The sequence below is a fragment of the Cydia strobilella genome, chromosome 20 (assembly GCF_947568885.1).
Source record: "Cydia strobilella chromosome 20, ilCydStro3.1, whole genome shotgun sequence".
NCBI lineage: Eukaryota > Metazoa > Arthropoda > Insecta > Lepidoptera > Tortricidae > Cydia > Cydia strobilella.
This window is the reverse complement of record NC_086060.1, coordinates 10,829,744-10,901,832: the sequence shown is the minus strand read 5'-3', so window position 1 is coordinate 10,901,832 and position 72,089 is coordinate 10,829,744. Positions and strand designations below refer to the sequence as shown.

General features: G+C 37.4%; 1 protein-coding gene and 2 long non-coding RNA genes across 3 annotated transcripts; all 3 read left to right on the top strand.

Annotated features, from left to right (window-relative positions):
- The first annotated feature begins 15,575 nt into the window (after window positions 1-15,575).
- Window positions 15,576-49,815, top strand: LOC134750681 (octopamine receptor beta-3R-like). The gene is made up of 3 exons (XM_063685916.1): window positions 15,576-16,727; window positions 42,657-42,768; window positions 49,576-49,815. Exons 1-3 carry the CDS (start codon window positions 15,602-15,604, stop codon window positions 49,790-49,792), a joined length of 1,455 nt encoding a protein of 484 aa, XP_063541986.1. The 5' UTR covers window positions 15,576-15,601; the 3' UTR covers window positions 49,793-49,815.
- On the top strand, window positions 44,121-44,350 carry LOC134750697 (uncharacterized). The gene is made up of 2 exons (XR_010128579.1): window positions 44,121-44,207; window positions 44,240-44,350. It is a non-coding gene; the product is annotated as an uncharacterized LOC134750697 (long non-coding RNA).
- Window positions 49,816-70,145: 20,330 nt separating the features above from the next.
- Window positions 70,146-70,585, top strand: LOC134750669 (uncharacterized). The gene is made up of 2 exons (XR_010128574.1): window positions 70,146-70,183; window positions 70,472-70,585. It is a non-coding gene; the product is annotated as an uncharacterized LOC134750669 (long non-coding RNA).
- Window positions 70,586-72,089: the final 1,504 nt, after the last annotated feature.

Here is a 72,089-nt window from a genome sequence, read left to right as displayed (position 1 = left end):
TATGGACCCAGACCCAAACTTGGACCCGGACACGGACCCGGACTCGGATCCGGACCCAGACCCGGACCCGGAAATGCTACTAGAAAAGTGGGTTTTTTGAACTGCGATTCTCACAGAACAGAACTGCTATCAGAAAAGTAGGTTAGGTTAGGTTAAGAGCTGTGAACCTTACAGAAACGAAATGCTATCAGAAAAGTAGGTTAGGTTAGGTTAGAACTGCGACCCTTACAAAAACGAAATGCTACTAGAAAAGTGGGTGGTTTTACCTCCTTTTCTACATAATTAGGCAAAAGATGCTGTCTTTTTCATTTCATTGTCTGGAATCTAAGAGGAATCTTGCACCATCATCAATAAGTGAACTTTCAGCGGCGTCCTCCATTGAAGTCGGTTTTTTTTTCTTAAAAATTATTTTACCTTTATTTACCGACGTTTCGACACAGGTTTCACTGGTCGTGGTCGCTTCGAACTGACGTCCCAGCAAAATGTCAAAACAGAGATTTGTATTTCTACCCGACGAAAAGTGTATATGAAAAGTGTGTGTACGTAGTTACGTACGTACGTACGCGTATTTAGGTTTAATGCTTTCCTTATATTGGTTCTTCTAACACAAATACTCTATAAGTGTTGTGAGTACAGGGCAAATTCGCATGGCTGAACCAAATTTTTCGCAAACACTGATTTGGGCATTTGATGAATGGACTCAGTAATTCATTTAGACTTCGGGTGGCCGTTTCTGCATTATCAATTTATACGACCTTGACCGTGAGCTCCAATCAGCGTTAGAGGCTCACGCTGGTTGGTGCTAACGAAATGCAATCAGGAACCGTCTCATAAGGCATTTCGCTCGCACTTATTGATTGCGTGAAATGCCTGGGGACCTACGATACGATACGTTACGATAGAAAGAAAGAAAGAAAATAACTTTATTTTGCATGAAATATGGTACAAAAGGTGGTCAGCCAATATTATACATAAGTAACACATATTTCACCAGCATCTGGCATGCAAAAAACTAAACTTACAACTAAAGCTAAGTTTAAAGAATCATAGTCAACGCCTATATTATAATTATCATGCACCTACCTCACTCAAAAGATGTCATGTATTCCTCAACGGAATAGAAGGCTTTTTGTACGAGCCATGCTTTTAGTTTTACTTTAAAAAAATTCAAAGGCAACTGCTTGATGTCATTATTACGAAACGCTTTCCGTCTCTATCACTCCATATTAGTGCGATAGAGTTTCGTTGTCGTAGCGCAAACGATCGTCATCTTGCCTAGGTCCACAATTAATACGATTCAAGGTCGTATCAAAACGAGATGACAACCATTTCAAATTGTTAGAACAGAATCAGCCAAACCGTGATGAGTGGCGGAAAAAGGGCCTTTGCCCTTAAAACAGAATCAGCCGTCGGGTGTACTCAAGTGTTTATTGGCATATGAAATAAAATTGGACACGCATTGGATTATTCAGTGAATTTTAAGTGAAATTATTGAAAACATTTGTAAGTAGCAGAGCATAATGAATAATACAAAAGTTTATTAAGTTTAGTAAAGTTAATTAGTAGTCACGTTAAACGTTAAAAGAGAACATAAAAGAAATTGCCTATTATCGTTTTCATCGATAAGTTTTTTAACGCCTTGATTATATTTCACTAGACTTATATTGACCGGGATATAGACCGTGATTACCTTTTGTATTATTTGTGAGCTCCCGATATTTCGACGCAGTTACATGCATCATGTTCACGGGTGACTGAAGATAGCGGGTGGGTGTCAAAGTTGTGTAGACAGCGCTCTGTCTACCCTCATTCTTGCGCGTCGGCTGCGTTCACTTTCAACGTTACCAACGGTCGCATTCACACTTGATGGTCCGGTCGCGTTCACACTCGTTGGTCTGTCCAAACACACTACACTCACGGTGTCACTACGCGTGTTTGATTCGGATATCACTGGTTTTTTACACAAACCAATCACAGGATTCCACACATTTGACAGTTTAAACCCATCTTCAAGATTGAAATTTTTGTATTTGTGAATTTCAACGGTCTATATCCCGGTCAATATAAGTCTAGTGAAACTAACCGTGAATCATTCAAAACTCTAATTGATTATATTTATTTATGTGTACATACTACTGTATGTTTTATGTATTTGACTGCCAAATATAATTGTGTTTAGATGAACATAATTACAAATAAAGCAAGGTACGCCCAGGCCGATTTGTAATTGTAAAAAAATATTTTTTTTAGGGTTCCGTAGCCAAAGGTTTTAACCTATTACTAAGACTACACTGTCCGTCTATCTGTCTGTCTGTCCGTCTGTCTGTCACCAGGTCTCATGAACCGTAATAGCTAGACAATTGAAAGTTTCACAGATAATGTATTTCTGTTGCCGCTTTAACAACAAATACTAAAATGTACGGAACCCTCGATGGGCGATTCCGACTCGCACTCCGGTTTTTATTTAGAGCTAATTATCAATTATAATAAAATAAATGGTTGACACGATAGGGGAACGTGTGATATGTATACTTTAGTCATTAAAAACACAAAGTTAAGTACCTACTCAAGATTTTTTTTTAGACAAAACAAACTTTTTCTTAACACAAATGACTGCTTTCATCTGCACTTACCCGCTCTTAAACTTCAGTGCACCGGCTTCTTGTAGAATAGATAGTTCGATACATGCCCTTACCTGAGAACTGGTGGGCTAATACATGCTTGTAAATCAGCCACTGATATCTGAGATACATAAAATTTATTTATTTCTATTTTAAAATACCTGTACAATAAATTTAATAGCTCTGTTTCATCATAAAAAATGATAATGGTTTACTTTAGCTACTTTTACTATCACTCATCCAATAGTACCTATTTCTAACTTCAATATATATTTTTTTTTCAATTTATTTAGGTAAACAAACAATCACTACAAGGGAAACTTAAATATAATAGTTTTAACACTATTTACAGTATGTGTGACCAACACCGTTCACCACTTAATAAATACAATAATTTTGATTATTCGGAGCTTATATACAAATGGAGCTTAAGGCTCCGGGAGACATTGATAAAAGAAAATATAAGTATTAATCTTGACTTAAAATTATATTTTTTACATGTGACCGCTTTCACCCGCACTCACCCGTCCTTAAACTTCAATGCACCGGCCTCTTGTAGAATCGATAGACGCCCTTACCTGATAACTGGTGGGGGGCACGTGCTAGTGAATCAGTTAGTAACAGGCATTTTCAACGGCAGATTCAGATTTTCATCGAAATTTAAGTAACAAGTAAACGAAGGGTACACGGAAAGAACATGTCTAGTCACTTTTTTTCGGAAACTTTTGCTACCACTGTATGATATATGTAACACAACTACATTTTTTTTGTTAAACAAGACCTGGTCACGGAATTACCATACATTTTGACATGGTTCCAAATTTTAAAACCTCGATTACTCAAAATGTTACTTAAGTGACTTGACATGTTCTTTCTGTGTATCCTTGAAATTTCATCATCACTTAAGTCACCCTCTTAAGTCCGACAAGAAAAGTTACAAGTCTCGCGAGATTAGTACCTGATTGAACTATTATTACTAGGTACGTATAGAACCGGCACCGAGAACTAGTATTTGCGCCATGAACTGTTGTTTTGGCAACAAACTATAGAAGCGGAGCGACCTCGCGACCTAACGGCCCGGCCACGACATCGCGCGGCGGCGGCAGCGGCGAGCGGCGGCCATAGGGGGAAGTGAGACACAGCGATCGGACCTTTCGTTCCTACCTATGGCCGCCGTTCGCTGTTGCCGCCGCCGCGCAATTTCGTGGCCGGGCCATAAACGCGTAAGCGCCATGAATAGAGCGGACCCGGGTATGTCCTTAAACTACGTCCAAAAGAGAGGTATGGGCACTGTGAATGACATCTCGCTTTGTGTGGTAGGGCACAGGACAGCGGATGTCATTCCAGATGAACCGCAGCCAAATAACACTAGACCCTACTAATAGTGTTGTGTTCCTGCCGGTGAGTAAGGTTGCCAGAGCTCGAGGGAGAGGAGTGTTAGGGTCGGCAACGCGCATGTAACTCCTCTGGAGTTGCAGGCGTACATAGGCTACGGAGACTGCTTAACATCAGGCGGGCCGTATGCTTGTTTGCCACCGACGTAGTATAAAAAAATATATTACGCCGCTTACGACGTTTTGGTCGCGTGGTACAGGTTGTTATTGCGACAATTTCATTGTTTGGTATGGCTTCTTTATAGTTATAATAACTCAATGTAGTACCCATGTCATTTTAAATAGCTTAAGAATTTCTGACCCATTTTTAGGGTTCCATACCCAAAGGGTAAAAACGGGACCTATTAATAAGACTCCGCTGTATGTCTGTCATACCTACCTTACTAACATTTAGATTAGTTTCTCCTGCACTCAAAACAAAATAATTTAGCAAACCGGAAACTCATACCTACATATTGGATTTTTCGCGCAGTAAAAGGTTGTAATAATATTTCTGTAGCGTAAGCACAATAGAGGGGCTTAGAAAGGTATTTCGTAATCGGGTTATTTCTGGAGTGTGATTGGTTCGGGGAATGGATTTGGCAACGTTAATACGTTGTAGGCGTACGTAAATACGAAAATAAATACGTATACGTAAATAGTACGGCTCCCACGGTCAACGTACTTATTTCAGTCACACGAACCTAGTCGATACACAATCGAAGTTACGCTCTGAATAAAAGACATTCGGAAATATGTAACATGAACAGTTTTAAATGATTCACGGTTAGTTTCACTAAGTAGACCTTTATTGAGCGAACGCAGCCGACGCGCACGAATGAGGGTAGACCGAGCGCGGTCTACACAACTTTGAAACCCACCCGCTATCTTCAGTTTACCCGTGAACAAGATGCATGAAACGTTACAGGGCGGACACCCTATACATCAAAAATCACTGCGTTTCCATGAACGGCACGTCTGTACACGCGTCATGCGTCATAGTGTAAGTTGCTTAAAAATAGTACTGAGCGGCCGGCAAATGGCCGTCAATCTGCTGTTGCGGGGCGAGGTAATTCGAGTCGGGGCGGGGCGGTGCGTGGCCGTTCTGTATGATAATACTATTACTTATTCTCATCTTCCTCGCGTTGTCCCGGCATTTTGCCACGGCTCCATGGGAGCCTGGGGTCCGCTTGGCAACTAATCCCAAGAATTGGCGTAGGCACAAGTTTTTACGAAAGCGACTGCCATCTGACCGTCCAACCCAGGGGGGAAACTAGGCCTTGTCGGGATTAGTCCTTTGGATTAGGTTTTTCCTTCACCGAAAAACTCATTGGTACGAGCCGGGGTTTGAACCCACGACCTCCGGATTGCAAGTCGCACGCTCTTACCGCTAGGCCACCAGCGCCCTTTGATAACGTATATCAATCAATATCGGGAGCTCAAAAACAATACAAAAGGTAATTACGGTCTAATATCCCGGTCAATATAAGTCTAATGTAACATGAAATTTGACATGAGCATTCAAGTAGCATAGGTATATTATTATCTATCTCTAGTCTAGGCCAAATTATAGATTTTCTCTCTCCTCTCGTACAGCCAAATGCTCACTTATAACTCACGCTCCAGGCATTCATTACCAAACCTCACGTGGCGCATACAATTTATTCCTAACTGTAGAGAACAGTCTATTCACTTGGCTTATCTCGCCCGCGAACTAGACTACCTCTTTTTTATATACATGTATTAATTAGAGAGGAGGGACTGGAAGTCTCGTGGACAAGACACTGTAAAGATAAAGATAAAGATATGTTTATTTGCACAAATGTAGTGATGAACATAGGTGGACAGTAATTTTAGATGCGTGCATTTCACTTGAAGAAGCATGCAAATTTTTCTTAGTAGCTAAGTGTCGCAGTGCTGTGCTAAGCTTACTGGTTCTTTGAATAAAATAGAATAGATTAGAATAATTCATTTATTCATGGCAAACTACATTTCATACAAACGTATTACAGAAAAAAAGTATATTTAAAACAAAATGTATATAGTTTACAACGAAAAGACCATTTGTGGGTCACGAACGCAACCGTACAACACTCAACTTCGCAACATACTACGAGGAAACTTATATTTTAATCCCATTGCTACTTTTCCCGTAATGGGTATATCAATTCAATTTGAAGTAGGATATTTTCTAAACACACAGCTTTTCTAAAATATTTGATCGATATACACGACAAAAAAAAGTTTATCCGTCTAAAAATTATTCTTAAATGTCAGGCGTAAGCTAGAACTGCAATCATACATAAAAACGTATTATATACTACTTAGTGCATAATTGTTTTTTCCATCGTATTTTCTCGGAAACGTTCGTATTTGTCATGCTACTTCAGTGAACTTTTTTTTTGTAAGTCCCAGGATGTTCTCTATGTATTTAAGTATTTGTATATTGTATATATCGTTGTCTGAGTACCCACAATACCTTCTTGAGCTTCCCGTGGGACTTAATCAACTTGTGTAAGAATTTCCGTATAACATTTATTTATTTATTTTTGTACCGAGTCTGACTGAAATAGCAAGACACATTCGTAGGTACGTTTCCGTGAATAAACGATGGAAAATAAGCAATATATAATTATGTATTTATATTATACTTCTGTCACCTACTTCGAAAAGATATCATACAATTATCAATTGCAGCAGAAATATTTACTACGTTCATAAAAGCAATTTAGCTAGCAATAAAAAAGTCACCCGCTGTTAATAATCTAGGACCAACCTAGAAAAGCAATATTGCTAAAATACTATGTCATTCATTTCACTGTGGTATGGCGAGACAAAGAGAGGCATTTAAGCTTCAAAAGCACTAATTGTGACGTTTTCAACCAAAAGGTACCACATTGTCGGTTGTCGAAAAGGTTTATTTCTAATTGAAGCTATATGGAAATAGCGCCTTACTGACCAGCGACAATAAGTACCGTTTTGGTTGAAAATGGCACAATTTGTGTGTTAATCACGATGTTTCTTCTTGAGTTATGGATTACCCTATCTATATACGACATTCTGATCCAGAAGGCGTTTTATTCGGTTAAGTAATACCTAGAAGGGTAGTCTTATTATTTAAATTATTTTCCTTCCTTAATAAATTAATGTACATAGCAACTGTATGTATTCTAACGTAGGTATTGGAGTGTAAGTAAGTAAATATACTTTATTGTGCACCATAAAGTTTAAAAAAAATACACAGAAAGCGAAATATATTTGTGCGCGCGCTGGGTGCGGCTGCACGCACCGCCGCAGGCCGCACCACGCCGTTTTTAATTTAAGTAGCTTATATGTTTGTTTTGTTTGTTTTTATTTTATTTTATTTTTATCACTAACATAGATTTATAAGTTTTGCTGTGCCTTGTACTAACAATAATATGGATTTTTTATTCGAAATAAAAATAATTGAATTGAAATACAAGCTTAATACTAGGTAACAACAGGCGATCTTATCGCTAACAAAACGATCTCTTCCAGACAACCTTTGGATAGCAGGAATATTAAGTACAACTTTGAACGGGTAGTGCCGATATACATATAAATTAACAATTTATAAACTTGTTATTTCTATGCCTATTCAGGATGTGCTGATCATTTGTTTTATTAATACATCTTTATTGTACCGCATTCAAGAAATAAATAAATGATTATGATTATGATTATGAAAATCATATATACATACAAATACAATAAATATATACACATACATACATATATACATACAAATATAGGTACAATAAATATATACACATACATACATACATATATATTTATATAATCATATAAAAAAGGCAAGTTAAGGCAGCGAAAGGAAATGTAATTTCAGTTGAGTGTAGTTGTTTTATTGACAATTTAATTTTTACAAGGTCAAGGCATTGACCTATAACCGGGAAATCGAAGTTCGCAGATTGCGGGCATCTTTCTCTGTAACTCTAATTACGCCTTCATTGGAGTAAAAGAGAAATATCCCCGCAATTTGCGAATTTCGGTTTGCGCGGTAGGCCCCCTGATTTTAATTGTATATATTTCTGACATTATGAATATAAATGTCAATATATGTATATCATCGCCTATTACCCATATATTACAGTCGGTGCCCTAATACAAGTATCCAATTTCCCATACAGGCTGTTAGTATGACGAAGTGGGAACTCAAATTGGGGCACTTATTGTTTTGCTTAGTTTGGGGCTATTTAATTATTGAAATTTTGCCTAGCTATAAGTGTTCGACACGAAAATTAGGCTTTAAATTGTTACTGTTTTGTAATGTCAACCTAACTCATATTAAAAAGTTATTGACCCAACCATTTTTGTGGATTGAATTGAAGAGATAATGCATTATCTACTAATTTGAAAGAAGTGATTACTTAGTTATATAAGCTAGAGTTAATTAATTATGTCCATGGTTAATTCTTACTTTTGACTTGTTGAAATTTTTCTTTATTGTTTTTAATTGATTAATTCATGTTTATTTAATTTAGGAAACTTCTACTTTTTTTGTTATTTGACTAAGTATTATTAATTATTTTTTTATTGGTGGCTATGATGTTTGTTTTGTAATATTTTTTGTATGCATGTGCCATATATATTTTTTAAATATTGTTATAGAATAAAAAATGATGATGGTGATGAACTCAGTTCAGGTTCCGTTTATACTAGAGGAAGGTACTTGAATCAGTCGTATGGTTTGCGATTCTTGTTTCAAAAGGTGGTTCTCCCTGCGCTCTTGGCCCGTTTCCAAAATGCTCTGTATGCCAAAATGAGGGTCAGATTTGACCTTCACAGGCGGGTCGATAATGAATTTTCAGCACCGGCCAAACGGCTGACAAATTAAGTTTCTGAAACCTTTATTCATGGAACTATTCAAGCTTAAGGCAGTAAGTTCAGGTGTTTGCTCTTGCTAAAATAGTTATTTACGATACAAGTGCGGAAAAGAGGAAATTCGAAACGAGTGGCGATAAATTAAAACAAGACCGCAGGGAGTGTTTTAAATCGACACGAGTTGCGAATTACCTTTTCGCACGTGTATCGTACAACGTTTTACAGTACATATGGCCCTTTAAACTTTCGTCATATGCACGAAAAGTGCTCATTCCCGCACTAGTGCGAAAAAGTAGCACCATATGTACTGTAATAATATTTATGACCGAACTTATAATAAGTTCGGTCATAAATATTATTACAGTACATATGGTATTGATTTGACAGATACAGAGGCGGCAACAATAACGCAGTAACATTACCTAATGTAGCTCCAATTGACATCCGAATATAAACTTAAGTAACTATTAGAGCGTTTTCACATTGCCCGGTCCGATATCGGATGTAGCATCCTACATACGCGTAGTCAGGCCGCGGGTGCGCGCCCGGGCGCCGTCTTTAGCGGTCACGCATACTACAACAAGCATTAAGCCTACACATACGCACACAAACAAATATTATCGGTCCGACAGCTGACGGGGGGCTCCAACGGCTGAATTTGTCGGAAGCGCCTTTCCGATATCGGATGTCGAAAGGCGCCTATGACAAAAACAGCTGCAGGAGAGTGCCATTGGCATTAAGTCCGCCTTTTTTTCGTGATTTATACGCTATACATCTTTTTAAAGTTGATTGTATTTTAATTTTAATTTTAATATTTTGTATTTGATATGTAGATTGTGATATATGGATTCCGAATTGTCCGAAATAAATGAATTTTATTTTATTTATTTTACATCAAAAATCACTTGCGTTTCTATGTGTGAACGGCACGTCTGTACACGCGGCATGCGTCATTGTGTAAGTTGCTTAAAAACAGTACTGAGCGGTCGGCAATAGGTCGTCAATCCGCTGTCGCGGGGCGAGGTAATTCGAATCGGGGCGGGGCGGTGCGTGGCCGTTCTGTATCATAATACTATTACTTATTCTGTGCTGATGTCATTCAGCTATCATGCATTCCGCTCGTACCTACTTGTCCGTACCTACATATATTGGCGCCGGCGAGTATTCTGTTTTTTATTCAGACAAAAATGACATTTCATGTGGTACTAAGAAATATCATGTCTTATACATGAAACGTCATTTTAGTCTACGGAATAAAAAAACAGGCGTTAAATATCATCAAATATTTTCCTAATATTTATCCGTATTCCTACGGTAGCAAAGATAATGTTAGGCCCGCTTGCACCAACCCACTAACCCGGGGTTAAGGGGTTGAACCGTTAACCCAGTGTCAAATTGTACTGGTAACCATGGTAAATCTAGGTTTAACCGGTTAACCCCGGGTTAGTGAATGGTGCAAGTGGCTCTTACAATATACCTACTATTAGGCTACTTTGTCACTAACCCAAAAGTCAGCGCTCTATAATATTTTTCAAGGCCGAAGTTATTTGTAGGGTTTTGCCAAAAAAATATGACGTTTCCGGCACAAGAGCATAAATTAGGGGTGATTACAGCCATGGCCGTCTGACAGAAAATTTGGGGGAGATTTATTTGATATTACGAAGGTTTTACAAGCTTCTGTTTTTTATCAGTTTCCGGGTTTCCTCTATAAACTTTGTTTATGAACTTTTTTATTATATTTGGTTCCCTTTAGGTAATCCTTGAACATAGATACTTAAGGGGATCCCATGCCCCAATTACCTTCGATTTGAATCCCTTAGTTTTCTAATGTTTTTTGTAGCTTATCACACTAACAGCAACGGATTTTAGCAATATAGTATCCCATATTTACTTCAATGTTCAATGTTTTCGAAATATTTGGCATCAAAGTTGAACAATTTTAGGCCAAAAAACTGGTTTTCTGTCCATAACTTTTGTGTTAATTAGTTTAAAATTAAAACCATAGACAAATTTTTAGAGACGTCTAAGACGAACCCAAATATGTAGATTTCGTATAAGTAAGATCATTCACAATCCGGTAGACAAAAATGGAGATAAAAGATTGAAGAACCGATAGCCGCTTGTCTTATAATTCTATATGTAGTGCAAAAGTAGGAGATACTATTTAAAACTTGTCAAAAATCGATGAAAACCTCAGGTAGCCCCTTAACAAGATATTGATATAGATTTAAGAGTGATTCTCAAAAAAGTGGCATCAACAGGTTAGTTAACGAAATTTTTTTGTTGTATTTTTTTTTACTTTTAAGAATGATAAATATTTATATCTACTTCCAGTACCCCAAATTTTCAAAAGGGAACGGAACGTTATATAAAAATGTAGGTTTGGTGAGTTGAAGTTTTGAGATACAGGTTAATGTTACACTACACAGGTTAGGATGGAAATGTAGCAAGAGTCAGAAGTCACAATCACCTGCCAAGACTTTAAATAACCTGTACATTGATTACAGGTTACAGTGAAAAATATATTTTTTTTATTTTATCTCTTGAACGGATAAATATGAATGTCTCACGTTTAGCATAGATGAATACAATCTTCATACAATATTAAAATGATATTATTACCTTAGGCCCCATACCAATTTCGTAAAATAACCGAGACAAGTTAAAGTTAACATTCCGTTACAAACTCCAGATTGTGGAAATCAAGGGGAGGTACATCTTAAAGGCTAGGAAATAGTTATTTGTGCAACAAGTGAGGAAAGTTGGTTTTTCTTGCGAGTGTTTATTTTGAGTCCCGAGAAAGCGAAAGATTATATAATTGAATCACGAGCGAAGCGAGTGATTCTAAGTTAGAATCTTGAGCGTAGCGAGGGTTTAAAAAACACGAGATGTAAAATAACTTTGCTCTCGTGTTGCACATATAATTATTCACCTCAGTAGTGAGAACATATAAAAGGTTAAAAGGTTAAAAAAAAACGAATTTGTAATAGAAGTATGAAGTGGCAGTTCATGGCCTTCACTAAATTAAAAAGCCACTTTGTTTCACTCCCTGGAGTGAGAAAAGTCGTACTTTCCTCACTCTAGGGAGTGACGAAAGTAGGCTTTGTTCGAGCTGCTGAGGTGAAAAAAAAATTGTAAACCTTACGAGGCATTCACTTCTTACTTCACGCAGGGAACATCACGTATTAGAACCGCTGTAAAAGCATTTTACGTCAAACATTTTCACCAATTATCTTAAATCATAGCTATCTGAGAGCATTAAAACTTGCTACTATTTTCTTACCTTTTAAAACCAATATTTTCTAGCAAATGGCTAATTTTCTAATTGATGGTTCGTTATTAAGTTATTTTTCACTTTAACACGTAGAATTTCTTGGAGACTTATACCGTCTAATTTAGTTGGGCATAATTAGTTATTATTTCAATAAATCTAAAGACTAATTTAAAAATTCTCAGCACTTAGGTGGCGGAGCGATTTGTCTTCGCTTTATTATCTCGTTCGTCTCGTTCATTCCCTTGTCATATCATTAGCTAAATGGTTCATTTGGAAATCTTTACCCAAATTTTTAGTCTAATCTTTTATGAATAATAATGAGGGTCCTAAAATACACCCCTGAGGTACACCACTCTCTTTTCAAATCTACACGATTTTTCCAGTTTCTTTTGATACAAATGAAATATGACTGTTCATAAAAATGTTTAAATGCAAATAATTACTTAGAAATATTAATTTTAACCTATATATTACGGTCTCTGTAGCCTAGTTGGTAGTGACTCTGCGAAGCTGGAGGTCCCGTGTTGAATCCAGGTAAGGGTATTTATTTGTGTATTTTTATCACGAATGTTTCTGAGTTACAGATATTTCCTACGTATTTAAGTATTTATCCATATCTATATAGGTATGTTATATGTATAGTCGTCTAGTTACAACAGCACCTTATTGAGCTTACTGTGACTATGTCGATTTGTCGCGAATTTATTTTGTTACCTTTATTTACCGATGTTTCGACACAGGTTTCACTGGTCGTGGTCGCGGCTAACTGACGTCCCAGCAAAATGTCATAACAGAGATTTGACCACCAGAGATTTGATTTTATTTGATTTGATTTTGAATTTGATTTGATTTGAGAGTGTGACCACCCGACGAAAAGTGCATTTAAAGTTTGGGGTAGACATCACATTAAACACCGACCCGATTGTAAATGTGATTTAATATGTGTTCAAAACGCGAAAGTTTTAAATGTTATATGTCGATTTGTGTAAGACTATCCTATTTTATTTTATTATTCATTATATTATCTTCTAAGTGTGAGCTAAGATATGGAAACTTGTAGTTAGTATTTTTAACTGTAGAATCTAGAAAATACTAAAATTTGTTTTCTGATAAATCAATTATCTTTTACGCAAAAATACTGTTCAAGAAAGAATTAACGAAAACGCTTTGGCCAAAATATTTCCCAAGTCCATAAACGCTAATCCATCAAACTGATGAGTTATTTTAAGTTTAAACTTTGCAACGGCTTTAGTCATTTTAAGTCTGTTAATATTTAAGTTTTAATCGTTATTTTTTGTAAATGTAGCGAAAGTATCATTCTAGCAATCCCAAGCTAGATTGAAAGTAATCGACTTCTTTTATTAAGGACTCAAAAATAATTTTATTTCCAAACCGTAAAGGAAGTCTTTTATTCCGAATCACCAGTCAGTCTTTATCTTTACCGAATCTTAAAATCGAAGATTTAGAAACATTCGAATTTGCCTGAAACGTGATAGGGAAGGTTATTATACAAAAGTTTTTTAAGTTGTCTTTAAGGAGGTGATTGTCTTCAGATCCAAATTACCTGGGTTTTGCATTGTACATCAAAATTATAATTTAAACTTTTTATTATTTTTCTACCTTTCAAAGTTGAATGTCTAAGAATTTTAACTTAAAGGCTTTATTTTCGTAATATCATCCCAAAAATCGAGGTCATCTTAGAAGTCGGTTGAAATCTAAGATTCCATAGAAGTCATTCTGTTTAATAGCGAAAAATTGACACACATAGCACAAACCTGCTTTTATACATAACAATCTACTGAAATCAATAATGAAGTCGGGTAAAAAATCGTTTTTGATAGAATTGAAAAATATGCGTCAATTCATATTTAAAAAGGCATCTGGATACTCAGTTTTAATTGTTTTGGAATCTCTATTCCACTGAGATGTGTACAGAAAGCTAAATTAACTCAGACCCTCAGATTATGAGCTTAGGTTGAATCAATGGGTCGACGGTTAGGCAAATTCAGTCATCTAAACTGAGTTACGACTATTATTATTTCTACCTTAAAATAGTCTAGAGTAAGACATTAAAGGATAGAGTATCAGTTTTCTGCAAAAAAATATGCAAAGAGTGGAGGGGTAAGTGGAAGGGGGTGTTTTTTGGTGGGAAATTATTTCACTTTGTTCGATGCCCATATTTTGTAAAACTTGAAGATTTTTTGTTGTGATTTATTTATTTTATTATAATTTATATGGAGTAAAATATAAAACGGAAACATTCATAAAAAATATATAATTATAGTAATATAGTAATATAGGAACAAAACGTCAACTTTCGTAGAATCTTCTTATTCATTGGTAAAGTAATTATCCCTTATTTAGTACAAAGGGATATTATTTCCCACTTCGTCTGATTGGATAAAATCAGAAAGTTTAATTTTGTCTTGTTGATAAAATGCAACTTTCTCATCAGTTTTTGAAGAATAAAGATCTCCTTTGCAAGCTGGTGTGCTGAAAAGAAAATTTTCAAATCGGTCCAGTAGTCTCCGAGAAATCGGACACAATTACCTACATAAAAATAAAAATTACAAATTGTGTTTCTACTTGGAATAAAGTGTAGTCGGTTAAAAAGATAGGACTAAAACGGACAAATAAATCAGGCCTTTCTGGTACACTTCACAAATCTTGGCGGGAATCTAGAAGGATTGATCATGACAGTGAAATATCGAAAGTCTAAAAACTTTTTCAGCACCAAGGTAAAAGTAATATACTACGCGAATACAGTAATATTATTTATTTATTTACCTTGTTAATACAATTATGGTTACAGCATAAAATTACCAATACACCGGGAAACTTAAAGTAACAAAAATATTTCATTCAAGAAAATATACACAAAAGCACAAGTACAATATAACATTACTAATAAAGTAACATGCTAGTCCAAAAAAAATACCAAAGATAAATAGAATATTATTTATTAGCATTAAGTGTGGTCGCAGTTGAACTTTTTATATGTAAGAAATAGATCACGCACTAAACGTACACACACACACACACACACACACATCACACACACACACACACACACACACACACACACACACACACATCACACACACACACACACACACACACACACACACACACACACACACACACACACACACACACACACACACACACACACACACACACACACACACACACACAGCATTATTTTTAAATAAAATAGTTTGTCAAAATGAATTCATCACAAATATGATACAATATCAAAATTGAATCATTCAATCATTACATACGTAACATAACAATATGGTTATATTTAAATAATTGGAGCTGAATTGATTTCATGGAATACCTACGTGATTGGTTTGGGCGATATTTCGTTTGATGATTTCCTGTCTTTTTCTTTTTATTCCATATAGACCCGAAAATCCCATAAAATTAAAATATGATTCACGCTGTACGCAGTGGACCAGTAACTAATGTTTATTTTCTTGTCCACAGATGGCGCGCTCCGCAGCGAGGTAGAACTGCGCGGGCGCGGCACCGAGCCAGCGTTCCTCCATGAGCTGCACTCGACGCTGGCTCCGCCCGCCGCGCCCGACCACCACTGGCACCTTACTATCGTTCTCATCATCAAGGCCCTCATCTTCAGCACCATCATCCTGGGCGCTCTCTTCGGCAACGCCCTCGTCATCATATCGGTCCATCGACATCGCAAGCTCCGCGTCCTCACCAACTACTACGTTGTCAGTTTGGCCGTTGCTGATATGCTGGTCGCGCTATGCGCGATGACGTTCAACGCAAGTGCTGAGCTTACCGGTATTTGGCTGTTCGGACCTTTAGTCTGTGATATGTTTAACTCGTTTGACGTTTACTTCTCAACCGCTTCCATATTGCATTTATGCTGCATATCAGTAGATCGCTATTACGCTATAGTGAGACCTTTGGAGTACCCAGTGACAATGACACATAGAACAGTATGTTTTATGCTAGCTAATGTCTGGGTATGGCCAGCTTTGATAAGCTTCGTCCCAATATTCATGGGCTGGTATACGACGGAGCATGATCGTCAGTATAGAAGAGCGAACCCTGACGTGTGCATATTTAAAGCTAACATGATATATGCTATGGTATCCTCAAGCATTTCATTCTGGATACCAAGTTTAGTAATGATATCAATGTACTGTAGGATCTTCAGAGAAGCAATAAGACAGAGAGAAGCACTAACGCGCACGTCATCAAATATACTCCTAAATTCAGTCCATTTAAGGCATACATCGCATTCAGCGCATCATTCGCACTACTTGCATCCAGACCGACGTCCGTCAGATATCAGTCCAAACTACAGTACGTTTACTGAATGTCCGGAAGAGACAGAGTTTGGGGAAGCAGTGATGACTGTTGGAGATGTGTGTACGAGTAAAGAAGCAAGTCCGAGGAAGTCTGTGAACGTGAGCTGTGACACGGCGAGCTCGGGTTACTGTTCTGGAGGGTCTAACAAGAGATCGTCGAGTGGACAGCCTCCCACAGGATGGAGGCCGAGCTGTTCTTCGGCTGTTGCATCGAAGGAACTAGCGAAGGCTACGACGGAGCTCAATTCACAAGGTAATTTTACTTATTTATTTTAATTTACCACAGTCAGCTCCATAGTGATCTGACCTCTTAGGATAGACGTTTAAAAACTTCACCACCACCAGATTTCTTTACAGCTTCCAGTAGGCATACTAAGAGCTTAACCTTCCATAAGTGTGTGGTGCTCAAACCTCAATTATTCAGAAAAAATCGTTCTCGAAAAATTGCAAAAAGATGTATATGTCCTCAATTGCCCAAAGGTTAACTGGAAGAAATTCCTGAAAGGGATAAGTTCGCCTTTGTACAAATGATGCGTTTTTCTCTTGTTTTATGTTTCTTTTTGTACAATAAAGAGTTTTACTACTACTACTATGTCCAGGGACCATATTTAGATGGTCGCGCTTTTGTCGTTTATCGTTATGGTCGTTACTTCGTCACAAGTATGTAAGGGACGCATGACACAATAGACGACATAATTTTATCACCCATATCCATACATTTATAATCTTTCTTAAGATAATTCTGCATAGATCGCTTTGCCTGAGATACTGGTTTGACATACAAAATTGTTACTCGTACGAAATTGCTTCACATTTTGACATGTAGAGGAAGCGTATGCAAAATTTAATTTGTGAATTTGACTTCGGTTACCGCGATAGTTACTCATGAAATAAAACTATGAAAACGGATTATATCGCGTATATTGAATTTATAATACATCCCGAGGTTTCGAACTCTTTACAGCGTTCGTGGTCAACGGGTGACTGAGGAAAACTACAAAATGCAAAAATACCCACATACTAAAAATAATGAACCATCATAGACTATAAACTTTAAGGCTGGTTGTACATGCAAAATCGGTTCATAAGGCTAGTTATACACTACAATTATTTTCAAGTAAAAATATATATAAACGCGATAAAAAAACGAAACGTTAAGAGTTCGAAACGTCGGGATGTATTATAAATTCAATATACGCGATATAATCCGTTTTGTGAATGTGAATTTGATTTGTTATTGATGTATATCAAGCCCAAAACAAGTTCATAGATAGTTGCAGATATAAATAATACAAAGGTAGATAGAGTACAAAACCATGCTATGATTCTGAGATACAGATATTTCGATTTTCAAACCATACGCATTAGTCCTATTGTTTCATGCAAACTGTACTGTTTTTGATTATCCTACAAAATGGATACTAAATCAATCATCCCATATTTTTAGTTAACATTCAAAACTGAACTACTCAAACGGAATACGCTCGTGTTTTGATTTTTGACCGATTTTGAATGTGAGAGTTTCTCTGCTTAACATCCGTAATTCTGATGAAAATGCATGGTAAGTACGTGAACATCTGCTACACCAGAGGGGTAGCCATTGCGAGCCATTTTTTAATATTTTCTTTGAACTTTTAAAAGCCTTGCATAAAAAATTAAGCGCTAAACAACTTAAACTTCCTCAAGCGGACAACTTCGCCATTTTATCTCAACCCTTAAGCTGAAGTTCTTAATGTCAATTACGCTGAGATACTGAGACAGTGTCCCGTAGTACAGCCTACAGAAAGACCTAAACGACAACATTAGGCCGGGACACATTAACATAAACCTTCACGATTTTTAGAGATAGTCATAGAGTTAGACCAAGAAAAGTGCAACGATTTTGATAGCATACGCAGTGCAAGTGTTAATTATACGTCATAATTTCATATAAGTTTGACGTTTAAAGTAACACCTGCACTGCGAATGCTATCAAAATCGTTGCAAATTTTTCTTGGTCTAACTCGAACATTTTTATTCAACATCATATGAAATGGCAGAGTAGTAGTTTAATAGTTAATGAAGTAGAGTAATAGTTAATGTCCCTGCAGGAATGTTACAGTTGCCATCTCTGTATATCTCCTTAAATTTGTGATAAACATCTTCTAAAAGATGGCTATTTTCAAGCATATTTATTTATACCCGATGAAATGCCGTTATAGTTAATACTTCGTTATAGTTGCACATTGTATTTAGATATATTATTTTCATATGAACGATGTAAGTGGCCAAGCGACGATCTAATTCAAACACCGCTATCAATAAGTTTGTGAAAGTTTTTGGTAAATAATGAAAACACCGTTATGAAAAACTGGGCTAAATAGTCCAAACCCTCGTAATAAGACACACACGCAAGACATGATAAATTATTTATTTTTAATGTTAGGTATTTTGTCCAATGTGTAACCAGCCTAAAGGTTTACACTTACACCCTTTTCATATAACATGGGAACTTTCTTTAGTAAAAAGGGATTAACTTTCTTATTATTATGTACTGAGACTTTTAATGTTTAGAACTTTACACATCTCGTGTATCTCGCTGAAACTTGTTTCGATAAGTCGAGGAAGTCACATGAATGTCATTTTACATTACACGACTTTGTTAAGGCTAAATATGAGATAAGTTAATTATCTAGTTGGATTCTGAGTTTAGCTTTTAACATACTAACTTTTTAATAAATTCAAAGATAAAAGATGTTGAGTAGATGTAGCTAGAGCCTCCCTAATGGCTAATATATGGTGGAAATATTCGCTGCATTGGGTGTCTTGGTGGCTCAGTTGGTAGAGCACCGTACTAGTGATCCAGTGGTCGTGGGTTCAAGTCCCACCCAGTAAATTTTTCCACTTTTAATTTATTCCTAAGCTTAATAGCATCGTTCGCAGACGTTTCCTAAATAAATTAAAAAAAAAAATGTTATCAAAAAGTTCAATCAAAAATAAAATTGCGCATGTTTAGAACCAATTTTCATTTTTGAGTAAAAATTGATACAAATTTTTAAAGTGTTTAAAAGTGCGTTTTAGACATATGTTCGTGATTTGTTTTCTATGAAGCGAAACTCAAGAAGGAAGTAAACAGTAAAAACCCTAATGAAACCGCAATACGGGCAAGGGACTGTAAACATTTCTCGAAATTATTTCGTAAATGCGTATTAAATATTACTTTTGTAAAAGCGTCATTAACTAACCGTTTCGGCGGTCGTCCGAGATTGCATTGTTATTTTAAGCTTTGAATCTATTTTATTACTCATATTTGATTTGGGCTATAACGATATACAAAAACCGGCCAAGTGCGAGTCGGACTCGCGCACCGAGGGCTCCGTACTTTTTAGTATTTATTGTTATAGCGGCAACAGAAATACATCATCTGTGAAAATTTCAGCTATCACGGTTCATGAGATACAGCCTGCTGACAGACGGACAGACGGACAGCGGAGTCTTAAATAAAATAAATAAATCATTTTTATTTCGAGTAACTTTACAGACTCATATAGCTTGTGTTAGTAAGTACTTACAGCTATGTTAGTGCTTACATCTATCATTATATATACAGAATAATTATTAACACAAAATTAACATTACAATAAATAATAAAAATAATAAAAATAAACAATATCGAAATGAACTGAGTTATGCTTCTAGAAGTACATACCCAAGTAGCTTATACATAATAAGTACTTCTAGAAACATGCATGTCCTCACAGTGCCTCATATATGGGCAGTCAAACCTCTCGGCTATCAACCGCAGGATGGGGTTGGGGCTGGCCCGCACCCGGCGCACCAGGGTTGTGCATCGTTTGCGCATAGTCGTATAAAAGCAATCTATGCGTGCTTCAGCAAACATCCCTGACGCGCTGCAGAAGCGGGGCAGCCCCACCAGGACCCGGAACTTAGTAATAGGGTCCCGTTTTTACCCTTTGGGTACGGAACCCTAAAAACGTTTTAATAAATTTAATAATAATATTAATTTAGTGAACATTTTCTCCTCTTGCTTATGGCAGTGCACAAAATACGAATACACACACTTTTATGATATTTTTAATGGTTTATTATGGTTGCATTTATCATAATAACATTATATAATAAATACTACGTCATTAATATGATAGTACTTTAGAGAAGAGCGCTTTAGAGTCATATTCTTATAAGCACAATAATTAAATACGCCTGTGGTAGAAATAGGTAGATCTAGGTATATTTTTTGACAGTGAAAAATGATGGCAGATATTGTGCAGAATAACAATGAAAACAATAACCGCATTGCGTAAACCACTTAACCCTTTATAGGGCATAAGTGTGTCAGGAATTATGCAAATTTAAACCCTATCACTTTGACATAAAGTTCAAAGCCAGGTGGGAAATATATTCCCTCCGCCTTATAAAGGCTCATAAACAAATACCGCATCATCTCATGCGGTTTCACCGGTTTCACGACCCTAAATCGTATTTGTCTTATCCCACAAAAGGTCCTCTATATTTTAAAATTTAAATTCGCCCAAAAGTTTTAGTTTTGTATTTAAATTGGATTTTGTTCCGTCGAATAAATTTTCGTTTATAAAGGAACGCTCGTGTGATTAAAGTACTAAAGGTTCCTGTTTTGTTAAACAAATCCCGTAACAAAGGGGACTTGTTCAGGAATAAAATTGATTTCTGATATATCCTAACGCAGCGTATTACGTAGGCGAATAACACGCGAACGCGAAGCGGCGCAACGCGGTGCGGCGCGGAGCGGGGTGAATCAATCCTTAGTGTCTACGTGGGCGATCTCGTTGTGAACGCGAACGCCTTGGCCCCGACGCGCCGCGCAGCGCCGCGCCGCACCGCTTCGCGTTCGAGAGTGTTCGCCTACGTAAGACGCAGCGTAACTTGGATAGACTGTATGGCGTAGTATGCAATGATTCTGCTTGTAAAGCTAACTAAGATGGATTCAAGTCCCGAAATAGGCGTGTGACGACCATAATGCACGAATCTTTTGTACCTATGTGTGGGGTAGGGTAGGAAACAGTGGCTCAGCTCGAACAGTGGCTCAGTCGCCCCAATACCTGCTCTACCATGTTGGAATTAGGTTGAGTGAGCCACTGTACCCGGCTATTTTTTTCAGAGCCACTGTTTCCTACCGGGTAGGGTACTTATATTTTGTTATAAAAAATTAAATTTAGATAAGTACTTGTGCTGTTTTGTCCTAGCAGAAACGCAGATCTATTATAGACGATTTCCTCAGTCAATATTTATCAGAGCGTTGTGTCACAGGGCGGACACGCCATAAATCAAAAATCACTTGCGTTTCTATGTGTGAACGGCACGTCTGTGCACGCGATATGCGTCATTGTGTGAGTAAGTTGCTTAAAAACAGTACTGAGCGGTCGGCAAAAGGTCGTCAATCTGCTGTCGCGGGGCGAGGTAATTCGGATCGGGGCGGGGCGGTGCGTGGCCGTTCTGTATGATAATACTATTACTTATTCTATGGTAGTGTTCGCACACAGTCATAGTTAATCTACGGTCAGCGAGTACATGACAAGAATACTTTTGATATAAATTGTATAGGTATAAAATTAGAAAATCCGGCCAAGTGCGAGTCGGACTCGCGCACGAAGGGTTCCGTACCATTACGCAAAAAATGGCAAAACAATCACGTCTGTTGTATGGGAGCCCCCCTTAAATATTTATTTTATTCTATTTTTAGTATTTGTTGTTATAGCGGCAACAGAAATACATTATCTGTACAAATTTTAACTGTCTAGCTATTATTATTATTTATTTATTTACAAAAACATGTCCGGCTCACAGCGGAGGCCAAACGCCATGACATGGGAAAAAACATTTCATACACAACACAAGACAAGTAAAACACAAGCTAGCAAGGTTCACACAGCCTGGTGACAGACGGACAGACGGACAGACAGACAGACGAAAGGACGGACAGCGGAGTCTTAGTAATAGGGTCCCGTTTTTACCCTTTGACACGAAAGATTATAATTATAATTCTAAAACCGTTTTTTCCTCAGCGCTCCTATTGATTTAAATTTACACGATTTTTCCAAGAATTGTACCAAAAAGCTAACCAACACAAATTAGTTTAAAGAAACTTAGTCGAAAAGTACGAAGTATAATTTAATACATTTTATCACTGAATTTGACGGATTGGATTTTGTTGATTCGCTTAAAACTTTTTAATTTGTTGAAGATAAAGGTAGAATTGTAAAAAGTTTGGAGACAATTCAATACTCAGAAAAATTTGCATGGAGAAAATCCTGATCTGATTTTAAAATAAAAATATAAATTTGATTCGGGGGGGTTCAGGCAGACCAAAAAGGAGATGGCGGGACGACTTGGACGCATTCTACCCCAAATGGTGGGAAAATGGCGATGACAGGGTCGAGTGGAGAAAACGAGGGGAGGCCTTTGCCCAGCAGTGGGACACCAAAATAGGCTAATATAAAAAATATATATATATATATATATATATTATTGCGTGCATAAATACGCTCAGTATATTGATGTAGCGATTTATGTTAACCATTTGCCATGAAATTATTAGTAGATATTACTCGTACTTACCTTTTACCAAAAAAGTGGGCACGTAGTTAATTTCCGCTATAAAAAGGCTGTCTGGAAGATATTTCTTTTTAGCGATAACGCTGTTTTTTAGTAATGAGGTGTAAAAAAGAGTACATATTTGTTGTGTATTGTACACTTTATAAAATCTATATATTGTTTTGTTAGGACAAAACGGGGTACAAAGGGTAAAACGGGACCCTATTATTACTAAGACTTCGCTGTCCGTCCGTCCGTCCGTCTGTATGTCCGTCTGTCACCAAGCTGTATCTCATGAACCGTGATAGCTAGACAGTTGAAGTTTTCACTGATGATGTATTTCTGTTGCCGATATAACATCAAATACTAAAAACCGAATAAAATAAATATCTAAGTGAGGCTCCCATACAACAAACGTGATTTTTTGCCGTTTTTTGCTTAATGGTACGGAACTCTTCGTGCGCGAGTCCGACTTGCACTTGGCCGGTTTCTTTTTATCCTAAGGCTTTAATTAAATTCAATTCAATTCAATTCAATTAATTTATTTCAGAATAAAAATTTCCATATACAATTACATTTACATTTAAAATAAAATAAAATAACTAATCCTAAATTAAAACTAAATATGTTAGTAACAATAGGTAATACTTAGAACTATGTTAGTACACAGGAAATAATTTGTTAATAAAATACATTAAAATAAAATAAAATTACATTAAAATAAAATAAAATTACAATTTTAATAACAAATTCATTACAATTAAAAATCCTTCAAATTTTTATTTCCCCACTGTGGAATGGAGTTCAATCCATCGCCGCAGTATCGGGGAGTCCCACCTCTCGGCCAGTGTTTGTAGGATGGTGTTCGTGGAGCCGCGCACACGCCTCATCATCGAAGCGGCCCGCTTCCTGATTACGGCGTAAAAGCCATCAATTTGCCGCTCAAATCAAAGTCAAAACATTAAAAAATTACACTCAAACGTCAACATCAACATCAAACATTTATTCAACAAATAGGCCACAGGGACACTTTTACATGTCAATTACAAGCAATAAAATTAACCAAAAATTACAAATATAGAATCAAAACTTTAACTACAACATCAAATAGTCACTAGAAATCCGCAGCGAAATAGAAACTTAATAATGACGTGAACCTTAGTTTCATTAAACTTGGCAACATAACGAGGGGTTCCGTCAGCGAACTGTCAAAGTGATGGTATCTGAATAATGGATTAGTCGGTCTGTCTATAGCAGCTGTTGAATAATACGGAAACTCGATACTTATTTTTGGATGGTATTGGGAAAATGTGACCCCTGGCTTGATGAGATTCCAAAAATAAGTGACATATTTTTTCACCTCAGCAGCTCGAACAAGCCTACTTTCGTCACTCCCAGGAGTGAGGAAAGTGCGACTTTCCTCACTCCAGGGAGTGAAACAATGTAGCTTTTTAATTTAGTGAAGGCCATGAACTTCATACTTTTATTACATTTTTTTTATGGTACGGTGCGGTACGGTACGGTTCGGTACGGTACGGTACGGTACGGTACGGTACGGTACGGTACGGTACGGTACGGTACTGTACGGTACGGTACGGTATGGTACGGTACGGTACGGTACGGTACGGTACGGTACGGTACGGTACGGTACGGTACGGTCCGGTCCGGTCCCGTCCGGTCCGGTCCGGTATATGTACGATACGATAAGATATCGTATCGTACATATTATAATACTTTTTTTTTTCTGTTTATTCTGTGTAATTCGCAATACATATTATACCTTTAATATGTTCTCACTACTGAGGTGAAAAATTATGTGTGCAACACGAGAGCAAAGTTATTTTACATCTTGTGTTTTTGAGTCCCTCGCTACGCTCAAGATTCTACCTTAGAATCTTTCGCTTTCTCGGGACTCAAAATAAACGCAAGAAAAACCAACTTTCCTCTCTTGTTGCACAAATAACTATTGTATGGGAATCTTCTTCTTCCTACCCTTATCCCACGTTATGTGCACAACATGTTTTTCTCTTCCATTCTCCTCTATCTTTCGTCACCTCAGCACTCACTCCTTTCTTTCTCATATCCTCTTTTACACAATCCATCCATCGCTTTTTGGGTCTACCATACGCTCTCCGTCCATCAACATTCATCCCTAACATTCTTTTGCCTATATGGCATTCATCCCTCCTCATCACATGCCCATACCACGCTAACCTACTACTTCTTATCTTCTCCGTTACTGGTGCTACTTTCAAACTTCCCCTAATATACTCATTCTTAATCCGATCCTTCCTCGTCACTCCGTCACTCAACTATTGTATGGGAATAAACTGGGAAAATGTTGGTGATCTCAGCTTAATTAGGAATTTATTCTTGGATGGCTGTGCGCGCATTTTGGTGTATTGGATGTTTTATATTATATAGTATTTTATATGTAGGTCAGTATTATTTAAGTAGCTTCAAAATGCCAAAAAGTTGGCCTTTTTTTGTTGCACGCTAGGTAATTCAAAACTGTGTTTTTCTACTCGTCGAGTATAATCTGTGTATTACAACTTTATATGCAACACTACAACCTTACTCTTTTCAACGTTGGATAGTCTGTGGCACTTCCGTCTCAAGCATAAGAATTTTATCGATACGGTTTAGTCAATTATAAAAATTTTGAAAATAGAACTTCATACATTTCGATAAAATATTTCAATGCAAATTAGCCTACTTAAACGCATCTGCTTTGTGATTGGTTGGCCAACAAAAACATTTTATTTTATGTTGTAGTGGAAACAATTGCTTCATAAGTCAGAAACGCGCATGTGACACCCTTCAGATAGCAACATCCATACCCTACGAAAACCGCTTAGCGTAGCTTGTTAATCTCCATAGGCTACGGTGGCCAAAATCGAGAAAAAAAAACTGTCTTAAACTTGAATTTAGCAAGGAGCAGGTACCAGGGCCTCATGAGTTACGAGGAGGTGTCGTTGACCAACCCGCCGGGGGCGCCGGGCCCGGCGGCCGGGGCGCGTACGAGTATGAAGGTATCGCGGGTGCGGCAGCTCGCGTATCTTAGGTATACTTTTGGTCTGTTTACCTAAGTATATGATTCTACTAGTTGAAAGTATTATTTTTTGTCTCGTAGAAAAAGTATTGTATACAATAGTGATATAATCAAGATTGTATAAAATAATATTTTATAATATTTCAGTTAGGTTAGTTTTTAATTTACTTTCTAACTAGAGACAGGTACAGGTACACTATCAGACTTATCAGATGTCATTTTGAATGTCATTGCCCTGACCTCTAATATGATAAGTAATTATAGTATGATAACAAGTGCAAGTTTTTATTTTATTTACTATAATAATTTTTAAATACATGAGGGAATTTATTCGTATTACCTAATTAAGCTTGTTTTATTCCCATGACGACTTCGTAATAAAATTACTTGGATAAAAATAATTTATTTTTGCTTCCATTGAGATAAATTATACTTAAGATAGTCTGTCTGACATCTTCAGATATAGAAGAGTTATGCCAAGGTGGTGTAGTGCGTCGAGTATGCAAGATGCGAACCGGAAGAAGTAGGTTATTTTATTTTATTTTAAATTGTAATTTTAAATATATAATTATTGATTTTTAACTGTTATTTTTAATTTTAACTTTTTACACTTGTCTCATAGGTAATTCTGTGTTTTATATGGGTGCTTGCCTGAAATAAAATCAATTTATTTTATTTATTTTATTTTATTTATACCACTTTTTTACACAACAGTTTTAGTTTTTTTTGTTTCACTTTTTAAATTATTTATACAAACTACAAGAAATGTTGGTAAAATCATTTTAATGCAAATGCACTTGAATTTTTGGGACTGAAATCTTAAGATGTGGAAAAGTTATGTTACACAACACAACACTGTTTTACACAACTACCTAACAGTTTTTTGTTTTCACTTTTTAAATTATACGACCTACAAAAAATTTCTTCTTTATCTACGTAGATTTCTCAGACTTTAAGTAAGTTTACATTAGCAGACTAATGCGCTTATCAAGGACATTTTATATTATGTAAGTATATGTGCATATAAAGCAATTTAGAAGGATTGTAAAATTCTAAGTATTGGTAAAGCTTAGGTAGATACAGGTCCATTAAAAGTATGGGCCTCATTTCATTCCATTCCATTTTCCCGAGCGGATTTTCCTCTTTCCTTAATTTTGGCAAAGAAGATTGTCAAAAGGACATTTATCATTGTCGCGCAAGTCACCGGAGGCAGCTTTGACTTGTATTTATATTAGTTTATAACATGGCGACTACCTGGGGCCCGTTTATCAAAAGCTTGTTGCTTGTAATACAAGTGGAAGTCTCTTTCTAACAAAAGCTGTCAAAAAGTGACATCCGCTTGTATTACAAGTTACAAGCTTTTGAGAAACGGGCCCCTGCTCACCATTTGTTTACGTTTATTAAATTTGTCATTCTCTGAGTTGGCAGATAGTATTTTGCTCGGCTACTTCAGTTCAACATTATTGCTGTAATTTCTTACTTAAGAATTTTATTTGATGCTTTTTAATGGTAGTTAGGTTGTTCCAGTATATTCTAATTATCAAAACTTTTCATAATGTTTCACAATTAAGTACGCAATGTATCACTACTTTGTTTTTATTTAAAAAGTTACTGAGGCGACGCGAAAAGGGAATAATGTACGTAATATATTGCAGCACGAAAAATCTCAAAAATAATTAGCTTTTGATAAACGGGCCCCTGGGATCCGTTTCTCAACAGATTGTAACTTGTAATACAAGTGGAAGTCTCTTTCTAACAAAAGCTGTCAAAAAGTGACATCCGCTTGTATTACAAGTTACAAGCTTTTAAGAAACGAGCCCCTGCTCACCGTTTGTTTACGTATATTAAATTCGTCATTCTCTGAGTTGGCAGATAGTATTTTGCTCGGCTACTTCAGTTCAACATTTTTGCTGTAATTTCTTACTTAAGAATTTTATTTGATGCTTTTTAATGGTAGTTAGGTTGTTCCGGTATATTCTAATTATCAAAAACTTTTCATAATGTGTCACAATTCAGTACGCAATGTATCACTAATTTGTTTTTATTTAAAAAGTTACTGAGGCGACGCGAAATGGGAATAATGTACGTAATATATTGCAGCACGAAAAATCTCAAAAATAATTACCACTGTAGTGCCCGTTTGATTAAAGCTTTTAATTTGAAATGCACATCAAAGCTACAAGAAAAAATATTTTGAATAAGTATAACATTAAATTTATGTACCTAGCAATAAGACCGCAATTAAACTATCATAGAAATGATGATATACGCCGAATTTGTTAAAATTGTTGTTATTCATCATATGTTAATTAAATAACAACAATTTTAACAAAGGCGTATATATGATCATAATTGTAGGATTGCTTTCAAATAGGATCCCATATATATATATATGATTATTTCTATCATAATCTAATTGCGGCTTAAGAGGCCGTAGTCGATTTTGGAGCAAAAATGTAAAATTGATAGATTTAGTCGTTGAAATTACACACGTTTTGTTACGTAATATCTAAATAACAAGTATTGATTTCTATTAGCACGTCTTCTCATCTTGCCTTTTAATAATGAGGTCGCGAGCGTGCGTTACCGGTAATGCATGAAGAGAAGGGGCAGTTTTTAAAAATTCATCAAAAAATCATGGTGGTAAATTATACAAATTGATGTATAAGTATAGTTTCAGCAAATGTTGTAGATTGTTTAAGTATCAAAATTACGTTGAAATTAAGTCGATTTTCAGAGAAATTGTCACTTGTTTTGAAGTAATTTCTGGAGAAAATTGATTTCGTCTAACTTTCATTTACACTACTTCAAAGTCATAATAATAAAAATGTAGTCTGATAAACGTCAAGTACAGGATATGTGTAATACAAAATTACTATGTTTAGCAGTTCAAACTTTACGAAATTTACAAATAAGAGCGACAAAATCAGTGCTTTACGCGCGTTTACCTAAACGTCCATCAGAAAAGCAAACATTACTAATTTAGTAAGTCTGTTTTCAAAAAACTGATCTGATAAAAGGTAAGATAAGAAGACGTGCTAATAGAAATCAGTACTTGTTATTTCAATTAGGTAACAAAAGGTGTAAAATTTCACGGACTAAATCTATCACTTTTACATTTTTGCGACTAAAATCGACACCGGCCTCTTAACTCAATTCTAATATTTTTTTTTATCATATTATCCAATTTTTAAGTCATAATTAAATTTTAATTGAAGTTTATTGATGACCATCCTACCAATATGGTTTAGCCTAAAGAGTCAAGAAACCTCTTTCCAAAGTAACAGCCATAAAAAAACTAACGCCCTATAACTTATGACTCATAAGTTACACAGGACATAGGGTAGTGAAGAATTATGAATTATGAATTAGGGGGTGAAAAGGGGGGTGGAAGTTTGTATGGGAAATCGATAAAAAGCAAATTGGATAAAAAACAAGCTACCCAAATTACTAACTGCACGCAGACGAAGTCGCGGGCAAAAGCTAGTATTTAATTAAGCCCGAACCTTTAAGTTATGAGCAATAAGCTGTCAATTTGTCATTGTCAAATTGTTAAATTCCCCGCCAAAGCGATGGCTTTTGGCGTACACTTAATTCCCTTCAATAAAAATAGGGTGTCCATGTATACAGTGGTCATTAGTTTTAACGATATCATAACTGTAATTTATTAAACGGCGAAGTAAATTGCTTGAGATCTCGCGTATTGAATTCTATTTAGGTTGGTAATTAATTACTATTTTTCAACTCCTGATCACCGACTAATTCGTCATCATGTATCGTGTATAATCTTGTCAGGTTTTACATCACAACACTGTATTACTATGGCCGTCACTGGTGACTACTTATAGAAACTGTTCATATAATTAGCAAAGTTCTTACGGGTCCGGTAATAAGGGTTTATTTGGATTAATAAGATTTATAGCAGGCACGTAACAAAGTATCTCCAGTTTTCGAGTTGGGGACTTTGCAACTAAGCGAAATTTGAATTAGGGATTGGGGGCTTTGTGCAATGATCAGTAATATTTAAGGTATTATCGAAGTCTCGTTGTCAGGTAAAAATTTCTTTTTAATGGAAAGGAACGGTTTTTAGGATTAAATATTTTGCTCCATAATTTTTTCAAATATTTTTTGCGCAATCATTTTTTACGCCACTGCTCGGAAATGTGGCAATAGATCGTTTAAATCTTTACTTGAAAATAGTTTAGTGGTTACACCTGAACCAATATAGTCCAACAATTTTTTACTTGTACTAGGTTTTATTTGTACACTATTATTTTTACCACACGATGATTGTTTGACATTCAAACAATCTCAGTGCAACAAACGAATTATTCCTAAAACCTATAGGTAACCAGTAACCTGCAATAGACATAAATACCGATACTTTGATGTGGGGCCCGTTTATCAAAAGCTTGTTTGTAATACAAGTGGAAGTCCCTTTTTGACAGCTTTTGTTAGAAAAGGACTTCCACTTGTATTACAAGCTATAAGCTTTTGATAAACGGGCCCGTGATGGTTAATAGTACATTGTTAACCAAGGGTGGAGTGAACCATTTCACACGAGATATTTTGGCGCTCATGGCGTTAATTAATTTTATTAATTTCGTTATCTAAGAACTCTTTTACAGAATAATATCTTTCTTGTATGAGCCATTTGTGTAGGGCCTTTTTAAATTTATGGTAAGGCATTTATGTACTCTGGTATTTTATTGTAAATTCTAATGCACATTACGTTACAAAGTTTTCTCAATATGGCAAGCTTTTGCCGCTTACCAACCAATAACCTTTTATTAATAATAGACGCGTGACGTTCATAGTTGGCAAAACTAAAATGCAGGCAATATTTAGTAGATGATTGTGACAATCTTACCACATTATCGTCAGCCGTACGACTTGAAAATGAAATGAAAATGAAAAAGGTTCAATTAGGCAAAAAACATAACATCACAGAAAACTTGACAGTGGTCCCCAAACTAGGCCGAGCCTGTATCTTGGGAACCACAGAGAGTTCGTAAGCATTTAAATTTATGTCACTTATATATATATAATTTATGTTACACTTAAGGATGACTCACGTTAGACCGGGCCGTGTCCGGGCCGCAGCTTCCGGCGCTTACTTTTCTATGACATGACAGGTGATCACGTGATGCTTTCCATAGAAAACGTAGCGCCGGAAGCTCCGGCTTGGACACGGCCCGGTCTAACGTGAGTCATACTTTACTCAATATAGGTTCCGGAACCTATATTTGATGGCGCACGATCGAGCGCCGGGTGCCATATCTACCTCCCTTTACTTAAAAAAAAAAAAAAATTTTTTCAGATAGACACTTATAAAACTACATTAGTAAACTACCTATTACATAAAAGCATAAAAATACTTATTTCCTAGGTCTTACGACATGAAGGTCGGTATATCGGCGGAGGATATCCGAGTCCCACCTTTCGGCAATCAGTCTCACTTACATCCATGTTACCAACCTTACCACTAATATATCCTTGTTTCTAGTACCCCTTAGGTATATGCCACCAGCCGTAATAATAGCTCTATATATTCTCATAAACACAAATTTAACAGTAATTTGGTACTGTTTTCATTTGCAGTCACGAAAAGCCTCGACTTAAAGGGATTTGGCTTGAAGCTTCCAGTCGCTGCTGTTTTGTACTTATAGAGGGCGCTTTACGCATAGATTGCACATTAAAACAACTTGCGATAATATATCGAATGGTATCATTTGTTTTTTTTATTTTCCTTTTTGGATGTTTAAAAAAATTATAATTTGAAACTCTTGCAGTTCTTTACTATTGCAGTATTTTTATTATAAGTTTCAAATTTATTGTGATGAATTGCTTATTTTCTATCTATTTAACTAGATTTACCTAGTTATAAAATTCAACATGTGTCAACAACACTGATTTATGCTCACGATTTTTACTCATTATTATTCACAACGAACGGCGGGACTTAATTGCGTAAAATAAGTTTTAAATTTACCTCTGACGTTTCGAGGACGGCGTTGACCCCGTGGTCTCGGAGAAGACTGGCTAAAGTTGACATCAGCATCTTCTCAGCATCAGCATCTTTATTGACGTTCAAGTCAATGAACAAGACCAAGTGCGGGTAGTTCGAAAAACTCGCGCGGCTAGACGCTGATGTCAACTTTAGCCATTCTCCGAGACCACGGGGACAACGCCGTCCTCGAAACGTCGGAGGTAAATTTAAAACTTATTTTACGCAGTTAATTCCCGCCGTTGTGAATAATAATGTGTCAACAATAAAGACTTTCACTTTTATTTTCAACGTGGATTCTACCGGGTGTTTCCTGTAATACAAACAAATGATTAAAACATAGATTTGTTCAGCGACTTTAAAAAAAAATTGTGCTTTGATTTTTAGTACACTATAAAGTTTATGAGGTAGTCAATGTTTGGACTCGTATTTTGAGCAGTTTAAAGATTTTGATGTTGATTTTGCCGAAGCGTTGCCCTGTTTCAGAATCGTTGTTTTAGGGTAAATCTGCCGAGGGCTGTTTCAGACACGGAGTTACTCTCTTGCAATATTGTTATATTCTATCTCAAATAATACCTGTCGCAGACCGTCTATTATGAATTTATGACGGCTGCGTTTGATGGAATGTCAAATATTGAAATTGTCTATGCTTGAGTGTGTTTGGCTGCAATACAGTGGCTTTTATTTAATAGATTGGTTCCTGGCTGATTCTGATGACAGCGCGAAAGGGGCTGGCATCCTGAGACAAACCGTCAGTCAGATTTGAATTGGAAAGTGTCGCAGTCAACCTCACTACATTCCTATTATTTGTATTTTTTCAATTGTATCGTTTTTGCAATGGCATTCATCGAGTATCATTAATCTTCGTCATCATTCATCTATCCCTGACATCAGAAGTGGGATACCTTACCCTCCCAAAAATATCTACCACAACAATATTTCCGCAAAGAACCTGCTTGACATTGTGTCTATGCATAATATACATAAACATAAGCAAGAACAACTTGTGGTTCTTGAGCGTCTCCGAGACGACGAGATACCCTCCGCTCCCGCGCCCGTGGCGAACGGGCGGCGCGTCCGACCTAGGATCCGGGTGCCCTTGAGACGGCGGAAGGTCAAAAGCAAGGGCAACATGTGCCTGAGGTCGGGCAAGCGAAAGTCCACCGAGGCTGGCAAGGGACCCATCAAGAAACGCAAGAAGCTGTCCTCGGAGTCCACGGACGATATACCGCTCGTGTACTACTTTAACAACAGGCCTGCCAAACCGCGTAACGGACTTACACACAACACAGATAAAAAAGTGAAACCGTCAGAGAAACGTGCGCCCACACCAGAGAAAACTATTGATAAACCCACTTTAAGGGCAGCGTCGACAGCCTCAGATGATGGAAGCTTTACCTTTAAGGAGCCGCCAAGCCCGGCACGTCTTAGCTACAGGTTGAACAAGAGAGCAGCCGCTACAGCTCGTCAGCTAAAAACAGGGCTGCCGAAGGACCCGCGCTGGTCCACTCTCCGCTCGGCGCGAGCGCCCTCCGAGACCAGAGCCATAGTGCGGCGCCTCCGTAACAAAGTCCTACTAGTTTCAGGTAAAAAGCCACCGAAACCTGCAGCCAGGAAAGCGGGCTCGGAAACAACCACAGATGACACGCTTCTATCGCCGCCGGGCCCGTCCGGTTTCAGAGTGCCATGACCGCCGCCCTCTGAAAGCAGCTATGTCCCATCAGAACAGGATTCTCTTGATTCGTACAGGCTTTCAATCCCTCCCCGTTACAATTTCGATGAGTCTCAGGTGGGTCCGTCCGGTTTCAAATTACCGATCCCTACACCCACTAAAACCGATGAGTCTCAGGCGGGTCCGTCCGGTTTCCAATCACCGATCTCTACACCCATTAAAACCTAGTCTCAGGCGGGTCCGTCCGGTTTCAAATCACCGATCTCTACACCCACTAAAACGTATGAGTCTCAGGCGGGTCCGTCCGGTTTCAAATCACCGATCTCTACACCCACTAAAACCGGCGCAGCGGTGGTACCGTATTATCGTCGCGATTCACTAGAATCCATCGAACGATTTCTCACTCTCAAAGAGGGTCTGGAGAACTCAAGCATATATAGCAGTTCAATCGACGTGGGAGGCCTCATGATATACGTGCCATCGCCTGTTCCCAGCGTCGTTCCCTCCACCGACAGAGTGGAAGACTGGTGTATACCCCCAGAACCCCCGGTTAAACCCCCGCAATCTGCCCATCGAGTCCGAGTTCAGCCGGGACATGATCGTGCTTCTTTCACCACCACCACCACCAGAGCCCACAGCGACCCCACAGGTCCTTCTAGAAAGGACAATAATTGAACTTGAAGATATTAGGATTGTAGATAAACATAAAGGAAAGGGAGTGGGGAAGAAAACTGTAAAGAAACAGACCAAGGGAAGGAAACCGAAAGCCGCTCCAGTCAAAGAGAAGAAAACTTTACCGAAGCGAGCGGCTAAGGCTGCCCCTCCACAAGAAGAGGTGGCACCCAACAAAAGACTTCTAAGGAAGCGCAAGTAATTGCATAGTGGTGGAAATCCTGCTTTACAAAACAGAAGCTCCTAGCCTACTTGCTGCAGCTTTCTAATTTCGTGTCCGGCTGGTGACTAGTGGTGGCGGCTGGTGTGGCGGAGACTCGCAGACCGTCTATTATGAATTTATGACGGCTGCGTTTGATGGAATGTCAAATATTGAAATTGTCTATGCTTGAGTGTGTTTGGCTGCAATACAGTGGCTTTTATTTGAATGACCCGAACAGCTGCTTTAATAGATTGGTTCCTGGCTGATTCTGATGACAGCGCGAAAGGGGCTGGCATCCTGAGAGAAACCGTCAGTCAGATTTGAATTGGAAAGGGTCGCAGTCAACCTCACTACATTCCTATTATTTGTATTTTTTCAATTGTATCGCTTTTGCAATGGCATTCAACGAGTATCATTAATCTTCGTTATCATTCATCTATCCCTGACATCAGAAGTGGGATACCTTACCCTCCCAAAAATATCTACCACAACAATATGTCCGCAAGGAACCTGCTTGACATTGTGTCTATGCATAATATACATAAACATAAGCAAGAACCAATTGTGGTTCTTGAGCGTCTCCGAGACGACGAGATACCCTCCGCACCCGCGCCCGTGGCGAACGGGCGGCGCGTCCGACCTAGGATCCGGGTGCCCTTGAGAAGGCGGAAGGTCAAAGGCAAGGGCAACATGTGCCCTGAGGTCGGGTAAGCGAAAGTCCACCGAGGCTGCAAAGGGGCCCATCAAGAAACGCAAGAAGCTGTCCTCGGAGTCCACGGACGATATACCGCTCGTGTACTACTTTAACAACAGGCCTGCCAAACCGCGTAACGGACTTACACACAACACAGATAAAAAAGTAAAACCGTCAGAGAAACGTGCGCCCACACCAGAGAAAACTATTGATAAACCCACTTTAAGGGCAGCGTCGACAGCCTCAGATGATGGAAGCTTTACCTTTAAGGAGCCGCCAAGCCCGGCACGTCTTAGCTACAGGTTGAACAAGAGAGCAGCCGCTACAGCTCGTCAGCTAAAGACAGGGCTGCCGAAGGCCCCGCGCTGGTCCACTCCCCGCGCGGCGCGAGCGCCCTCCGAGACCAGAGGCATAGTGCGGCGCCTCCGTAACAAAGTCCTACTAGTTTCAGTTAAAAAGCCACCGAAACCTGCAGCCAGGAAAGCGGGCTCGGAAACTACCACAGATGACACGCTTCTATGTATGTATGTATGTATAAACTCTTTATTGTACAAAGACATAGAACACAAATATGGCACAGAAATAGGCAGTACAAAGGCGAACTTATCCCTTTAAGGGATTTCTTCCAGTTAACCTTTGAGTAGATGAGAATTGATGAAGAACGGTAGACAAATATAGCACTGCGTACAATAGACTAGAGGAAAGTCAATAAATTTATAAAAGAGGGCGAAAATAAATAAAATAAGATAAAAATTTGAAGTAACAGTATAACAAATATATATAATACCTACGTTTTATAAAATAAATATACATCCATAGTCACAAACAGTTAATTCTGGTCCGATAGCCACAGTTTCCTTAACTGCCCCTTAAGCGATGCAACGGACCGCGATTTCCTTAAGGAGGGGGACAACTCATTCCAAAGCTGAACCGCTCGTACCGCAAAAGATTTACCATACGCACTAGATTTGTGATGAGGTGTTGCCAGTGCAAGATTTGCACTCGATCGAAGGCGATGGCCACTACCATCTGCCATAAATTTGAATTTTTGTGAGAGATAGACAGGAGAAGAAGGAATAAAAAGAACATTAAAAAGAAGAGAAAGAATATGCAGATCCCTGCGACGGCGGATGGGAAGCCATTTAAGTTGATTACGAAATAGGGAAACATGATCGTATTTCCTTAGACCGAATACAAATCTTATGCACATATTCTGTAGACGTTCAAGCTTGTCAAGCAGTTCCTGTCTCAGATCGAGAAACGCAATATCGGCGTAATCGAGAAGCGGAAGTAGAAGAGACTGAGCCAACATAATTTTCGTCGGAAGCGGGAGGAAATTCTGCAGGCGCCTCAGGGAATGGAGAGAAGCAAAAATCTTTCGGCTGATTTCAGAGACATGAGGATCCCATGAGAGCGTCTGGTCCATAGTAATACCAAGGTTCTTGACAGTAGAAGAGAAAGGAATAGGAGTTCCGTCGAACATAATATCTGGCAAGACCTGGTAAGACATCTTGGAGATGGAGTAAGGACTACCAATGATTATCGCCTGCGACTTTGTGGTGTTAATTTTCAGCCCGAAGGATGATGCCCACACACGGATTGATTCCAAGTCGGAGTTAATTTGGCTAACAAGAGAACTGATGTCATCAAGGTTGGACGCTGAATAGAGCTGTAAATCGTCTGCATAAAGGTGGTATGACGAATGCAAATTTTTGGTTATGCTATCAATAAAAATAGAAAAGAGTAGAGGAGATAGTACACCTCCTTGAGGGACACCGGCCGAAAGTTGAGTCCATTCGGAGACCTTGTCATCAACCCGAACTCGCTGCCGTCTCCCAAAGAGGTAACTACGGAACCAGGACAGAGATGTAGAAGAAACATTAAGTCTATTAAGAAATGCGAGAAGTATATCAAAGTCCACAGTGTTAAAAGCGCTACTGAAGTCCAAAAGAACCAAGATAGTGACCTTTTTACTCTCAATATTGTAACGAATGTCGTCGGTGACCTTAACCAAAGCAGTGACTGTGCTATGCCCGGGGCGAAAACCGGATTGTAGAGGATTAAAAAGGTTATGTCGGTTTAGATGTGAGGTAAGGCGTCGATTAACAAAGTGTTCAATAACCTTGGAGAGAATAGAAAGAATAGAAATAGGACGAAATTCAGAGACAGAAGAAGGATTGGAGACTTTAGGGAGAGGAATCACGGTAGCATATTTCCAAATAGAAGGAAATACGCCAGTCGAAAAGGAAAAATTTATAATGTGAGATATGGTGGGTGAGATATAGTCTGCTACGAGCATAAGCATATCTAAGCTAAGGTTATCTTCACCGACGGCTTTCGTTTTAAGAGTCTTGAGAATAGCATGCGTTTCTTCGGGTGAGATATTACCTAACTCAAAGGTGGTACAATTGGGACGGGAAGAATTAGCTAGAAGAGCTAAAGAACTTTCCTTTGTAACAGGATTAAGGCTTACGGGCGATGTGCTAAAGTGCAGGTTAAAGTGCAGGTTTCTATCGCCGCCGGGCCCGTCCGGTTTCAGAGTGCCATGACCGCCGCCCTCTGAAAGCAGCTATGTCCCATCAGAACAGGATTCTCTTGATTCGTACAGGCTTTCAATCCCTCCCCGTTACAATTTCGATGAGTCTCAGGTGGGTCTGTCCGGTTTCAAATCACCGATCTGTACACCCATTAAAACTGGCGCAGCGGTGGTACCGTATTATCGTCGCGATTCACTAGAATCCATCGAACGATTTCTCGCTCTCAAAGAGGGTCTGGAGAACTCAAGCATATATAGCAGTTTAATCGACGTGGGAGGCCCCATGATATACGTGCCATCGCCTGTTCCCAGCGTCGTTCCCTCCACCGACGGAGTGGAAGACTGGTGTATACCCCCAGAACCCCCGGTTAAACCCCGCAATCTGCCCATCGAGTCCGAGTTCAGCCGGGACATGATCGTGCTTCTTACACCACCACCACCACCAGAGCTCACAGCGACCCCACAGGTCCTTCTAGAAAGGACAATAATTGAACTTGAAGATATTAGGATTGTAGATAAACATAAAGGAAAGGGAGTGGAGAAGAAAACTGTAAAGAAACAGACCAAGGGAAGGAAACCGAAAGCCGCTCCAGTCAAAGAGAAGAAAACTTTACCGAAGCGAGCGGCTAAGGCTGCCCCTCCACAAGAAGAGGTGGCACCCAACAAAAGACTTCTAAGGAAGCGCAAGTATTGCGTAGGGGTGGAAATCCTGCTTTACAAAACAGAAGCTCCTAGCCTACTTGCTGCAGCTTTCTAATTTCGTGTCCGGCTGGTGACTAGTGATGGCGGCTGGTGTGGCGGAGACTCGCAGACCGTCTATTATGAAATTATGACGGCTGCGTTTGATGGAATGTCTAATATTGAAATTGTCTATGCTTGAGTGTGTTTGGCTGCAATACAGTGGGTTTTATTTGAATGACCCCAAGAAGGTGCTTTAATAGATTGGTTCCTGGCTGATTCTGATGATGGCGCGAAAGGGGCTGGCATCCTGAGAGAAACCGTCAGTCAGATTTGAATTGGAAAGTGTCGCAGTCAACCTCACTACATTCCTATTATTTGTATTTTTTCAATGGTATCGTTTTTGCAATGGCATTCATCGAGTATCATTAATCTTCGTCATCATTCATCTATCCCTGACATCAGAAGTGGGATACCTTACCCTCCCAAAAATATCTACCACAACAATATGTCCGCAAGGAACCTGCTTGACATTGTGTCTATGCATAATATACATAAACATAAGCAAGAACAACTTGTGGTTCTTGAGCGTCTCCGAGACGACGAGATACCCTCCGCTCCCGCGCCCGTGGCGAACGGGCGGCGCGTCCGACCTAGGATCCGGGTGCCCTTGAGACGGCGGAAGGTCAAAAGCAAGGGCAACATGTGCCTGAGGTCGGGCAAGCGAAAGTCCACCGAGGCTGGCAAGGGACCCATCAAGAAACGCAAGAAGCTGTCCTCGGAGTCCACGGACGATATACCGCTCGTGTACTACTTTAACAACAGGCCTGCCAAACCGCGTAACGGACTTACACACAACACAGATAAAAAAGTGAAACCGTCAGAGAAACGTGCGCCCACACCAGAGAAAACTATTGATAAACCCACTTTAAGGGCAGCGTCGACAGCCTCAGATGATGGAAGCTTTACCTTTAAGGAGCCGCCAAGCCCGGCACGTCTTAGCTACAGGTTGAACAAGAGAGCAGCCGCTACAGCTCGTCAGCTAAAAACAGGGCTGCCGAAGGACCCGCGCTGGTCCACTCTCCGCTCGGCGCGAGCGCCCTCCGAGACCAGAGGCATAGTGCGGCGCCTCCGTAACAAAGTCCTACTAGTTTCAGGTAAAAAGCCACCGAAACCTGCAGCCAGGAAAGCGGGCTCTTAAACAACCACAGATGACACGCTTCTATCGCCGCCGGGCACGTCCGGTTTCAGAGTGCCATGACCGCCGCCCTCTGAAAGCAGCTATGTCCCATCAGAACAGGATTCTCTTGATTCGTACAGGCTTTCAATCCCTCCCCGTTACAATTTCGATGAGTCTCAGGCGGGTCCGTCCGGTTTCAAATTACCGATCCCTACACCCACTAAAACCGATGAGTCTCAGGCGGGTCCGTCCGGTTTCAAATCACCGATCTCTACACCCACTAAAACCTATGAGTCTCAGGCGGGTCCGTCCGGTTTCAAATCACCGATCTCTACACCCACTAAAACCTATGAGTCTCAGGCGGGTCCTTCCGGTTTCAAATCACCGATCTCTACACCCACTAAAACCTATGAGTCTCAGGCGGGTCCGTCCGGTTTCAAATCACCGATCTCTACACCCACTAAAACCTATAAGTCTCAGGCGGGTCCGTCCGGTTTCAAATCACCGATCTCTACACCCACTAAAACCTATGAGTCTCAGGCGGGTCCGTCCGGTTTCAAATCACCGATCTCTACACCCACTAAAACCGGCACAGCGGTGGTACCGTATTATCGTCGCGATTCACTAGAATCCATCGAACGATTTCTCGCTCTCAAAGAGGGTCTGGAGAACTCAAGCATATATAGCAGTTTAATCGACGTGGGAGGCCCCATGATATACGTGCCATCGCCTGTTCCCAGCGTCGTTCCCTCCACCGACGGAGTGGAAGACTGGTGTATACCAGAACCCCCGGTTAAACCCCCGCAATCTCCTATCGAGTCCGAGTTCAGCCGGGACATGATCGTGCATCTTACACCACCACCACCACCAGAGCCCACAGCGACCCCACCAGAGCCCACAGCGACCCTACAGGTCCTTCTAGAAAGGACAATAATTGTACTTGAAGATATTAGGATTGTAGATAAACATAAAGGAAAGGGAGTGGGGAAGTAAACTGTAAAGAAACAGACCAAGGGAAGGAAACAGAAAGCCGCTCCAGTCAAAGAGAAGAAAACTTTACCGATGCGAGCGGCTAAGGCTGACCCTCCACAAGAAGAGGTGGCACCCAACAAAAGACTTCTAAGGAAGCGCAAGTAATTGCGTAGTGGTGGAAATCCTGCTTTACAAAACAGAAGCTCCTAGCCTACTTGCTGCAGCTTTCTAATTTCGTGTCCGGCTGGTGACTAGTGGTGGCGGCTGGTGTGGCGGAGACTAGCAGACCGTCTATTATGAATTTATGACGGCTGTGTTTGATGGAATGTCAAATATTGAAATTGTCTATGCTTGAGTGTTGAGGCTGCAATACAGTGGCTTTTATTTGAATGACCCGAACAGCTGCTTTTATAGGTTGGTTCCTGGCTGATTCTGATGACAGCGCGAAAGGGGCTGGCATCCTGAGAGAAACCGTCAGTCAGATTTGAATTGGAAAGTGTCGCAGTCAACCTCACTACATTCCTATTATTTGTATTTTTTCAATTGTATCGTTTTTGCAATGGCATTCATCGAGTATCATTAATCTTCGTCATCATTCATCTATCCCTGACATACCAATATTATTGAATGAAATGTTAATTACTTAATGGACCATTCCATGCAAATTTCGAGTACCTATTAAGTTCTATTAATAATCTCTAATATCAAAGATAGATATAACTTCGTAATAGATGGATACAGTCTAAGGAAAAAACGTGCCTCGAAAATCAAGAAAATTTGATTCTCGTTCAGAGGGCGCTACTAGTTTTGGCTTACAGTCGCATAGATGGAGTTGACGGTTTCGTTTGTTATTTAACAATTTTAACGCATATCAGTGAAAGAACATGGGTCAAAATCATCAAAATAATTAATGCAAATAAAAAAAATCATTTATCTATATTTAAATACATTTTATCGTATTTTTACAAATCTTCAAATTTAGTTTTAAAGTGTGGCGACAGATGGCAGTGAATTTACTGGGGTTACAAAATTTACTATGACAGTACCGCTCTAGTATAAGTTACTCTATGCTAATATGAACAGAATTCAATGAGAAATGAAATGAAATGAAATTAATGAATATTTATAATTATTTACAAGAAAGACATATTCACAACCTACTACAAGTACATAATTCTACTACTAAGTACCTACATAGAGTAACTTATACTAGAGCGGTACTGTCATAGTAAGTTTTGTAACCACAGTAAATTCACTGCCATCTGTCGACACACTTAAAAACTAAAAATGAAGATTTATAAAAATACAATAAAATGTATTTAAATATGGATAAATGATTTTTTTTATTTGCATTAATTATTTTCATGTTCTTTCGCTGATATGCGTTAAAATTGTTAAATAACAAACGAAACCGTCAACGCCATCTATACGACAGTAGGCCAAAGCTAGTAGCGCCCTCTGAATGAGAATCAAATTTTCTTGATTTTCGAGGCACGTTTTTTCCTTAGACTGTATCCATCTATTACGGAGTTATATCTATCTTTGGTACCTACAATAAAATTGCTCATTAAAAACTGTAAGATTCGTCGTTTTGCCAAAATCGAAAAAGCCACTTTAATCACTACCTTAAATTCAAACTGCTGATACGAAATTTAAAATGTGTTTATTACCACATTACGTAACTATGTCGAAATTTTAAAGGTCCATAATTATCTATGTACTGTACATACCTAAAACGTTGCATAACTTGCATAGTTACAACGTTGCGAATGTGCGAATTTCCTATTTTTCGCACTTGTATGTCACCCCCCCCCTGCATACAAAGTTCTGAAAATAGTATGGACGTGGGGTACCTTTTCTCTGCAGCTGACTATAATCGTATCGCAATTGTATGTAATATAAAAAATAATAATCAAACAGTTGAATTATTATTATTTTTCTATACAGGTGCCACGTTACGCGCGGCGGGCAAGTCTTGGAGAGCGGAGCACAAAGCTGCTCGAACTTTAGGCATCATTGTGGGTGCCTTCCTGCTTTGCTGGCTACCGTTTTTTCTTTGGTAAGTCATCTATATCTCTTTTTCTTTTCTTATTTACGTTAAACCCGTTTGCATTCATAGTCCGCTTGAGCGGAATCCCCTGCGGGGCATCTAAGTTAAACAAAACTGTAAGGGTGCGGCCTCACTGGCCTCGGTCGCTCGACGTAACGCTGTACGCTACGCCGAAGGTGCCGCTGGATCCTCGCCAACTCGCCATTCAAGCCGTGCATCTACTCGTACTGCTACCAAAAGAAATCTACAAATGTAGAGGTAAACCGGGTTATTTTTATCTACTCCTATACTAGACCTCCATACCGTGCCCGACAACGGCGACCTTTACAATTTCCTCTGATGAGCACGTATATGGCTCGCAAAACCGAACTTTGTCTTAAATATCCGGTCCCACTGTGCACAATAAAGGATGACTCACGTTAGACCGGGCCGTGTCCGGGCCGGAGCTTCCGGCGCTTACTTTTCTATGACATGACAGGTGATCACGTGATGCTTTCCATAGAAAACTAAGCGCCGGAAGGTCCGGCCCGGACACGGCCCGGTCCAACGTGAGTCATCCTTAAAGCTTCCCTTGTTCGCCTTATAAGCCAGCTTAATATCTGCTTAAAACTCGTGATTTTAAAAGCAAAACTTCAAAATTTCAAACATTAAGACCCTAAATAAAATTATTTACCTAGAGGTACGTCGTAATTCTAAAAGCTTAACAAATTGTTCGTAAAACGTTTACATTATGAAATAACGCGTTAACAGCTTGCCTCGTGAGAAAACAAACCTTTTCACTCACGCGAAACACACCTGCTACATTGTACAGTCAACGGGAAATATATTGTGTTTTTTCATAACGATGACTGATTGTCATTAGCAAAGAGGATATAATAAGATAGAGCGGTACTGTCAAAGTAAATTTTGTAACCCCAGTAAATTCACTGCCATCTATCGATACACCTTAAAACTAAAAACGAAGATTTATAAAAATACGATAAAATGTATTTAAATATGGATAAATGATTTTTTTATTTGCATTAATTATTTTTATGATTTTGACCCATGTTCTTTCACTGATATGCGTTAAAATTGTTAAATAACAAACGAAACCGTCAACGCCATCTATACAACAGTAGGCCAAAGCTAGTAGCGCCCTCTAATCGAGAATCAAATTTTCTTGATTTTCGATGCACGTTTTTTCCTTAGACTGTATCCATCTATTACGGAGTTATATATATCTTTGTCATTAGGGTCGTTGTCACGTTACTCATCCAAAGTTCTAAAGGCTGTCTGGACGAGATCGCTTACAGCGATAACACTATTTACATTGTTAGTCTTTTTTAAGTTTGTATATGTGGTGCAATAATATTTGTTTCACAAGGGGCCAAAGTTGTTGTTTAACCGCTCGTGCTAATATTGATACCCGAGCAAGCGAAAAATTCCAAAATTGAACCACAAGCGGCGTAGCGAGTGGTTCTAGAAGTGAAATCTTGAGCATTACGAGGGTTTCAAGGCACGAGGGTTAAATAAATTTTGCCTCCGAGTGAAACACTAAATTTTTCACCACACCAACGCGGGGAAAATACTAACTATGAAATACCAAAAACATCAAATCGAATCAAATCCAAATTAACGTAATAAAAAAAAACCGGCCAAGTGCGAGTCGGACTCGCGCACCGAGGGTTCCGTACTTTTTAGTATTTGTTGTTATAGCGGCAACAGAAATACATCATCTGTGAAAATTTCTACTGTCTAGCTATCACAATTCATGAAATACAGCCTGGTGACAGACAGACGGACATACGGACAGCGAAGTCTTAGTAATAGGGTCCCGTTTTTACCCTTTGGGTACGGAACCCTTAAAATATCATTTATAAGGTTTATCCTGTCGGCTAAATAAGGAAACAATTCAAAATTTGCGTCTGATTACTTTGCCCCACGTGTGGATAAAATGCAACTTTCTCATTAGTTTTTGTCAAGAGGGCCTTTCAATTAATCAACCTTTACCAGTTAGTGCGGTGAAATAGTTATTTGTTATGCAAGGCTGCAAAGTGGTTATTTGGCGTGAGTGTTGAAATTGAAAGCTGAGCGTAGCGAGGCGTTTAAGACACGAGACTCCAAATTATTTTGCAGCCGTGCGGAACACACAACTTTTCACCTCACTACAGCGAGGAAAATGCGAGATGTAGGAAAATATATATATATACATGCTGTTCACGAGGAAACCGAAAGATTTTAACCACCCTTTTCTGAGGCCAAAAGAAGGAAAAAATGTAATAAGTTTAGGTCAAATTCGCATAAAAAAAATTTTTTTGTTTTTTTTTTTTCGATTTTTCAGATGTATTTGTACATAAAAAGTAAATAGTATTGTCACTTATAATGGACTTTTTTTTTTTCGTAAAACGTAGTTTTTACAAAGTGTTACTTGTCACTTTTTGACATCTGTCAATAAGGTTACTTAGACTACGTCAAAATGCATTTTGCACTATGTAACAATAAAAACTTGTTTTTTAAATTAATATTAACTCTGAAACTAGGCAAATTACAGAAAAGTTTATAGGACATTTCAATCTTTAAATATGATCAGGAATACGCTGTTAAAATTATTTGGTATCCAGTATCCTCATGTTACACCGTGTATATATATAATAAATAATCATGTTTAAATTTGCCCTCTATTTAACATATCAAATTTAAGACAACACATTCAAATCCAAACAAAATAAACAAGAGAAAAGCACACATGTTCATCGTGTTCGAAATTCAAATGACCTTTGCATGCAGATTTCGCAATTCAAATGACTTTTGCACGCTAGCGGATGAAATAGACCTTTGCACGCAGATTTCGCGCTATAAACTGAGGTTTTCCGAGCGAGTGAGATGAAAAGAATACTTACTCATGTAAATGATTTTGGTAACAAAATAGAAACAAAAATTTTACGAATTATATGCCTTTACGTACAAATTCAGATATTTCTAATAAGAAATAGATTATCGTCGCTGCGCGTACAAAAGTCGCCATGTGTTTTTAACCTACTTTACAGGAGACACAAAAAACTGTTTATTTCGATAATTATTGGACATAAATGAATCAATATTTTTGTGACAAAAGTATTTGCACTTTAACGTACATTAAGGAATTACATGAAAAAATATTTCAGTTTTAATAATATGAAAAAAAAACTTTTTCATAAATATGTCACATAGCGAGTTTTGTTTGGGTCATAAATAACCTCTAAGTGTCTTACCATTACATGGTTAGATTTAATTGTTAAGGACCCTATACATTTTTTGTTCTTTATCGTCACATGGCTATTTAATAATATGATGTGAGCGTTCAATAAAACAGAAAAAAATGCTATGTAAGTCAATATAATTAAATTTTAATCGTGAATCAATAATCTACGTACTTTTTTATTATAACTATTACTTTATGATCAATTTGTTTCAGTCAATATCTTTGAACTAAATATGTTTACCTAGATAACTCATTTAAATTGGTTTGATAATTATTTGCCAGCCCAATAAGTAATCAAATAATATACATATATACGAAGCAAGGAGAAAAACGATAAAAAACTATTTTTTCTAGTTTTGTAATCAAAATGTTGCCTTTAAAATCTTGAAATGTAAAAAGTCTCATCTCTTTAAGGACTCTCTTCTTCCTGCCCTTATCCCACGTTATGTGGGGTCGGCACAACGAGTTTTTCTCTTCCATTCTCCTCTACCTGTGTCGGCACAACAAGTTTTTCTCTTCCATTCTATCTATCTGGTCACCTCAGCACTCACTCCTTTCTTTCTCATATCCTCTTTCACACAATCCATCCATCGTTTTTTGGGTCTACCATCCGCTCTCCGTCCATCAGCATTCATCCCTAACATTGTTTTGCCTATGTGACATTCATATTTCCTCATTACATGCCCATACCACGGCGCGAACCTATATACTACTCCTCATCTTCTCCGTTACCGGTGCTACTTTCAAACTTCCCCTTATATACTTATTCAACAGTCAAATATCAGATGACAGTCTTATAATGGACTGTCATTGGTTTTCTCCCGCATTGCTTTATTAAGTAAGTAATCACAGTGAAGTTAGGTTGTTTTCATGATTCAAGTTGTCGAAAATGTGTGATAATTAGAGGCTCTGGTACTCGAAGATGCGTACAGGGAGAGGGTCAGGTGCAGGGCCCTAAATGAATTCCCTGCACCCGAAGAGCTGCCGAGGACGCGTAAACAAGGGCACGAACGGATGCAGCAAAGCTAGAAGGACGACCTGGAGGACTTTCGCTATGTATAGAGGCACACTGCAGTCAAGAATGCAATCGTTGGGCCGTAGAGTGTCGCACCATGACGGCGGCTCTTGGATTAGGGAACGTTTCGCTGCGCAACGTATTAATGACTATGTTGGGCAGCGAAAGGAAATGGAACGCAGTTGCCTTCTTCTGCTACACCGTCATTTCAAGGAAGGAGGCCGCGGAAACGGAGCGTAGGAGCTGAAGACGCGCACCCGAACCGGCGCAGACGGCGGTGAAGAAGATGGGCACAATTTGCTGTCCGCCTAAACCCCTAGCAGGGCCAGCGGGCTGTGGGGGTCCGCACTACACGGCGCTACACGATTGGCAGTGGGTCAAGCGTCAATGACTCTCCTTTCCAGCGGTGTAAGATACTCTTACTCCGGAGTAAGATAAGCCAGGGCCGCTAGAAGGAGTAGAATCTCAGGCATCCCGCACCTCCTTGAAAACGGCCAGAAGGGTGAGCGCCGGAGTGGCTTTTAGTGGGTATATCTCCTTTTCTCCTCTTACTAGGAGAGGATGGTTGCAGGAGGGAGTCCCACATATCCAAATGCCTCCCCAAGCCGGAGGGCCTTTGTCAACAAAAAAAAAAGATTATTAAGGAATTTCAAAAAGTTGAGTTTTAAATAATTTCCGAAATAAACCTGCAATCAATTAAAAGTCGGGCTTTTGAAAATATAGGCAAAAAATATTTAGGGTGTACTCTTCTTCCTCGCATTATCCAGGCATTTTGCCACGGTTCATGGGACCCTGGGGTCTGCTTGACAACAGAACTAATCCCTAGTTTTTACGAAAGCGACTGCCAACCCAGAGGGGAAACTAGGCCTTATTTGGGATTAGTCCGGTTTCCTCACTATGTTTTCCTTCACCGAAAAGCGACTGGTAAATATCAAATGATATTTCGTACATAAGTTCCGAAAAACTCATTGGTACGAGCGTGGGTTTGAACCCGCGACCTCCGGATTGAAAGTCGCACGCTCTTACAGCTAGGCCACTAGCGCTTCACATGAAATAATCATGTTTAGTAGGGACCTGTATACAACTTGAGGGTAGATAATAGTTTAATATACGGTAGACTCGATTGTTATAAGAAAATCCCGCTATGTATAGTAAAACGCACAGTCTAGAAACATAACATCGACTGCAACTAGTATAAAAATATCGCTATGTGCGAGAAACTAGATATCGGGAGCAAGCGCATCTAATCATTTTTAAATAAACTTGTAGAAAATATCGCTATGTGTCAAGCATCACATAGCGAGCACACGTCTGTAATTGCTGTTCAAATAAGCTAATGTAGTTATGTGATTTATTCCAGTTAGCGATTATAGGAAGAGCATTCATTATATGGGCGTCACATACCTACATTTGATAAATCCTTAAATATTGAAATAAGCGCCACGCTGTTTTTGGAGCATATGCGTATAGAAATAAGGTTCAAAATGGCATTAAAACCGAAAAATCGTTAAAAATCACATAGCGACTATTGTACGCGCAGCGACGTTATGTACAATACGGATTTGAACAAATATATATTAGGCATCTGTAATTTTATCTTTATAACTTTAAAATATTCGTAGATTTTTAATTGAAAAACACAAATATAAGAACTTTTCTCACTTTTAGGTTTCATTACTGAAAATTTTATAAGAGCCTGAGAACGTAATATTAAGTAACAAAGTACTTTAAAACTGGAGATAAGTACTAAAAAGATGGACTTTTGGAATAGAAAGTAGTATTTTAATAATCGGAACGCTGACTTAGATCACAATACGGTTCAAGGGCAATATTTTATTGTAGATAAAATAAAATGAATTCGACTGTACATCATCGTGCGCAATGTTCTGTAATAAGAACGCATTTTATGTTTTCCCACTTGAGTTATTCACGCCTTTATTATTTCTTGAACGGTATTTTGTTTTAATGTGACTTCTAAGTACTTGTACAAGATAATATTACTTATATACATCAATGGACTTGTATCTTGTGATCGGCAAGAGTGATAGAACATGGGCCAAAATCTTTTATGTCAACCTTTGACAATCATGGGCTAAATTTTATGTGGTCAATGGTCATACTATTGTTTTGTCTCAATTTACTATTGATTTTTGTTAGATTGATGATTCGATATTCGATAGAATGATGATCGATTTAAAGGAAGAATAAGGTCTTGAAGCTTATTTTGATCTATAAATATTTTATTTTGAAGCACAAATGTAGAAGAGGGGTTTCGATAGTTTTGGATAAGTGGAAATATGAACGAACAACACAAGCAGTTGACTGAATTGCACCAGACTAATGAAGAACCGACATAAATACATAAATAAACAGATATACGTCAGTATTTAAATATAGAATTCTAGAAAAGGAACTTAAACTAAACATAGACAATAAAATGATATCAAAAACTATACAAATACAACCTCAACATCCCACCCCCTTTTTCTAGCGCCGGTTCCAAGACATGTTTTATCAAAGTCGTTTCAGCTTCTTTTAGGGGTCTTTTATAATTTTTATTATTGTCGTTTTTCCACAGGTACGTGACAACCAACGTCTGCGGCGAGCCTTGCGAGACCCCCGACGTGGTCGTCGGCGTGTTGTTCTGGATCGGCTACTTCAATTCCGCCCTCAACCCGCTGATCTACGCGTACTTCAATAGGGACTTCCGTGACGCTTTCAAAAACACTCTCATGTGCGCGTTGCCGTGCTGTTTCAGTTGCTGGAAGGATACTAGTAACGCGCATTTTGTGTGATAAAACTTTTACTTTGAGTTGACGTTTAAGTATTAGATATACGTATTTTTAAGGCCGTGTTTTAGAATCTACGCGTATTCCAGTCAGGATGCATTAAAAATACTCTCATGTATTTGAAGAATATCATGCGCAATTTGTATGATAAGACTTTACTTCTTTTAACGTTTAAGTGTTAGTTTTATTTGCGCTAAAATTTTCACTACGCGCCCAAAGAGGTAAACTATTTACATATATTTCAACCCAGACTTTCAGAAAATCTTCAAAAATACCCTCACGTACTTTGATGGCCAGTAGTACCTACATCTATATCACTTGGTTGTGCTGCTGATTCTAAAAGACGTTTAGTTGTTTAATTAGTTAATTATTGCTGTCTTCATCTTCACGGCTTATAAATGAACTGTAGTTTATAGAACTTATGAAAATGATAACAATTTTAAAGGTTTGCTGTGAATTTACTTCCTTTTACACATGTAATCATGCCAATGTCGTAAAATGCAAATCTATTCAAATTACAAGCAAGAAACTACCACTAACATCAACTTGAGCGCACATAATTAGTCTCAAAAGTCCCAAAGTCATCTGCATTAATTCGACTGCCAATTGGACATCACTCCCATTGGACCCGAGGGATATAAGTTCGAACTTGATGTGATTAGATAACTTTACATGACTGTCGATATATCATTGTAAGGGTTCCAAACTAGTAAGTGTAATCGTATTATACAACACATTCATAAAATGTTTGATATGGTTTCTAGAAGACTTACGCGTTATGTAATTTTAAGATTTTATTAGTATATTCGAGTATTTTCCCGGGGCTGTGAAAGGTAACTAACCGGTGGTAATTCTGACATTCACAAGTTAACATGACTAAATTTAAGAATGAAGACTAACTTTAAACTGGCCACGCTTTTGATTCTTTACAGTATCTTTACACTGGCCACGCTTTTAATTCTTTGCAGTATCTTTAAACTGGCCACGCTTTTGATTCTTTGCAGTATCTTTAAACTGGCCACGCTTTTGATTCTTTGCAGTATCTTTAAACAGGCCACGCTTTAGATTATTTGCAGTATCTTTAAACTGGCCACGCTTTTGATTCTTTGCAGTATCTTTAAACTGGCCAGGCTTTAGATTATTTGCAGTATCTTTAAACTGGCCCCGCTTTTGATTCTTTGCAGTATCTTTAAACTGGCCACGCTTTTGATTCTTTGCAGTATCTTTTACTTCCTCTGAATTTGAAATACGAGATCAAAAATAGTATATGAAAGATCACCGTTTTATTTTGTTTAGCATACCTGATTCTGACGCTTCCAATTCATGGTTGATTTTGTGACAACATAGTCGTTGATATATTGGTATGGTGGACGACCATACAATGGTTTATTGGTATGGTGGACGACCATTACAATGGTCTATTGGTATCTATCATTTGTATCCGAATTTCGATTGACATTTAATTTAAAATAAAACCAGCATTGTTAATAGTTTTTCACCACACCAGCTGGTAAAGGCTCTCTTGATTGTTCAAAAACTAATAAGAAAGTTGCATTTTATTCACATGTGAAACAAATAAGTAATCAAATGCAACTTTTGAGTTCTTTTCTTATGTTTGCTGATAGAATTCATTTTTTAATGATGATTTTGAATGATAAATTTAGTTTGAATCGTTTTAACTTTTTTATATTTTACAGTTATTTTCCTTGTGTTGGTGTGGTGAAAATTTTTATGTTACACTCGGTGGCAGAATTTGTTTAACCTTCGTGCCTTGGAACCCTCGCAACGTTCAATATTCTATTTGTCGAATCTTTCGCTTGCTCGGGTATCAATATTAGCACGAGAGGTTAAACAACAACTTTGCCCCCTTGTAAAACAAATAACTATTTCTTTTTCGTAAAAACCTTTGCTTTAAATGTATTGAGTTTGCAATTTTCTATAATATTTGTGCGTTTTGAGACGATTGTATAATATTAACGTAATTATAAAATATCTTCAGGAATTGCATCGAATAGCTCGCGATTTTGTAAATTAGTCGCGGTCAAGTACTTTAGCCGTAAGCAAGTGTACATAAAGGTAGTTTTAGCGTAATAATTCATTGTTACAATGATTGTGATTCACTACACTGTTAGATAAAAGTGCAGTCTAATTTAGACCTAGTTGATTCTTGTTATAACGGCCAAGCCGTAAAATTATCTTAAGATTTTATTTTTCAAAAACCTGTATATAATTAATGATTACGAGGTTTCTGGTAATTTATGCCAGTATTTCTTTGGTTAAACTATAATTAACTGTAATGATAAAGTCTTTAAATATAAATATAATTATGAATATCCTCTTTTTAGTTAAAACTATGGCCAAGATTATTAACTTGCTGTCAAATGCTTACATTTTACGACTAAGCCAAATTGGCTCTAACTTTCAAATTATTATTTTTTACCAAACTAAGTCTCGATAACCATGATAATTCGCTTTTAGTCTTAGTAGTAGGTATCATATCCATAATCATTCTGTTTTGTAAAAAAAAATGTGTTTAGGTAATGTAGACGTTCCAATGCTCGTCACGGTCCCAGTATCTGTACATCTTTAAACTTATCTCAATGGAGGTTATATCAGGGTGTCATCTATTGGGCATTAGTGTGTCGAGTACTGGATCGTTTGCCTTAAGCGTAGTTTAAAGAGGTTGTAAAAAGTTGCTCAATGATCGAGCCAAGTCCGAATAAAGGCAATAATGAATTTCATGTTTTGATGTCGTTTAATGTTTTGTACTTGGGTGATATTTTGCTTTTAGCTTAATAAGTAGCTGGTCGAAAGAGTGATTGCAGTATTATTAAATGGTATGAGAGAATACGCTCGAATAGGTTTATTTTGATACCTATATTATTATGTAAATAAAACCACTATAAACAACTAGTCATGCTAAAACTTTTTACATTTTACCATTTGGTTGTCTGGTACCTATAGGAGACACGAAACTGTCGACCGGCGTAACATTTCTCATTCGTTATGATGATCCTCTCCGCACCGATTTCGGCGACTGTGTGCTCTGGAGTAGGCAATTTTTAATTCGCGTTATTAGCGTGTAGCTGATCCGCTCGCCGCCCTTAGGTGGCTCACGTACCCTATCTGCTTGCTACATACTCGAGCGCGTTTTGGGCACGTCAGCGCACCACCTACATAGTTGTAAGGAATTGAGGTTGGCGGCCAAGCCTTAATCTCGTTTTCTGTCGAGCTCACTGTGTCTCATTCGTACTCGCGTTGTGCTATACTATGTAGGGTGGGAGAGATAGTGATATGACCCCGTACGTCAGTTTGGTTTGCGTCTACTATCGTTCGCACTATTCTAAACAACAGATTCTACCGGTAATCAGTTAAAGCCAGACCAGAAATATGATCACGCGCCATGTTGCGGAATTTCACTGAAACTATTTTTTTCATACTACACTAAACTGTCACCCTATTTTTATTTTATTTATTTATTTTTATTCTATTTATTTTAGGTATAACAAACAACTATACAATATAATGTTATATTTAGTAGTACAGTTAAAATTAACATATGCATAGCCAACGACATTATAAACAAATTACAACAAAATTATGCAATGGTTGGCACAAAAAAAGTAGTTAATTATTCGAAGTAGGTATACTTACACCACCTTACAGAAAACCGCAGCCAAATAACACTAGACCCTACTCATAGTGTTGTGTTCCTGCCGGTGAGTAAGGTTGCCAGAGCTCGAGGGAGAGGAGTGTTAGGGTCGGCAACGCGCATGTAACTCCTCTGGAGTTGCAGGCGTACATAGGCTACGGAGACTGCTTAACATCAGGCGGGCCGTATGCTTGTTTGCCACCGACGTAGTATAAAAAAAAACTTAGGTATTTAAACAGGGAGAAATTATATGCTATAAGTTAATTACGTCATGCCTTATATAACAAATAGAACTAACTATACATGAAATTAACAGCGCCCTCTTGACAACGATCATATAATATATTACTGGTCAGGCTTTAAAAGTGTAACCACAAAACATGTTGTATAATTGAAGGATAGACAGAGCAGAACTTGGTACCGTAAAAATTTGCAATAAAATTATCTTTGAATATTTATATTGTAGCACTAATCTCTAGTACTAGTCTAGTACACTAAATCCTTGGGAAGAGGAAGACCTCCCGACACATGGTGGTCCAATATCAAGCGGGAGATGAAAGCCCAGAACCTTACCCCTATGACAACCCAGGATAGAGCGTCCTGGCGCCGCCGTACAAGGAGGCCCGACCCCAGATAGAACTGGGACTAAGGGAAGGAGGAAGAAGAGGAAGAAGAACACTAATCTCTAGTACGATTTGTTAAGCAAACAGAGCCGAACCATCAATTTTACATTTCTATTCAATCCGTCCCTTCCATTTCTATTCATTTCTCATTATTTATTGAAATATGTATGTTTTGTGAATCTAATGTGTTTTTATAAATGAAATAACAAGGATTTTGCATAAAAACGAAAAAAATTGCAGTCACGGAACGATATAGATGTAATCGGATTTAAATGTAAAGAGACACGCTACATGACGTGAGTTCGAAGTATCTGAAACGGTTTGATAACAGAAAATTGGCGTGGGTTTATAGAATGAAGGGTTGGATGTGGTTTTACGCTTGACCATCGACTTGTGGAAAGCTGTAGGCTGTACTCCTCAAACTAACATTAGTTCAGCAACTTTTAAAAATAACTTGTGTTTTGATTTTTATTACACTTCAAAGTTTATTCTAAGACGCCATGTATTGCAAAATTTGTTATGTTGAAAGCGTGACAAGCAACGTCAAACACACAGATGGCAGCGTACATTGAAAATAATATTTAATTAGTATGAAAAAGTTATAATCTAAAAATTTCATAATTTTAAAAAGTTACTGAACAAATGTTGGTCAGTTTGAGGCGTACAGCCTCCAGTTTAATTTATTGCTCCTGTTACAGGAAACACCGTGTATAACATTTAATTTAATTATCTAATTATATAGCTAATCTATCCCACTGAGCTTTTAGTATCAGGATACCTATCGTTCTTGTTTATCTTCTAATTAAATACAGGGTGGAAAATTAATGGGCCTTGAAGGGGGCTTTAGCTCATTTTCCTTAGAAAACATTCTTTTATTTTTAAAAAGAAACAAAACTGCATTCAAAGATTTTTTAAATTCGCTTGTCTCACCCGGGAATCGAACCGATTAAAAATTCCAAAAAATAAACACTCGCTATTTTATTGTACTAGTGGATACAATTAATGTTAATAATAACATTTCTCCAAGAAACATTAGGTCTTACACTCGTCTGTTGTAAAACATAGCTATAAAATCGAATATTTAGAACAAGAATATTTTAATATTGAAAAAAGTTTCTGAATGAAGTTTTGTTTCTTTTTAAAAATAAAATAAAGTTCCCTTTAAGTAAAATGAGCTAACTTTACTTTCCCTCCAGGGCCCATGAACTTTTTCCACCCTGTAAACCCATATAGTCTTGGCGCACTGCACTACCAAGTTCCCTAATTTATATTCAATTTTGTCCGTGTGGTTTTGCCATACGTCCAATTCCATAGAATCTCGGTCATGTCAGCTAGGTTTTGCGGTGATCTGTCAGTATGAAATTCGAATTTCATTCGTATACTGTAGATAACGTAGACAGATTAATTGTATCGAAAACTGTTCAATATTTATTTCAATTCCATCCGTTTTAGGGTTCCGTACCCAAAAGTTAAAAACGGGACTCTATTACTAAGACTCCACTGTCTTTCTGTCTGTCCGTCTGTCACCAGGCTGTATCTCATGAAACGTGACAGCTCGACAGTTGAAAATTTCAAAGATAATGTATTTCTGTTGCCGCTATAACAAAAAATACTAAAAAGAGAATAAAATAAATATTTAAGGGGGGCTCCCATACAGTAAATGGTACGGCATCCTTCGTGCGCGAGTCCGTCTCGCACTTGGCCGGTTTTTATTATATATTAATATGTTATGTTTATTACTGACTGTATTCTATGAATGTAATTAACATAGTGCTAGCTTGTACTCCACATGATATTGTATTTAATAGCTATGAATAGCATTGCAACTTGGCGGTGGCACTTAACTTAACAAATTAATCACAAAATTATTTATTCCATTCAGCGAATACAATCACGACACTGTCTTTTTGTCGCTACGAAGCATTTTCTCCACATACCAGAAAATTTATACTATCGGCTACGACGTAGCGCTACTACTAGCGTAGCGGACTTAAGGCCGTTCTATCGGTTTGCCGCTGTCTCTGTCACATTTCGCAAGAAAGAACGGGAAAGATCATGCGGGCCAAGTGTCAATTTTGATCGAATTTTGTCGATTTTTATTTATTTTATAAACGTTACCCTACAATATCGAAATTCGAAAGCTATGAAATGACTATTTAAGTTAAGATTGTTTTTTCTTCTTTTTTTGTTTATAGTATCACATAATAAATAACCGAGTAAAGTTGGATTAAAAGTCCGAGGTAGAGGTTATTTTGGGAATTAATTGTATCGAGCGAAGTGTCATAATTCGTGTATTGGAAGCTATAAGATAATATAGTCAAGAACTACATATATTTTTTCCACGTCTACGAATATCAACGCCTCTTAGAAAAACAGGATCATATAAGGAGATTTTTCGCCTTCTGGCTCACGGAACCGACTTAATAATGTTTAATTAAAATTACTAAAATATGCATGCAAAAGGTACCTATCAATTTCGCATGATAAATAATTTCGCAAATGCAGTTTTATTAAAAAAACTTGTACTCAAATTTTATCAATTTTTGTATTATTTATACGAAATGTTTGAGATCAGAGGTGGCGTTTTCCGATTGTGATTATGAATTTGATCCGGATTTTTGGATATGTTCTATTAGTGTCAAAGATGACAGCTCTGTTTGAAGAAATGTCAATTTTGACACAGATAAAATCCCTGTAGAATACGTCATCATGTCATTAAGCCGGTGTTTCCACAATAATTATAGTAATATATCTTCATAGAAACCCGGTATTATGTAATGAATAATATCCACAGGCGATATCATTTGTTTTAATAAACGTCTCCCCATTTGGAAGCATCATCCTCTAATTCCAAAATTTCCTGCATTTAAATAAAGCTCCAATCTCATGCCTGGCATTAGGGAAATCTTGTTTCCTTGCTATGTACGAAAATGATCCCACATTATGACTGGGTTATATTTAGAAATGTTGTTTCATTCTTCGCTCTCAGGGGTGTAATTGAATATTTTATTTTACATGGTTACAAAGGATATAAAACTCACGTTTAATTTGAGAAATTCCTTCGTCTGTACCTATTCGTTTAATGTTACTGTCCACGCATGTAGGGGTGGACGAGAAGATCTTGGGGTCGTGGATGAGGTGAGTTAAATGACACTCATAGTCCAATACATTCACGTATAATATTAACTTGGTGATACAGAGGTGGTATAATATCACGGTAAGCGGACGGGCTCGACCGTCCGTCGCAAGAATGCTGAGAGAATGGCCGATGCCGGCCCCGCTGCCCCGCGCCTCGCACCATGCATTGCGTCGGCGACGGCTCCCGAAGATGCCCGAACAAAGACGAGGCGTTAACAGTTACCTTTTAGACTTGTCAATTTCGAACTTAAGCTAACTATTTTATGGGTTGTGATTTCAAACTTCCTCGTACCAATGAGTTTCTAAGAACTTGTGTAAGAAAATAAACGTCTTTCGCTCGTTATGAAGAAGAAAAGATTCTGCAATTACAAACTATTTTAAAACGCCAAAAAAAGTGGTTAAAGACGGAAGAAATAGTATATTGTACAAGAAGGACATAAAGCGATCCATTCTTAACAAAAATGGCTATTTATGCCTGAATATTGTAAATTGTTATATTATTTCCAGTGAAAATCACGAGCTCTTACGAACCTAATACGAGAAATCAGTGTCCCCAAAATTTCATACAATTTTTGTTTGTCCGTTATGTTATGGTCATAGAAGCTTGTACTAATATGCACTGTACTTTTCACTTTGATTGTGTTTCACTTTGATATCCAATATTGTAAGTTATTTATTTTTACCGTATTTATTCAAAACCAAAGAAAATTGTACTCGGGCCGGTCGGGAGCGCGCCGGTCAGGGGCGGGCCGGCAGGGCTGGCAGTTTGTATGGCAGATTTTGGACTTTATTGCTAAGTCGATAAGGGTCATAATAGATGATTTTACTTTATGCTCTAGAACATAATAAACAACTTTATGTTGTCTACGCACGACTTAAAAAAAATCGTTTATTTCAGATCTGCATTGATCCATAACGGTGTTAGTATAAAAATCCTAAAAACTATGTTAAGTACTAAATTAATTAATAACAGCTAAAAAAATATCTATCTCTAGGTAAAAACTAAAAGCTAGGTATTGGTTAGACGAAGCCACTAGGAGACCAGCAGCAGCAGCAGGTCCAGCAGCAGGTGCAAGACTTAGTCGAAGACGTTTCGAGGACGGCGTTGTCCCCGTGGTCTCGGAGAAGACAACTTAAAACTTATTTCACGCGATTAAGTCCCGTCGTTGTGAATAATAATGAGTAAAAATCGTGAAAGTTTAAATCAGTATTTTACGAGCATTGTATAAAAATGGATCGCTTTATACTCTTGTTGTACAATCTACCTTATTAGGCTTTACAACTTTTACAAGCCTTTACTGTGTGATTTTTTGATGGATTACCGATGTTGTGTTACCACATTAGTCCCAATTTTAAGCTTAAATTAATTTTAAAACCGTAATAAAATCAGCTCTTGTGCAAAAGTTTCAAATCAAACACAAATTGAATTTAGTAAAAATAAAATACCCGCTTAAAAATAGGTACCCGAGCAAATCCATTAATTCTCACATTTAAATGTATTTTAGATTTTATAGAACGGTACAATTAATTGCTATCTCGTGTATAATCCTCTTTGTTTCTATCTTGAAAGCTTGATAAAGACTTCAATTAAATTAAATAGGATGAGTTTTCATTCAGTTGGATTAATTATATTGCTGCTCTGAAGGGCTTACCCGTTAAGACATGTCCTAATGAGTATAGTTCCTTTTTTAGGGTTCTGTACCCAAAGGGTAAAAATAGGGGGGCGGGGGTAGGCATTACTAAGACTCCACCAGGCTGTATTTCATTAACCGTGATAGCTAGACAGTTGAAATTTTCACAGCTAATGTATTTTTGTTGCCGCTATAACAACGAATACTAAAAAGTACGGAACCCTCGGTGCGCGAGTCCTTGATGAATACTCGTACTCTATTGATAAAATAGATCTAAGTGCCCGTTAAAGACTTTTTACAAGAGTCATTGTGATGGTCAGAGTCAGAGTCAAAGTGTGAATATTATCATTCATACTTAATATTATAAATATGAAAGTCTGTCTGTCTGTGTGCTACCTCTTCACGATTAAACTGCTGAACCGATTTAGTTGAAATCTGGCATAGAGATAGTTTGAATCCCGGAGAAGGACATAGAATAGTTTTTATCCCGAAAATCATCCCTTAAGAGGGTCGAAAGCGGGGTGGAATTTAAATATTTAATGAAGGGCCTGATAATTTGTGTTCATAAGCAACTAAGCATATGCTTAAATTGCATGTTTGCTGTTACACTTTATCCAGGCGCTATTCTTACTCTAGCTGCGGTTACTAAGTCCACGCAGACGAATTCGCGGGCAAAAGCTAGTAGAGAAATAAGCAAGAGTGCGAGTGGTCACTCCATACAACTGGTTATTTGCCCGAAAGCTTGACATATTGAAGGCATGACGACTAAGGGGGCTGAGGGAGGAGCGGACGGGGAGCGTGAATACTAAGTTTTACAACGGGCGCCCTAATCACGCCCTAATGAGTCCCCTTAGTCGTTATGCCTTCATTATGTCAAACTTTCCGGCTAATAACCAGTTGTATAGAGTGAGCTGTCTAAGCTTACTTACTTCTCTATGATATGATATTATCTATATTTTACTAAACAAATATTGTAGGTTTTGATAACAGATAATAATGAAAGCAAAGGCAAAGGGCAAAGGTCTCTCCCATATTCTTTCACTCTTCACGACTTAGTACTTCTATAAATTGCATTCAGGTCATCCTGCTATCTCTTTTTTGGTTTGCTCTGCCCTGAACATTTTACGTGATCCATTTAGTATTAAATTTAGCTTATCTTTTCGGTGTCCATTCGGTAAACGGCATTTTTCTGAAAGCGCGTCATGTACGAATCAATAATAATCAAATCTTCTAAAACGAAAGTATCGTTTAGGCTTACTTTTTAGGTATTACAAGCATTATTTTAGAATTGTCCAAATTAAAATGTTATTAAGTAATACTACCTCATTTTAGTTGTAGTATCTTAGTTTTTTTTTTAGTATTTAGTATTAATAATTTTAGTTTTAATTTTTAGTTAATAACTTACTAACAATGCTATGGACCTATGAGTTGTCTGAAAATAAACGAATTTTATTTATTATTTATTTATTTATTTATTATTATTATATTGTAATGACAATTCATTATGCTAAGAATTCTAAAAGTGATAATACGCGTACTAAATTAAAATTTTAAAAATAGCTGCTAAAAGCGAATTAGAAATGTAACTATTTATTAATAAACTAAAAGTAAATTCTATTTGACTATTTTGCGACTATCTCATTTTAGCTTGTTACGTAACTAGTTAATAATACTCTTTTTTTTTTAAATAAAACTTGATAATTTCCACCGGGTCGCCATGCGATGAACTACCATAAAACATTTGATTTCATAGTTATATATTTGGTTTTGCAGACCTAAGCGTATCATAAGGCGGTTCTGAAAAATAAATCGTTTCGATCGTTTAGCACATTTGTGCAGAACTGCTAGGTAATTTTTGAAGTTTTATAATTTTAATTGACTGTCATGACATTTTATTTTATATGTTGTATATTTTATTGACATTGTTTAATATTATACCCGATTTTTTTTTGTTTCCTAGCGTGTAAGTAAATTTGAAATTAGAATTTGTTTTGACATTTTTATGCGCATGTTTTTATAAGTATTTATGTTGAGGTTAGTTTTAATTAGTTTCCATGTTCCTACTCATATCTGTACTCCTAGCATGTAAGTGAATGGGTTTTAAACTGTAAACTTACATTGTTTCCAATAGATAAAATAATAAATGTGGCGTTTTCACTCAAAAGTTACCACTTTGTCACTTTTCCGTGAGAATATCACAAGAATCCATTGTATTTTAGGGATGTTAGGATGTTATTGAAATGTAATTAATTACGATTCTATTTTTCCAACTGTTACCTACCTAATCTTTATAGATAATTGTAAATAATGTAATTAAAAGTTTGTAAAAGGGGAAAACAAATACGTAATTATTAAGTGTTATGTAATTTAAGCTTATGTAAAGTTATATTTAGGTATATGTATGTGTTTTATTAATTGTGATAATTTATTTAAGTTTTGAATTCTAGTTCTTTTAAAAAGTAAATAATATAATCACTATGTACATAACGGTTTTTATTATGTCAATGTTCTTTGTAACAAGATATTTATATCAAAAATATCGCAGCATCTAATCCAACCGATTGTAAAGTTTTTAAAAACTTCATATCTACAGTATCAAAATTGTAGAATTTCTTTATATTCGTTTCATTCTAATGTTATACTTAGTTCAGTCGTTTCTTTTCTTTATTAGCATGCCAGCTAAGTATATTGAGAGGGTATTACCCACTTATTCACAAAAGGGCCCTTCTCTTAATGGCCCATCGAACAATGATACTCATTTCCATTTCTTTCCCCATTCTCAATCAAACATGAAAGCTTTGTTCCATGATTTTCTAATGAGATTTTTATACAATACATTTTTTAGACATTGATAAACTTTACTGGTATCAAGAAATTTTATTTAAGTATGTTCGTACTTAAAATTACTTTCTATGAGTTCAAGTGTGTTGGAGTAAGATCGATAGTTCATTATTGATAGAATTATTCAAATTGTCTGGCGATGTTAAATAACCATCTCACTCTGGCGCAGCAGTTTTAAGAGAGGGTCAAATTAGCTAATATGGCGCGTTTTAAATATATTGAAACGGGGTATTCATGTATTTTTAAGTCGAAGAATGCAAGGCATGCATTCTTAAGGGGCCCACTGATTACCAGTCCGCCGGACGACATCGGCCTGTCAGTTGTTCGGAACTGTCAATTTTTTGTTCTAGCTGACAGGCTGATATCGTCTGGCGGACTGATAATCAGTGGGCCCCTTTAGTGGTCCGTCATACCTTCAGTTTACAGTAAAGTGAATAGATCGTTCTTCTCCGCGAAAGCCTATGACCTAATTCAATCGGCCGGGTCGATATGTATCTGTTGCCTTTGTTTGTTTGTTTAACAGACATACCTATTATACTTTATATGTTAGTTACATTTTTAGGGTTCCGTACCCAAAAGGTAAAAACGGGACCCTATTACTAAGACTCCGCTGTCCGTCTGTGCGTCTGTCCGTCTGTCTGTCTGTCTGTCACCAGGCTGTATCTCATGAACCGTGATAGCTAGACAGTTGAAATTTTCACAGATGATGTATTTCTGTTGCCGCTATAACAACAAATAATAAAAACATAATAATATAAATATTTAAACGGGGCTCCCATACAACAAACGTGATATTTTTGCTGTTTTTTTCCGTAATGGTATGGAACCCTTCGTGCGCGAGTCCGACTCGCACTTGGCCGGTTTTTTTAATGTATTTAGTACAACTGTTGTTAAAAAAATCTCTGTTGTAAATTACTTAAAATAACTTTTTGAAACTTGCTTTAATTTTTATATAGTTACGAGTTACGAGTAAGTTACATTTCCGGTATTTATCGTTTTATAAAAAATAAGTTTTTATTAAACCTGAATAATTTTATAGTATATAGCGCAAATCAGTAAAATATTTTTGTATAAAATAGCTTTTTGTGTTTTTGAAACTTGCTTTAATTTTTATATAGTTACGAGTTACGAGTAGGTTACATTTCCGGTATTTATCGTTTTATAAAAAATACGTTTTTATTAAACCTGAATAATTTTATAGTATATAGCGCAAATCAGTAAAATATTTTTGTATAAAATAGCTTTTTGTGTTTTTGAAACTTGCTTTAATTTTTATATAGTTACGAGTTACGAGTAGGTTACATTTCCGGTATTTATCGTTTTATAAAAAATAAGTTTTTATTAAACCTGAATAATTTTATAGTATATAGCGCAAATCAGTAAAATATTTTTGTATAAAATAGCTTTTTGTGTTTTTGAAACTTGCTTTAATTTTTATATAGTTACGAGTTACGAGTAAGTTACATTTCCGGTATTTATCGTTTTATAAAAAATAAGTTTTTATTAAACCTGAATAATTTTATAGTATATAGCGCAAATCAGTAAAATATTTTTGTATAAAATAGCTTTTTGTGTATTCTGTGGTAGCATAATTGTAATAAAATATATGTATTTAGAAGCACATTGCCAACAAATTATATAATTTAATAGTTGTTTCAAGTGTAAATTAATCATCAATATAAGTTACATAATGAAATATATATTTGTTAGACTTTAAGATAAAATTATATTACACATAGTAGCATGGAAATGTAAATATTGTGAAAATATGTTAAGTAACAAACAGCAATAATTTATAAATGGCCATAAGTGTATTAGAGTTAGTATTAAAATATCAAAATAATCGATATCATGTTGCAATAAAGCTCGTTTGTTAGATTTGCGTTTAAAATTAAAATTTAAACAAATCAAAATAGAGCTGATATTACAAGGTAATCGAAAAGTGATCCATTATTTCAAATATGCATTTAAAAAAAACTATCTAGATGCGTATTATGATTGGAATATCAGGTTATGTATTTGATCTTTTATCAGATTTAGTTTTTTTATTACTGATTATAAGTGTAAGGCCTGAGTGGACGCTCGAAGCGGAGCGTTCGGCGGGGCGTGCAGCGTGGCGTCGGACTCACAAGTGATGTGAGCAGCGTGCACTAAGGCCGCTCCTATACGTTTGCATTTGTTTAACATGCACGCCGCACGCCCCGCCCCGCTGCACGCCCAACTCGAGCGTCCACTCAGGCCTTACACTAAGAGCCAAAAATGTAATAACGTTAGAAAAATTACTCTATAATAAATATATTCTTAATGCTTTTGTGGCTCTTGTTATCAGTAAATAATCAGTAGAAATTCGTTATTTTTTGATCATTCTAAAAAAATATCACAATATTATGGGTCTAGCCTAAAGCCGGAGCCATAAAATTAAAAAATAGACGTTTTTTTGTGACACTGACGGTTAGAAATATTAATTATTTTCCTATAGTTTCTAATAAATATGAGGAATTATGTGTAACTTTTGCCGATACGCAAATTTTTTAAATACTGTTCTCTTAATAAGTAATAAAATACAGTGATTTCTTATTGTAATTTTTTATATTATGAAAGGCGGTAATAAAATGTTTGTATTGAAATGTTAAATTAATAAACACATTAATACCACTTTTTGTAATACCTATCGTAATTTAAAATTGTACAAAAAATAAAAAATAAACGTTAAAATGTAAGTAATGTTTTTTATTAATTTCTATCCTTCTTTCCACATATTTCTTGGGGTCTAAAACCTGGAGGGTGATTCGAATTTTATAATCTTGTTACGAAATGGTTATGGATATGTTCTGTTACAAGAAAATGTCATTGATGGCACTGTTGACATTTCGCTCGTAGGTATACGTCTTGTCCGTAGGTACACATATACATGCCAATCAAGGGCCTGACACTCTTTGATAGAGAAAGATAGTGTTATTGCGATTCCAATAAGAGGAAAGAGAAAATAGTGCCATGCTTTGTCCTTATCACCGAACGGGCATTTTTTCATGGTCGCGTTATGGCATCATAGGTAGGAGGCGATGGCGAAATACCGAATTGTATAAGAGTGAAAGAGAAAAAGGATTATGCTGCCATACATTAAACTGTCCAATATATGAATATTTCTTTCTCTTACCCCTGGTCGCTCGGTTTCATGTCTATAACTATTTACTTGTATTATACTATGTCTATGATGCCAATACATTGGCGCGGACGAGACGCACTCCACTCGGATCGGTCCACTGACTATCAGTCCGCCGGACGATATCAGCCTGTCAGTTAGAATAAAACTTTGACAGTGCCGAAAAACTGACAGGCCGATATCGTCCGGCGGACTGGTAATTAGTGGGCCTCTAAACTAAATAACATGATTCAAATATCATTCTTATGTCAGTTAGGCCAAGCAATAAGAAGCCAAGCAATGTTGATACCATTAATAAATTCAGCACCCCCGATTTATACGCAAACGATACCAAACCCGGCCTAGCAGCTTCACTGATGTAGATAATCAGGATAAAAATGAAAGCCCTAAATAAACCTCCAAGAGCGGATATCTCAAAAACTGTACAAGATATCGAAAAACTTGACTGAATAAAACTTGTAACAAATTAAATCTCTTTTCATGTTATGGCCGGGGACTTTTGATATGTTCAATTGTTCACCTCCTAACTAGTCCAAACAAAGCTACGAAGTCAAAAATTGTGTTCCAAGCATTTCCCTCTATACCTTTTTTTGGGCATTTATTTCCTGGCCTAAGTTGTCAGTATACGTTTGAATTGGCCTGATAGCCTAGACTTAAGAGTTTCTTGACAGACTGCACAAAATCTATAAACATGAAATGGTCCCATGGAAATCCAATATTACATAAACATGGAAAACCTAATTTTCTGACTGAACAAGGATTTATGTGGTTAAGGATTCGCAAGTACTTCTTTTCTATTAACCTTTGTAATATTTTTTTTACTTATACAGGATTGCTAAAAAATAAATGCATCCCCGTTGCCAGGGAGGTTTTGGGATTATACTGAGCAACTTTTACTATAGGAACAACCACGAAATCGCGACAAAACATATTTACCCTCCCATAGAAAATGGACCAGACAAAATGTATGAAACAGCCAATTTTTTTTTTTTTCACGATTTCGGGGTCGGTCCCATAGTAAGAGTTGCTTAGCATAATCCCAAAACCTCCCTGGCATCGGGAATGCACTTTTTTTTAGCCAACGTGTATATAATATGCACTCAAGCTTTTGCCCATAGGAATTAACAACTTCTGTATTAAAATCCCAAAAGGAAAAGTGGGAAACCTTTACCCAGCTACTGTGGGACTACCTATTAGGCTCTTAATATTATAACAAAATTAAAACAAAACAAGCCATTTTGAACAGAATACTAAAACCATTTGTTTACTAAACAAACTAAAATAATGCATGTCTCATCTCATCATAACTTAGTTACCTACTTAATGAATCCGTCATAATACATGAGTGTTAAGACAACCTAAATCACATTAATATCTAACGAGTATCCTTAGACAAGCAACGTTCCATTTCACTATGAGACTCATTAGCAGATAGGCCTTTGTCGCACTAAAGTGATCCGTTCTTAGTAAGTTTAGTTATGGAGTCAGGCGCAGATTAAGTTACGCTAAGTAATGTGGACAGAGAGTAGGCTAAGTAATTGCTCGATCAGACTGTATTCTTTGGCTTAGGCATCTGTTTGACCGGTGGTGGCAAAGCGACTGGTGATCGACAGTTTTCTCTTGCATGAGGCGAGTACGATTAAAGCAAGTAGTTAGTTAGTTAGTTAGTTATGCTGGGCATTTTCCGCAAATCGACATGCAATGTGCCTATTTTTCGTGAAACGAGGTAGCGCTACTCTAACCACCCCAGCTCCTCCACGAATCCTAGCAAAGTCTTCAGGTTGCTAGTTGCCTCCTTTAGTGTGCATGGATTACCTAGGTATTTGCTCCTATACACTTCTACCTGTTTACAGTCTAGGAGAAATATGTTTTGGTGTTTCTTCTTCTTCCATGCACGCTCTGCACATGGGGCTGTCAGTTTTACCCATATTATGTAGGTGTTTGTTTAGTGTGTTATGTCCTGTTATTAATGTAATGTAAATAATTAAAGCAAGTAAAGGATGATGATGATAGAAGAGGAGATGTACGAGCATGTATAGATTATTGGTAGTAAACCGTTCGTTTTAGGGTTCCGTACCCAAAGGGTAAAAACGGGACCCTATTACTAAGACTGCTGTCTGTCTGTCTGTCGGTTTGTCACCAGGCTGTATCTCATGAACCGTGATGGCTAGACAGTTGAAATTTTCACAGATGATGTATTTCCGTTGTCGCTATAACAACAAATACTAAAAACAGAATAAAATAAATACTTAAGTGCGGGCTCCCATACAACAATCGTGATTTTTTTTTGCCGTTTTTTGCGTAATGGTACTGAACCCTTCGTGTGCGAGTCCGACTTGCACTTGGCCGGTTTTTTACATTGTACTTTTTCTAAAAGGCGCAGTAACCTGCGACAAAAGACAAAAGGCAACTCATTCATTGTTACTTATCTCTCTTATCGTTGGCTGTCGAACAGGTTCCTAAATAATCGCGTATAAATAAACTGATACTTAAATAAATATACGGTCGAATTGATAACCTCCTTTTGGGAAGTCGGTTAAAAAGGTTTAGATTTAATTCTCTAATGAGTTAAATACATCCTTAATAAAATTTATTTGCAGATTTTCACGTCACAATAAATAAAACAGTAAATAGAAAGTCCATGCATAGATCGTGATCGGCAACGCAGGCTTCGTCAAGTGGACACAAAAGCAAATCAGCAACAGGCTTCGTCATCTACTTACAAATGATGTAATCCGCAACAGGCTTTGTCAATCTTAACCACTAAATTAAACTATTTAGGCTATGGTGCCACCCCGGACCGTAGCCGGCCCAAACGTCCCCATGACACTGGCAGCGTTGCCCCGTTGAATTGCCAAGGAGATCTGTTGGACCAGGTACGATCCGGAGCGAGGATCGCAACCCCTGCATGAGTTAAATTGAGTTTTTACTTTAGGATACACTCTGATCTCTTTATGTCATTTTTAAAAGGTTAATAAAGTCTTCATGGATCACATCCTTTCTGGTCCAAACATATACGGAACAGTCTGTTGCTGTCTTAATCTGGTCTGTCCATCTTGTTGGGGATCTTTTATGTACAGTCACAGAATATATAATAGCACTAAGTATAGAAGATTCACTCCCTAACAAAACGCGACTACTACGCGCAAGGCGGCGCAAGCGCGTGCAGGCGTCCATTCCATAGCGATGTGCGGCAATTACTATGGCAAAACCTCAAAATTGAGGCGGCCGCAGGTACTTGTAGCGACGCGACCAAATCGCGGAGTGAAACACGCCTGGTACAGTCGCCATCAGATATATCGGAGCGGCCAACTCTCACAAATAACTGAACACGCCTCTATTGTCAAGGCATTAGAGTGCGTGTTCAGATATTGTGACCACCTCGGCCACTTCGATATATCTGACGACTGTACTCTGGTACATGCAAACTGTCCCTGTACTACTAAGTGCTCTATAGCCTTACCGCTTTATTGCATCCCAAACATCATAAATATCCAATTAGCCAATCCATTGTCCGTCAAGTGCTTACGGAGCGCAACGACAACACACTTAATTACTTTTCTCTACCAACAAAGACAGATACACAATGAGCCTTAAAGCGATCATAATAAGGTTCACAATAGTCAAGTGTTTTGTCCAACTGGGTCAGACTTAGAGCGGAAATGACATCTGCCGAAAGCCATCTTTGATGTTATTACGAAGCGCTGACGATGACCAATAAGAGGGACCTCTCGATTAATTAAGTAAATTAATCGCGAACGCGAAGCGGCGCGGCACGACGCGGCGGGCCCACGGCGTTCGCGTTCGCAACGAGATCGCACACGTAAAAGGACACTTTCATATGAATCACAGGATTGATTCACCCCCGCGCCGCATCGCTTCGCTTCGTGTTCGCGTGTTGTTCGTTAATTTATATTGACATAATAATTTATAATGCAATCATTAATATCATATCATGTATATCTAGTTCTGTAATTAGTTTATGTTGCTTCAGAACCAACCTTTTATAAACTGAAGCTATATAAACTAATTACCCCTATAACAACAAATACTAAAAACAGAATAAAAAAAAAACTTAAGTACTAAGTATACAACAGATGTGATTTTTTGCCGTTTTTTTGCGTAATGGTACGGAACCCTTAGTGAGCAAGTCCGACTCGCACTTGGCCGGTGATTAGTCACTCGCGCGACATGACTGTACACTGACTGACTGTGTGACTGTGTGTGTGCGTGTGTGTTTTGCTGACTGTACTTACTTCATTATTCGACGATATGAAGCTGATCTTTGTGAACCTTTTACTAACTTCGCAGCTTAAGAACAACTCAAATAACGTAATATAAATGATCAAGTTATTGAAGTAAAAGCTAATAGCCACTTTTGGGAAGGATGGAGACGAAGTTATCTCACTCGTATTCAGCTTCTTATTAATATAACGTTACGAAGATCGAGTTAATATTGTTCTTAGTCTTTGCGAAAGAGTTGCTTCTGACTCTCTGACTTCTGACTAATTTATTGATAACATTCTCAAAATAAGCAACGCAAAGCGTGCGCGCAAAGTTTGATATATTGTTTATTTAATTTCTATCTGTGAGTACCTGTAATTGGCTTTGTATTGTTACCTTAATAAGCATAATGATTTTGTAGCTGTTGGTACTCCTTAAATAATAAAATAAAATATTATATGTCAACATCAGAAAATACATAAGAAAATATATAGGGATAAGTCCGTCTTTGTACATAGTATATATTTTTGTTCCTTTATTGTGTTTGTAATCTGTGTTATGTACAATAAAGTGTTTACATACATACATTTACATAATTCAGTCACAGTAACAAAATATGTTCAGAATTAAAATTACAATAAAATCGTTATGGCCAATACATTAAAATATTATTAAATGATTAGCTTGCTAAAAACGTTTTCTTATGTCTTCAATGATGGCAAAAGAATATGCCGTTAGTTATTTACTTTAATGGGACTTAATCGCGTATATTTAAACTTTAAAATATCCTGACCCTAAATAAGATTTCTGCTCGCTCAATTCTTTTTGTAATACAACTTCTAGCAACGAAAACTAGTTCCAGACATAAACAGGGTGATTAATGAGACGTGAGGACTAATCCGGCACACTCAGTAATTGTTAATTGATCGATTACCTACCTTCGTGTTAAGGGGAAACAACCGCACTTTTTCCTATTTTGCACTTTTTGGTGAGGACAAATTTAATTCGCTAAAATCATAATACAACACCTAATTAATAAACATAAAAACTCTATAACCGTAATGACAGCATTTTGATTACGTGCGCCTATACACCGTGTTTTTATTGAATTCCGTTAACTTCGGGGTATGGTTAAGTACTTTTAAGAAAACTAAATGGCAGTTAATTAAAAAAAAATTTTTTTTTTAATAAAGTATATAAATGTTGCATAATATAGCGTTGCTGTAACACGAGCATTTCATTCAATTCAACCAAAAAATTTTAAACTGTGACATATCAATGACATAATTTCGAACATCGATTGTCCGAGATAGTACTTACGTGTAGTAGAAAATGTGCAAACTCGAACTAAACACTAATCAATATGTAAACAGGCCCTAAGGCAGGTGTACATGCTCGTAGGGGCCTTATCAGATAAAATTAAATTATTATCTCCGAAATGGAGTTAATTAGAATACCGGTGTCTTTGAGAAAGTTACTAAAATTTAAGTTCAGGAATGCACCCTTGAAAAAAAAACACGGTGTATACTCGTACAAACTTGCAAGCCGTGATAACACTTCAACCGAGAAACAATCTTAACTTCTATCGCCGCTGGCTCAGCTATCAGCTTGGAATTGCCTCTTCACACACGACTACAGATTCTGCGGGGAATTTCAGGAATATGCTGAGACTGCTAATGTTGTACCTAATAGTAATAGTATAAGTAATAGGATGTTGCATTGGTCGGGTGCACTTAAATAGCGCGAGAAGTTTTGTATGTAAAACTTCTATTCGCTGCTATTTCATTGTATTACAATTTCTAGGAACAAAAATGATGTCCATGACAAGGGGTCTCTATTGTTTGACATAATTATTGAAAGTCATATTGTAATGAAATAAAACTATGAAAACGGATTATATCGCGTATATTGAATTTATAATACATCCCGACGTTTCGAACTCTTTACAGCGTTCGTGGTCAACGGGTGACTGAGGAAAAATTACAAAATGCAAAAATACCCACATACTAAAATAATGAACAATCATAGACTACAAACTTTAAGGCTGGTTGTACATGCAAAATCGGTTCATAAGGCTAGTTATACACTATAATTATTCCAATCACTCAATCAAGTTTGATAAGCCTCTGGTTCTTGCCAAGGAGAAGCGTTACATACCCAGAATGCTGCGCGAGGCCATTGAGATTAAGAAATATCCAAACTTTAATAGGGAAGATGGCTTTTCTCTACCACCAGCTTGGGATCCTGTAGTCCACCTGATAAAGGAGCAAGTGAGACATAGACTGTGAGACCGTAGTGTTGGATGATGCTGGACATTCTGATGTTTTGAAAAGATGTGTCCCGCCGAGTTTGTTGCCGGTCCCATATTGGGATACCCTCCTACAATTTAGGAGGGAATTAAATCTTCTCGGGTCCGTGGTGTAGGGTTGGAGCCGGCATAGTTTATTTTTATCGCGTATATATATATATATCTTTACTTGAAAAATAATTATAGTGTATAACTAGCCTTATGAACCGATTTTGCATGTACAACCAGCCTTAAAGTTTGTAGTCTATGATTGTTCATTATTTTAGTATGTGGGTATTTTTGCATTTTGTAATTTTTCCTAAGTCACCCGTTGACCACGAACGCTGTAAAGAGTTCGAAACGTCGGGATGTATTATAAATTCAATATACGCGATATAATCCGTTTTCATAGTTTTATTTCATGAGTAACTATCGCGGTAACCGAAGACAATATCATATTGTAATGATTGTCATATTATCATAACTCATAATTTGGTTTTTCTCAGAAACGCGTAACTTTTCAGGATTGTCATCAAAAAAACCTAACCTAACCTAACCTATCTATAGGATAGCCCGAGGAAAATCCTGAAAAGTTAACGGTTTCAGAATTATGACTAATGATAATATGACAATCATTACATTATGACGTTCAATAATTATGTCAAACAAAGGGACCCCCCAGAGAAGATATATGTTACTTGTATATTCATGTCAAATTTGATGTTATTCCAGAAATGATTTTTT

What these genes read in the sequence shown, in the direction of transcription:
- LOC134750681 (XM_063685916.1), top strand. Translation starts at nt 15,602, where the DNA reads ATGTTTATTTTCTTGTCCACAGATGGCGCGCTCCGCAGCGAGGTAGAA. An exon ending in GACGGAGCTCAATTCACAAG is followed by an intron (nt 16,728 to 42,656) that starts GTAATTTTACTT and finishes TTTTCTATACAG; the next exon opens with GTGCCACGTTACGCGCGGCG. An exon ending in TGGCTACCGTTTTTTCTTTG is followed by an intron (nt 42,769 to 49,575) that starts GTAAGTCATCTA and finishes GTTTTTCCACAG; the next exon opens with GTACGTGACAACCAACGTCT.